General features: G+C 41.9%; 5 annotated features.

The window, feature by feature from the left end:
* Window positions 44,571-45,247: an enhancer, noted in NCBI's record as "H3K27ac-H3K4me1 hESC enhancer chr16:17838498-17839174 (GRCh37/hg19 assembly coordinates)". NCBI's record gives its function as "activates a minimal SCP1, AML or CMV promoter by ChIP-STARR-seq in primed H9 embryonic stem cells {active_cell/tissue: H9 hESC(primed)}" and the evidence as "EXISTENCE:reporter gene assay evidence [ECO:0000049][PMID:30033119]".
* Window positions 45,248-45,923: an enhancer, noted in NCBI's record as "H3K27ac-H3K4me1 hESC enhancer chr16:17839175-17839850 (GRCh37/hg19 assembly coordinates)". NCBI's record gives its function as "activates a minimal SCP1, AML or CMV promoter by ChIP-STARR-seq in primed H9 embryonic stem cells {active_cell/tissue: H9 hESC(primed)}" and the evidence as "EXISTENCE:reporter gene assay evidence [ECO:0000049][PMID:30033119]".
* Window positions 46,600-47,275: an enhancer, noted in NCBI's record as "H3K27ac hESC enhancer chr16:17840527-17841202 (GRCh37/hg19 assembly coordinates)". NCBI's record gives its function as "activates a minimal SCP1, AML or CMV promoter by ChIP-STARR-seq in naive H9 embryonic stem cells {active_cell/tissue: H9 hESC(naive)}" and the evidence as "EXISTENCE:reporter gene assay evidence [ECO:0000049][PMID:30033119]".
* Window positions 57,242-57,857: an enhancer, noted in NCBI's record as "OCT4-NANOG-H3K4me1 hESC enhancer chr16:17851169-17851784 (GRCh37/hg19 assembly coordinates)". NCBI's record gives its function as "activates a minimal SCP1, AML or CMV promoter by ChIP-STARR-seq in primed H9 embryonic stem cells {active_cell/tissue: H9 hESC(primed)}" and the evidence as "EXISTENCE:reporter gene assay evidence [ECO:0000049][PMID:30033119]".
* Window positions 57,858-58,473: an enhancer, noted in NCBI's record as "OCT4-NANOG-H3K4me1 hESC enhancer chr16:17851785-17852400 (GRCh37/hg19 assembly coordinates)". NCBI's record gives its function as "activates a minimal SCP1, AML or CMV promoter by ChIP-STARR-seq in primed H9 embryonic stem cells {active_cell/tissue: H9 hESC(primed)}" and the evidence as "EXISTENCE:reporter gene assay evidence [ECO:0000049][PMID:30033119]".

Consider the following 72,089-nt stretch of genomic DNA (forward strand, 5'->3'; position numbering starts at 1 on the left):
GCAACAGAACTTGGTCCCTGTACTGTAGCTTCTATTGCTCCATCAGTCTTCCTCCTCCATTCACTCAGAAAATTCTCTTTCCTCGTGGTACCAAATTGTTTTCCCATCTCAACGCTTAAAACTTTGATTCCAAATTTCTACTATGGCAAAGAGTAACTGTGATAAACCAAAGAGATGGTATGAAGGTATGAGGGATGATTGGGTAGGGCTCAACAGAAGAAAAAGCAATTGGAGAAAAAAAAAGCCACAACACCTTCATTTTGAGCATATTAAAATAGCTATTTTTACTGAGGGATTATAAATGTGCCAGGCATTGTGTTAAATACTTTATCACAGACAATCCTTCAAACATTCCAATAAGATATGTACTATTTTTAGATCTCCCTTGAAAATAGGAAAAGTGACTTTGAGAGATGAAGTTACATGGCTAAGGTCATAATACTGTAAGCAGGGAAGCCAAGATCCAAACCTAGGCAGTCTTTTCCAGAACCCTTGTCCTGTCCAAGATTTATCAACCAAGAAAAATTCATTTAGTATCAGCTCAGATATTGAGCCTGAGTCTCCTGTAGCCAGGATATAGGTTATATTGTGTGAGAGAAAGGTAAGGAAGGACTGTTCCAACATGACTGGCCATGGATGTAGATCTTATCTGGGTTCCGGGACTGTATCTGGCTTCCTTGAGCCATCTTAGATGCCCTTGGATGCCCAGACTAGGTCTGGGCACCAACCTGGGTGAGATTCCCAGCCTCACCCAGCCTGGTGCCTGATATCTAATTGAAAGAAAGAGGAGCCATTCTTATGACTGCATAGAGGGACAATATTTCTACAAAAACCTACATATTAAAAGATCATTTGGACTTCCATTTCTAATCAAATGGATGACCTACCATCCCCCTGAAAACAACTAAAAGTGCTGATAGTTAGAAATTATCAGGCCTAAATCTAAGGAAAAGCAGGAACTCAGAAAGATAAACAGAGTGCTGATCCACTTTCGTCCTGAAAGTATTTCCCAAATCTGATGAGCTTAGACTTCATGGGGGAACAAGTGACTTATTACCAAGCCTAAAGCCTTCCCAAAGTGGGAAGTTAAATGCAAGATTCTACCAAATATGGGACCCCAAGGGTTATAATATCAGTGTGAGGATGAACCAGACATAGGTCCCAAGCCCCAGAGTCTATAAGAAAATTTTGTTTCACAACAAGCAGAGCAAGGAGGAAAACACCTTCTCTAAAAAGACATAACCACGGGGGTTACAGCCCAAAATGAGCCACCCACAGGGTCCAACAAACTCTAAGTTGTGAACGAGTTTAACACATTTGCAGACTCTGCCCCAGGTGTCCAGTAGAGGCAAAGGAAAATGCTCTCAGAAGAAGGTGAATTCCCCCCAATCCTCAAGGGATGACCACATATAAAAATCCAAGGAAAATAAGCAGCACATAGTAATAAATATTTAAGCACACAAGGACAAAAGGCACAATGAGCAGAGCATAAGAGACATAGAGAAACAACCACGGGAGATTCTTGGAAGATGGGAGCAATGGCAACTTCGTGTTTCAATCTCTTTCAACCCCTACCCGAAAGCAGAGCAGTTATATAGAAAAACTAAAAACACGTGGCCAACATCTAAACAACCAAGAACCCCAAATTACAAGAGGGTGGGGACAGACCACTAACAGATACAAGACCCACACAGTATTGATATCTGTAGAACATGGGAAAGAAGGAAGTTATAAAAGCAAAATATGATGGACTTGGAAAAAAGTGAACCCCAAGGTAGCCAACTAGAAAGAACCAAAGAAACAATGCCTTAAAGAAACAGAGAGTGGAGAGGAGGAAATATTAAGAAGACAAAAAGAAATGAAGAACACAGATATTTGTACACCCATGTTTATAGCAGCATCATTTGCAATAGCCAAAAGGTAGAAGCAACCCACATGTCCATCATGTCACGCCTGTAATTCCAACACTTTGGGAGGCCAAAGCAGGTGGATCACCTGAGGCCAGGTGCTCGAGACCAGCCTGACCAACATGGCAAAACCCTGTCTCTACTAAGTACAAAAAATTAGCCGGGCATGGTGGCGCATGCCTGTAATCCCAGCTACTCGGGAGGCTGAGGCAGGACAATCGCTTGAACCTGGGAGGCAGAGGCTGCAGTGAGCCAAGATGGCGCCATTGCACTCCGGCCTGGGCGGCAAGAGTGAAACTCTGTCTCAAAAATAAATAAATGAATAAATAAATAATTTAAAAAGCACAGTATATATGCAATGACGTATTATTCAGCCTTAAAAAAAATGAAATTCTGACACATGCTACAACATGGATGAGACTTGAGGACATCATGTTAAGTGAAATAAGCCAATCACAAAAGAACAAATATTGTATTACTTGACTCACGTGAGGTACTTAGAGTAGTCAAATTCAGAGAGGCAGAAGGTAGAATAGAGGTTGCCAGGGCCTGAGAGGAGTAGGAAATGAAGTATTGCTTAATGGGTACAGAGTTTCACTTTTCCAAGATCAAAGAAGTCCTGGAGATGGATCCTGGTGATGGATGCACATTATGTATTTAATACTACTGAATTGTACACTTAAAAATGGTGAGGGTAAATTTTATGTTTTGTATACTTTAACATAGTTTTTAAAAATAAAATAAATTTTAAAAAGAAATGTAGAGGGGAAAAAAGAGAGTAACAAGCATTGAAAATAGGCAATGGAGATCAAACAGATGGATAGCAGGAATTTGTGTACATGAAAACCAAAGCAAAGGGACAGAAGAAACCCTAAAAATGATATTTCAAGAAAACATTCCTAAAATTAAAAAGAAATTATTTGAAGCTACATTTTTAAAGTACACAATGCAAACATGAGAATGTTGACCTGGAATAATTAATATTTAGACATATCCTAATATAATATGGGACTTAAAATATTCTTTCAGCATCTTGCAGAAAAGAACATGTAACTTTTAAGGGAAAGAAAATTAGATGAGTATCAGGCATTGAAAGCCATACTTTATGCCAGAAGAAAATTGAGTAATATATATAAGATACTCAAAGGAAGAGAGCATCAAGGATTTTATATCCAGCAAAAATTGATTTTCAAGTACAAAAGCCATAGACAAACTTATCACAGCTCAAGAACTCAAGAAATACTGTTTTTCTAAGCCTTTCCTGAGTAATCTACTGTAGAATGAGTTTTAGACAATCAAAATAACTTAAGGGTAAATAACATAATGATTGCTAATGAGCATCAAATAAAAATCAATTAAGGTAAATAGAATTAAGACAAAATGAAAACAAAGAGGGGAAGGAAATATTATGAAAGGCTATATGCTCTGGCAATGTGTATATAGTATAGCTATTAAGAATGATGAGACTAGGCCGGGCACGGTGGCTCACGCCTGCAATCCCAGCACTTTGGGAGGCTGAGGCGGGCAGATCATGAGGTCAGGAGATCGAGACCATCCTGGCTAGCACAGTGAAACCCCATCTCTACTAAAAATAAAAAATAAATTAAAAAAAGAATTAGCCGGGCGTGGTGGCAGGTGCCTGTAGTCCCAGCTACTCAGGAGGCTGAGGCAGGAGAATGGCGTGAACCCGGGAGGCAGAGCTTGCAGTGAGCTGAGATTGCGCCACTGCACTCCAGCCTGGGCGACAGAGCGAGACTCCGTCTCAGAAAAAAAAAAAAAAAAAAAAAAAAAAAAGAATAGTGAGACTATATAGGTTGGTCATAATTCGTAGATCTGTGTACCTGAAATGGATAACTTTGCTGTTACCCTAAATTTTAGCTCAATGAACTTGAAAAAAGAAGGGGATAAGAAGAACATACACCAAAAAATTTTAAGTGTTTTAAGTAATCATAATGGAGATGATATGATTATTATTATATTATTACTATTCAGGGACTGTTATATACGTAAAATTGGATAAAATGAGGAATTATAATTTTATCATCCTCTAGGTCCTTGAAAACTAAGTTTCTTGGAATGGAAGAGTACTTATTGATATAATAGAAATGAGGTTTAAAATAAAACCTCAGAAATCTTGACTTAGAATTAGAAATATCAATATGAATCCATGAGATATTTTGTATATTATGTTATAATTTGTTTCTTAAAAACTTCTAGAGACAACAACCAACTCAACAGCAATGAATATCCCTAAGTGCCCAAGTTATGGTCTTGAAATACCATTCATCTAAAAGACACCAGGGCTTCTTGGAGAAATAGCTGATTCCAAGTGTGGGATCAGAAATATACAGGACTAGCCTGGAATACAGTATAATTCCAGATAGGATTACAGCTGTCAAAGACCACAAGGGTCACATAGAAAAGGCCCAGTAGCAAACTCAAACAGGCTTGCATTGGCAAAGATGGGAGAAGTTGAACTTCAACAAAGATAATAAGGGGTAGTGAATTAAAATTCCAGTATGTTGAAGCCTATGAGTTCATAATGCAATTTGTAAAAAGAACAAACAAACAACAACAAAAAAACTGATACCTTTTGGGGATGACAAGAAACCAATTCATTATATTGAAAACTGGTAAATAAAGAAAAATAAGCACATATTCTGCATTTTTCATGTGAACATACTGGGTAATCACATAGTAAACGAAATAAACGGCCTCTGTCAAAGTGCTTGACTGATAAGTGAAACACAAATCATAGCATCAGAACATTATCGTGTTAGGCTGAATAAGAGCCCCCTGAATTGTCCAAATATTAATCCCTAGACCTATGAATGCTATCTTATATGGCAGCAAAAGGGTTTTTGCAGGTGTGACTAAGAATCCTGAGATAGGGAGGTGATCTTGATGGGCAAGATGTAATCTCAGGGTTCCTTATAGGAGGGAATCAGAGAGACGAAAGACAAAACAGTAGTGAAAGCACAGAGAAATCTGAAGATGCTAAATTGCTGCCTTTGAAGATGGGTGAAGGGGCTATGAGCCAAGGAATCCAATTCCCAACTCTGGAAAAGGTAAGAAAACAAATTCTTCCCTGGAGACTCTTAAGGGAGCGAACTCCTTAGTTTCAGCCCAATGAACCCACTTGGGACCTTGGGCCTATAGAACTCTAAGAATAAATTTGTGTCATTTTAAATAGCTAGGTTTGTGGCAATTTGTTACCACAGCCATTGAAAGAAAATAAGACAATCAACATTTTGCAACCACCAATAAATAAATATGTTACAATTTTAAAAGTAAAAATTAAAAAGAAACAGAAAAAAGGCTGAGAGATTAAGAAATACTGAAAACAGGCAACAGAGGCTGAACACAGGGATAGCAGGAATTTGTGCAGATGAAAACCAAAGCAAGGGAACAGAAGAAATCCTAAAAATGCTATTTCAAGAAAATATTCCTTAAATTAAAAAAAAACAATTTGAAACTACATTTTTATTTATTTGTTGTTGTTATTATTTTTAAGATGGAGTCTTGCTCTGCTGCCCAGACGGGAGTGCAGTGGTGTGATCTCGGCTCACTGCAACCTCTGCCTCCTGGGTTCAAGCAATTCTCCTCTCTCAGCCTCCAGAGTAGCTGGGTTAACAGGTGTGTACCACCATGCCCGGCTAATTTTTGTATTTTTAGTAGAGATGGGTTTTCACCATGTTGGCCAGGATGGCCTCCATCTCTTGACCTTGTGATCCATCCACCTTGGCCCCGCAAAGTGCCGGGATTACAGGCAAGAACCACCGTGCCCAGCTGTAATGTTCACTTTATAAAAATTCATTAAACCATACAATTGACTTGTGTGTTTTTCTGTATCTGTGTGTTGCCTTAGGACTATAATTATGACGTTTAATGAAATAAAATACAGGCTTCAGACAGCCTTCATTAAACAGAAGACTATTAAATAGATGACAAGAAATCAAAAATCTAAAGATAAAACATATATAAATGGTTTAAAAAAGTCAATGAGCAGGTTTAACTTCAGATTAGATACAAATGTAGAAGAATAGGGGAACTGGAAGACAAGTCGAAAGAAATTATGAAGCAGCAGCTGAGAGACGACCCAAACAGACCAGGGAATTCTAACGTATTTATAATCAGAATTCAAGCAGGTGAAGGCAGAAAGAATGAAGAAAAGCAAACCTATGATGATATTATGAGAATTTTTCAGAATGATTACAGGAGAGTAAACACAGAGTCAAGGAGCCCAATAAATATCCAGCAGGAAGAAAAGCAAAACAAACAATGAAACCCCTCATCTAGACATGTCAGACTGAAATGGCAGAATACTAGCTACAAAGAGAAGAACATAAAAGAAGTCAGAAAAAAATTACCTTCAAAAGATTTACAGTTAGCCCTACAGCTGACTTCATTAGTAACAATAGAATAAAGATCATTCTGAAGGCTTAGTCTCTGAAGATGGCAAGGGGGAAAACTTTAAAGAGGGAAAGACTTCAGATTTTAATTTAATTTCTGCAGGCCTGTAATGCATCTCATTAAAATTACCACAAGAAGGAAAGAAGAGGAAAGGAGGGAGAAGGTAGGAAGGAAGAAAAAGAGATAAGGAGAGGAGAGAGGAATAAAACATAAATTTAAGTGCAGAGTCCTTAATTCCTGTCTGGCCCCATATCACAATATTCAAGGCAGTGGTGGCCTAATAAATGTTTTAACAGATGGATCTCTGAAACAAAAAGCCAAGATTCTGTAGCATTTGCCAATTTCTATGGAGAAAGCACCCATACAAAGCCTGATTTCAAGCTACTACCATGACATCACTGAGCTTGGATTTGGGAAGTTATATGCATAGTCAGCTCCCTCAATCTGGTAGGAGGAGATGGTTCCAACACCGTTGCTGGTTTCAAGGTCTCACACGCTGCTATTAGTGGGCCAGTCCAAAAATCAAATCTGTATCTCTCAAAAGTCCCAATCCTTTCCTCTTGATGCATCTAAAAATGTGATTACCACCTTCTTGGTATGAAGAAGCCCAGGTTCAATTTAGAGCGATTTCAGTGTCTGGACCATTGCGAGGGAAGTTAGTTGCTTAGTAGAGGCTGGTCTTGTAGGTGATGTCCAAAGTATACTAGCTTAGGAGAAGCCATTGGTCCTCTAGAAGTCATAGGTACTAGGCAAAAATCTTTTCTTAGAAAAAAACAATTATTTGACAGTGTGCTGATTAGGAGGATTCCAAATCTAAATAAGCCCAGTCCTTCAGGTTAAAAGTGTTTTGATTTCCTCACTTAACCATTTACACACACCACCCAATATAGTCTAACCATAGTGCAAAAAGTTATCCCACAGGCAAGTTTGTTTACATGTTTGCAGACACTGTATTGGTTTTCAAGTCGAAAGCCAATAACCCCTATGGAACATGCCCTATAGATTACAAAAGTTTACTAAAAACTGTTAAGTTTTAATAATAGACTACAACTTGAACACTTGGCATATTCTGTAATAAGAAAAACACAAACTTATGTACACGCATACAACTTCCCTTATCTTGTATTCTAGAAAATGAGAAAGATTGGAGTAGTCATGATTGGGCACAGTCCCATTTCATGCAAGTTTAAACTTCCTTGGGTTGGGACTAGTTTCACTTGGGCCACCTCTTGGTCTACTGGTATGAGAAATTAGAAATGTAGAGATCCTCGGGCACCCCCAGAATGGCTTAGTTTAGAGTCTACTAACTGTAGCATTGGTGAAAAACAGGCCACGGGGGGATAGCCCTATTTGAAGCCTTCTCATAGGTTGAAACCTTAGATGCTTTGGACCTTAGCACTTAGCTAACACACAGCTGCTTCCTGCCATAAGCTAACTGCCGACATACAAGATGAGAAGTCTTCCTAAGGTCTATGTATCTTAGACGCCCAGAACCACCATTTGCTATGTTTTTATGGATCAGTGCCAAAAAGAGACCATTGGTCTAGTTTCTCTCTATGCTTATAATTACTTTCATTATGATTATCCCATTACTCTGCTCTTCCACTGACTCTTAGTTAGGTACCCTCCAGCCCTCTTAGTAGAACGTCTTAAGTGAAATAATCGGGACCAAGTATTGTGGGAATGTTAGCGTCTTCTTAGAAAACCCCTGGCCTCTATATGCAAAGTGCCCTTCTCCCCTTTGCAGACAAAGAGAAGTGTGTAGGTAGGGCCTCTATGTCAAATCGAAGACCTCATTATAATAGTTTCCAAATCTAGGTCTGCTCAGCTTATATCTGCTTATTAAAGAGCATAGACAGCTGCTCTCAATTGACCTTCTTTTCCCCACCAGAATGAAGAGCAGCTGGCAGCTTCTTTAGCTAAAGAAGGGAAAAATCTGGTTTGGCTATTCCACTCCACAGGGACTCAGTATGAACCTACTGTCAAAATCAGGGAGAAGCTTCCACTAACAAGACTGATGGATAAAACTGAAAATGGGCATGTAAATGTCTCACTAGACATACTGTAGGACACTCACTCTCCCTACAGCCCCTTGTATCTCCTGCACACATCTCTTCGACAACCTTACCACTGTCTCAGACATGTAAGGTACTTGCCAAGCAGAAAGAAACTGTTACTCTTCAGAATCGACACTTGGTTTAGTGTTGTCTAGGCCACATCCATCAATAGCATTCTTTTTGTTTTAAGTTCTGGCATACTTGTGCAGAACATGCAGGTTTGTTACATCGGTATACATGTGCCATGGTGGTTTGATGCACCCATCAACCTGTCATCAAGGTTTTAAGCCCCACATGCATTAGTTATTTGGCCTAATGCTCTCCCTCCGCTATACGCCCCCACCCCCCCACCCACCCCCACAGGCCCCGGTGTGTGATGTTCCCCTGTGTCCATGTGTTCTTATTGTTCAACTTCTACTTATGAGTGAGAACATGTGGTGTTTGGTTTCGTGTTCCTGTGTTAGTTTGCTGAGAATGATGGTTTCTAGCTTCATCCATGTTCCTGTAAAGGACATGAACTCATTCTTTTTTATGGCTGCATAGTATTCCATGGTGTATATGTGCCACATTTTCTTTATCCAGTCTATCATTGGGTTGGTTCCAAGTCTTTGCTATCATCAATAGCATTCTTTTACATCCAATCAAATAATCTAACTTGGAGAAAAGTACTGGCCAGAAGGTAAGAGGAGCAGCATTCTTAATCCTAAGAGATGTGTCTACACACACACACACACACACACACACACACACACACACACACCACACTCTCAGCCAGATAGAGTCACTGCAGCAGTACATGCCGCAAACTCTATTTTCTTCTTATGCTTATTGTTTCAACTTTTCAGAAGGTCAGAAATGTAAACAGAACAGTGGCTCTCAAAGTATGGTCCCTGCAATGGCAGCATTAGTATCACCTGGGAACTTGTTAGCAATGTAAATCCTCAGGCCTCACCCCAGACCTGGTCAATCAGAAACTCTGGGGATAAAGACTAGCATTCTAGTTTAAAACACCTCCCAGGTTGCCAAGTCTGTCCTGCATAACCCAGCCCATGGATGAAATGAGTACTCAGACACAGGTATGCAGTGTAAGAGCAGCTAGGTGACTGCCTGGCTCTAGTGGCCAGAGAGCAGCCCTGAGAAGCTGGAGCTACTTGCTTTCAGTGCAGGCACAATGCCGAAAACCTGGAGCCCACAAAACCTGTAGGTAATTAATATTTATTGTTCCCCTTTCAGGGAACATCACACAAATAATCAAAAGTCAGTTCCTGGTCAACATAAGTAAACAAGCTTGTTTAAGATAAATTCCCCCACACTCCGTTGTACCTACTTCTTGCCCTCTGTCTCAGGATTATAGAACAGCTGCCTTTAGCTATTCTTCCCCCGGGGATTTGCAGAATCTTCTGACCTTTCAGAAGGTTTGCATCCTTTCCCTATAGTTTTTCCTACCACTCTGGCCAATCTCCCATATCAGGTGATTCTATTCTAGTAACAGTAATGTTTAAGAACTAGTGGAGTAAATGATGCTAGAACCTTCAGTATAGCCAAGCTAGATAAAAAACATTTTTCTGGAAAATTGATTCAACAGCACCCAAGTAGAGAGAAATAATCTATAAAAAATCCACACATTCTTTCTGTTTGCGACCACTAAATTTGGATCACTGCCTCCATGTTCGAGTGCAAGAAAAGAAAAGCCATTCACAATGAGCCCATAAAGAACTGCTGCAGGACACAGAAAAGAAAATGCCACCATGAACACTTGGAAGAAAATAGTGGAGTTTTCTCAATGTGGTTTATTATAGAAAGAAAAGCAAATATATAAAACTATTTGACAAACAGTCATTATGAAACAGGAGCAAAACATCAAGAGAGAGACTAGGTTAAGCTGAAACACAGAATGTGATAAAAATGGAGTGTAGTTAGAAAATAGGGAAATTTAAATGTGCAATAATAAAATTAAAAAACACATTTAATGTTGCAACAACCAGGATTGACAATGTGGAAAAATGAGATCACAAATGTTGGAGACAAACTGTAAGAAACTGACAAAATGACATAAAAGGCCCAAACAGTGGCTCATGCCTATAATCCAGCACTTTGAGGGGCTGAGGTGCACAGATCGCTTAGGCCCAGAAGTTCAAGACCAGCCTGGGCAACATGGAGAAGTCATGTCTCTACTAAAAATACAAAAAATTAGCCAGGCGTGGTGATGCATGGCCTGTAGTCTCAGCTCCTAGGGAGGCTGAGGTGGGAGAATCACCTGAGCCTGGGAAGTCGAGGCTGCAGTGAGGTGTGATCAAGCCATTGCACCCTAGGCTGTGCGACGAGAATGAGACCGTGTATCAAAAAAAAAAAAAAAAAAAAGAAAAGAAAAAGACAAAAAAGATGACAAGGATGAGAGTAGATGGTGAACAGAAAATCTTATAATGTGAACTATTCCTGAGAAACATATTTCAATGATTATTAGCCATTGTAGCAGTGCATGCAGAGAGTTTGTTTTTTATATGCCTATATGTTAACATGTCAGAGAGCCAGAAATGCTACAGAAACAGTAATCAGAGATACAACAGAAGATGACTTTCCTTAACTGACTAAAGCCTTGAATTCACAGATTCCAAAGTCTCAACATGTTTCAGGCAACAATCATTAACAATGAGAACACTCAAATTTTCACCTGGGTGGCAGAAGTAAGAGTAGGGGTGGGAGCTGGGGTTGGGATTAGAGGGGTTGTCACTTCAGAAAACTAAGCCTGATTAACTTGGAGATAGTTGGGGACTCTACGTAAAATACCATTCAGGCAATTCACATTGGCAATTTACTTCACTATGACTTGTTCCCTTTGTCAGAAGAGCCCTGTTATTTAGGTACAAGAATTTGGCCTTAAAAACCCTTTTCTTGATCAGGATTTATTGCCTGATGTTGAAGTTCAATTAATAATGGGAGAAGATTTGATTGCCATAGAGCAGCTGCCTGGATGATGGGACTATGGATGACATTTTTCCACCTGTAATTTCCAGATTATTTCCTGTAATGAGAATGTGTTATTCATTTACAAAATATCCATGGCAAAAGTACTGAGTATCAACTATGTGCTTGGCACTGTGCTTTTTCTTTCTCTCTTGGTCTTATTCTTCCATTCCTTCCCCACCCCACAATCACCAACAAATAATTATCCATGGGATCCAATATTTACAACCTCACATTTAAAGAAAAAAGATAGGCCGGGCACAGTGGCTCACATCTCTAATCCCAGCACTTCGGGAGACCGAGGCGGACAGATCATCTGAGGTCAGGAGTTTGACACCAGCCTGGCCAACATGGTGAAACCCCGTCTCTACTAAAAATACAAAAACTAGCTGGGCATGGTGGCAGGTGCCTGTAATTCCAGCTACTCAGGAGGCTAAGGCAGGAGAATCGCTTGAACCCAGGAGGTGGAGATTGCAGTGAGCCTAGATTGTGCCACTGCACTCCAGCCTGGGCAATAGAGTGAGGCTCAGTCTCAAAAAAAGAAAAAAAAAAAGAAAGAAGAAAAGAGTTTTTTTTTCTATCAGCTCTCCATATAAAAATTCCAGGATAAGTTTCTGATTGGCCTAGCTTGGGTCCAATCACTGTGAGAGGGAGGAACAGAAATTTAAGATTGTCCAGTCCTGGGCTGTATGTTCTGTAGGCAAGATGCTATAATTTTCAAGTTCATTCAAAGTACATGATTGTATTTTTTGATCATTCCACAATGCATACATGTATTGACACATCACATTGTACCCCATTATATATTTATCAATTAACATAAAACTTTAGAAAATGCAAGCTACAAAATCGAAAGAAAGACACATGACTGTAATTAGGAAAAAAAAAATAAGGAATTTGAAAGGGAGGGTATTTCCTTTCCCCAGAAGAACCAGCTCATCACTGTTAAGAAGTCACAAACTATAGAGGTCTTCCACTACAATCCCAGGTCCAAGAGACGCCGGGATATCTTGCATCACCATTCTTACATATCTTCCTAAAGTCTACCATCAAGACTTAAACATGATTCCATAAGCAACATCTGCAGGACTGGCAGCTGTCTGAATTTGATTGATACTCTGGCAAGTCAATTTTGAAAGCATATAGAGCTGAGAATATTATCTTGATGGTATTTCCCACTACATTCCAAAGTTCAAGAGAGTTTGGGTTACCTCTCTCTACCCTTCTGATTTATTGCCCTCTAATGGACCAGCACAAGTTAAAGACTATCTTGTAATCAGCAGCAGCTAGAGGCATCGGCAGCTGCCTGAATTTAATACTCTGGTAGCCAGTTTTGAATGTGCATAGAATTGAGAATATTACTATCTCAGGTTCCATATTCTCCATTGATTTTACACAATCAATGATTGAAACAAGGTGAGTGCTCGGCAACCTGGGAGGCTTCAATTTATCAAAGGATTGTCATTCCAGACAGCTGCTGCCTTTCCTGATCTGGATGATTTAGAGGATGACAGAATAATGAACGATAGCTTAAGTGTTGTGATCCTTCACTACTGCCCTTCAGGCAGCGCTCAAAAACAACAACAACAACAAACTCCGAGTTCTCTTGCCTGGCTGTTCCTGCCCCTGAAATAGGGTGACTAGATTCAGTAACAGTTGTTTTCTTTAATAAAGGATGAATTAACACATGTTAATGATTGTGCATTGTTAACTTACCAGACCAGGAGGAAGGAGAGTTGACTGGGCCACTTAGCTGACATTCATCCTTTTCCTGTTTAGGGTGTCCATGTTTTCCTTCATGTAATCACTTCTCTCTGACTCTTCGTTCATATCCTTTGGGTGGAGTTGAATTCATTTCCCATTCTAGGGATGGGCATGTGGCTCCAACCAGACCCATCCTAGCATGCACTACTGTGGTTATAGTGATTGGTTCAGGGATGGTCACATGATTCAAGTTGAACCAATGAGATATAAATACACGTCATGGTTAAAGGATCGGAGGTACAGGTTCTCCACAGCTGTATTGAATCTAGAATTAAACTTGCCATCCCACGGAGTCTGAGAATGAAGCCAACACAGAGGAAAGTATTCTGGCAGATGAAGAGAAACATCATTCTGATTACATAGTTTGAACACCTTGGTCAGGCCTCACCTGAACCTAGTTCTGGTCCTCAAACTTTCATTTATAGGAATTAAGACCCATTCAGGGTTGGTTCTCTATCAACTGAAACAAACAAAATAAAGAGCTCTACACTTAGGTTCAAGTCCAAGCCCTGCCACAAACTAACAGTGTGACGTGGAGCAAGCCTCTTTATTCCTCTAAATTTAGGTTTTCTCATCTATGAAATGAAGTCATTAGATGAGGCAGATATTTGAGCTTTGGCATTCTAGGGTATTGCACTGAATTATTGTTTCAAATATGGATTTTTGTCAGAGGAGACAGGCAGAACAACCCGAATCTAGGCCCTCAGGAAAAACAGATGGATTGGAGCAAATGTATCAAGAAGTCTTTGCAGAAAGGGAAAAGGATATTTGAAGTGTTTGGTAGGAAGAGTTGATTCTCCACACACTTCAATATTTGAAGAGTTAATTGGTAGCAGTGTGTGTGTGTGTCTGTGTGTGTGTGAGACAGAGAGAGGAGTTATGTGTTCTTTATAACATTCAATCCTTTGAATTTCTTCCAACTGCTAAGTTTGATTTTGTAATATTAAAAAGATATAGAATAATATGAAAAAAATGGCTAAATGTAATTATGACCCTGGACTACTAGGCTTTATTATTTTTGGAATTCCTGACATGAGCTTGATGTATTATTCTAGCCCTAATGTCCCTGAGGCTAGACTTTGAGAATTTTTTACAAGAGTGAAAATTTCAAAATAGTTTAGCAAGTGACCTAAGGCTAACATTTCATAAAACAAGAGTATTTTAATAGAGCAAGAATAAAAAATAGTGGGACATTTTATCTTTAAGCAAAGAAAATTCTTCCTTAGAAAAGATAGTTGCCAATCTAATTCAACATTTATATCTTTCTTTCAAGCTTTCTTTCTGACTTTTCCCTATGGTCTCCTAAGCAACATATAGTTAAATTTCCCTGTTAAAAATCCTAATAGTGTTTGTCTTTTAATAGAAGAAATTAAGTTATTTATATTTACTGTAATCACTGTGTGTTAGTTTTCTTTCTGTCATCTTAATTTATGGTGTCTGCTCTTCTACATCTCTTGAGGGTTCCCCTTTCTAGATTCTAGCTAATTGGTCAAATGTTCTTTCTTCCTTTCATTTCTTTGGTGAAATAGAAATGTTTCCTCTTTTTTGTATTTTAACTTATATGTATATTTTTACAAGCATAATTATGTTTCCAATCCTGTTTTCTTAGCAATTTCAAAAATAAATCAATATTCTGAAGCCTACTCTCACCCACGTACTAAAAAGGCAGTCTTTCATTTCTTCCCTCCTCGGAGATTCATCTCCCAGGTTTCATCTTGCAGAATTTTGGTGTATGATTAATATTTTGTTGTAGGTATGCATGGACTTTATCTATTTGATTTTATGTCATCCCCTTTCTATTTTATTAACTTATTTAGTAACTGCATTGGGATTTTACACCTGCATTGTGAGCAACTATTTGTACGCTCCCCCTATTATTTCTTTGGCTTTTCTTAGTTCCATTATGTCTGTCTAGAAGCATTCTAATGAACCTTGGGTTTCCTGGACCTATCTCTCATCTCTCAACTTTTCCAATGTAATTTTTATGTTATTGGAGAGAATGCTTTAGCTAGATATTCCATATCACAAAGTCACTAAGTCAATTCATTTTTTTTCTTTTTTTTTTGACACAGGTCTTGCTTTACCTCCTGGGCTTAAGCAGTCCTCCCTCCTCAGCCTCTTGCATAGCTTGGACTACTGATGCATGCCACCACACCCAGCTAGTTTTTTAAAAATTTTTTGTAGAAATGGGGGTCTCACTCTGTTGCTCAGGCTGGTGTTGAACTCCTGGGCTCAAGTGATTCCCCTGCCTCAGCCTCCCAGAGGGCTGGGATTATAGGCAGGCATCACTGTGCCCAACCTCAGTGCTTTTACTTAATTTTTACTTCTGCCGTCAGCCTTTCCATTTTAATTTTTTTTTTTTTTTTTTTTTTTTGAGACGGAGTCTCGCTCTGTCGCCCAGGCTGGAGTGCAGTGGCGGGATCTCGGCTCACTGCAAGCTCCGCCTCCCGGGTTCACGCCATTCTCCTGCCTCAGCCTCCCAAGTAGCTGGGACTACAGGCGCCCGCCACTACGCCCGGCTAATTTTTTGTATTTTTAGTAGAGACGGGGTTTCACCGTTTTAGCCGGGATGGTCTCGATCTCCTGACCTCGTGATCCGCCCGCCTCGGCCTCCCAAAGTGCTGGGATTACAGGCGTGAGCCACCGCGCCCGGCCCCATTTTAATTTTTAATGTTATCAATTATATTCTAATTTCCAAGGTTTTCTTTTTTGGGTTATGAAGTTATTCTTATGAATTACTCCAGGTTTTTCTGTCCAGTATGGCAGCTATTTAATTAGCTACATGTGGTAGTCACTAGCCATGTGTGGCTATTTCAATTTCAGTTTAAATTAGTTAAAGTTAAATGAAATTGAAATTCAGTTCCTTCACTGCCCTGGCCACATTTCAAATGCTCAATAGCCACATGTGGGTGGAGACTGCAGTGTTGGGCAGTTCAGAGTTGTACAGCATTTTCATCATCACAGACTGACCTGTTGTATAGTGCTGGTCTAGACTGATTAGTATTAGCTGCTAAAATGGTTTTCCTTCCAACGCAAGGCAGTCACTGTCCCCCAGGTAGTGAAAATGGCTGCTGACAGAGCAGGAGCATCGCCATCTTGGACAAACACCACCATTTTACGTTCCCCACGCTCCTAACCAAAATCGGCCAAAAGCCCCTCTCAGGTTTATTCTCCAAAATAAATCTGTCTTTAACTGTTAAGCCACTTTTCATGTTTCTTTCCTCTTTCACTCTTAGAGCTGCCTTGAGTGGAGAAGAGCTACATCCATGTGGGCTTCCCTGCATGATGGGAGGGAAACTTGACTTCTCATTGTGAATGCTCTGTCTTAGTTGGGTTCAGCACAAGTTACTTGGGGCAGGGACCCATGTCCTCTCCAGCTACCTAAACTTCAGTCCTAACTTTATGCAGAAAACTGACTTCACAGAAAACCTAGGAGCAAGGTGCTGTAGCCAGCCTCTCTTTCAAATGGGGAATTCGTGTAATTGTTCTGTTGTTCTCTAATTTATAACCCTTAGACCATCCCACAGACCATTGCTTCTCCCAGCCTGCTGTCTCCAATCTTGATTTTTCTCCAGAGCTCTGTTGGAAGAACTCAGTTTTACAACTGTCTCCTCTTTCATCTGTCTGGGGTTATGGTCTCCTGAAGGCTGTTAAGGAATCACCATTCATCTGATGCCATATATTTTGTCTGTTTCACACATTTCTCAAAACTTCTGGCTTGCTGATGGTGACATTTTCCATTTTCCAGCATTGCCATTGATTTATTCTTGCTCTTATATTTCCTCTGTCAAGATGTGCTCAGTCAGCCATCTTGAACTGAAAGGAGTAGCCCTATTTCTTAAGCTTTTGTGTCTACAGAATTAGTTTTATAAATAATCATAGAATGTCAGGGGAGAAAGAAAATCTGAGATCCAGTCCAATCCATTCGTTTTATAGATGTACAAAGTGAGACTCATATGAGAAAAGTGACTCACACAGACCTTTACAGCATGGTAACGGCAAAGCTTGGACAAAGAGGGCAGTCACTTGTCTCCTACACTGGCCTCTGACCATTGTCCCCTGCTCCAAGAACCCTGAGTCATTATAAGAGGTCAATGTTGTCCGGGCACAGTGGCTCACGCCTGTAAGCCCGGCACTTTGGGAGGCTGAGGCGGGTAAATTACGAAGTCCGGAGTTCAAGACCAGCCTGATCAACATGGTAAAACCCCGTCTCTACTAAAAATACAAAAATTAGCCAGGTGTGGTGGCATGCGCCTGTAATCCCAGCTACTCAGGAGGCTGAGGCAGGAGAATCGCTTGAACCTGGGAGGTGGAGGTTGTACTGAGCCGAGAGTGTATCACTGTACTTCAGCCTGGGCAACAGAGCAAGACTCTGTCTCAAAAAAAAAAAAAAAAAGTCAATGTCTCAGCCCAGGCATAACCTAGGTTCAGCACAGTAGTTGTTTTTTTATGCAGATCTTTTCTAAGCTCCTCCTAATACAAAAGAATGGGGGACTCCTATTTTTTAAAAGGCATTTTCAACTGAACTGAATGAAATTAAAAGAATCTTCCACTGTTGGTGGGAGTGTAAATTAGTTCAACCATTGTGGAAGACAGTGTGGCGATTCCTCAAGGATCTAGAACCAGAAATACCATTTGACCTAGCAATTCAATTACTGGGGTATATACCCAAAGGATTATAAATCATTCTACTATAAAGATACATGCACATGTATGTTTACTGCAGCACTATTCACAGTAGCAAAGACTTTGAACCAACACCCAAATGCCCATCAATGGTAGACTGAATAAAGAAAATGTGGCACATATACACCACGGAATACTATGCAGCCGTAAAAAAGAATGAGTTCATGTCCTTTGCATGGACATGGATGAAGCTGGAAACCATCGTTCTCAACAAACTAACACAGGAACAGAAAACCCAACATCGGATGTTCTCACTCATAAGTGGGAGGTGAATAGTGAGAACACACGGACACAGGGAGGGGAACATCACACACCAGGGCCTGTTGGCGGGGGTGATGAGCAAGGGGAGGGAGAGCATTAGGACAAATACCTAATGCTTGCAGGGCTTAAAACCTAGATGATGGATTGATAGGTGCAGCAAACCACCACGGCACATGTATACCTATGAAACAAACCTTCACATTTTGCACATCTATCCCAGAACTTAAAGTAAAATAATAAAAGAAAAAGAATCTTCCTCTTAACCTACAAATTCATTTACTCCAAAAGGTCCTTTTCCCAAGAACAGTTAAAAAAAAAATCAAGGTTATACTTCAAAGGTATAAGAAGAAAGGGGCTTGGAAAATGCAAACAGTTCCCGCTTAGGAATGACCATGATATTGCAGAATGGGTGGGAGAGCAGTGGATATGAGAAATAGGCTTCCCCCTTCCCCAGCAGGTTCTGGGGTGGGAGCTTATTGTCCATCTTAGTGAAATCTTTCATCTCGAGCATCTGCCTAGTTGCACTCATCTACAATCTGTTTCCAGTGAAGCAAAGTAATTAATTGTTTCAAAATGCTTTTTTAGACTTTGGAAAACTGACCTAGGGTTAATGGTTCATAAACCTCATTTATGCTTCTATTAGAGATTTTAAAATGTGAGCTGATGTGCTTCTGGACTGGAGAGGAAGAGAGGCCCTCATAGACCTGCTGTGAAACCTGTAGCAGTGGCTGCAGCCAAGGAGTTATCCCTTTTTTTTTTTTTTTTTTTTGACATCTTAAAGGAAGAGAGGGGGAGCAACGCAAATTCTCTGACATCATCTCTCAGAGGGTTTGATGTAACGATGACATATTAAACTTGGAGAGAAGGCGTACACTTTCCCGGTCCTAGAAGTTTCATCATCGACCCTCAGCCACTCTACAATGGGGACTGGAACCAGGCTTTCCAGTCCTGGCAGAGCTCCTGTTACTATGTATTCCTCGATAAAACACCTTCATTCCTGTACTTGGCCTCATAGACTGTGATCTTTTTAGGGATACCAGTAAGGGCTCTCAATATCTCTTCTAACATGAGCAACCCCATAACTTCATTCCCGGGTATCACAAAGACTTACTTTGGGGATTATGAACTCACATGCATCCAGACACCAGACAGATAGCATAAATAAGTCAGGAAGAAGGATGGAGACTGGGGAACCGGAACAGGCACATCCCCTTCAAAGGGAGGTCACTGCTTTTCAGTTCTAGCTGGTTGCTGGCATGCAGAAATGTGTGCCTTATGTTTCCAGAGGAGTCACAAATCCAGATAACAAGTGAAGTCTGACGCTTATTTGGTGCTGGTGACTAATTAAAAAATCGAGACACTTCCAGCTACAAACAACACACATCTGTGATTTCCCCCATCCCAACCCCTGGTTTGAGATCTCTGGTTTGGTTCTCCCAGAAATAACTATCAAAATGCAAAGGTAGAAAAAAAAATTACAGAAGGAGCAGGACTGGAAAAGAAATGCAACGATGAAAGGATTACAGAAGCAACTTTTAGATACCAAATAGTCAGTGCCTATGCAAATTCTAAACAGATGTGGTTGACCTGGTGAAGTTCCAGCCTCCAGAACACTCCCCTCCTGGCCACCAATAGTGGTCTTTGTAACATGCAAACTCTTTGTTTATTTGAATTCTGGGCCAGGCTAAAGTGGCAGTCGCCTCAATAAAGGGGGAGCCTTCAGGAAGGTGGGTATTCCTAGGATATTCTCAAGGATAGACACCCTAAGATATTCAAAAAGATTGAATTTCCAAGGTATACGCATACAAATCAATTGAAATGTAACCATAGCAATTATAATAAATCACTTCAGTTCACCAAGTGCCTATGTACTAATGTCAGGGTAAGTGACTTATAGAAGTCGTCTTGTTTCGTTTGCACAACAAACCTAATATGTACTATAATTATCCCTTTTCCTTTTTATTTATTTTTTATTTTATTTTATTTATTTTTTTGAGACGGAGTCTCACTCTGTCGCCCAGGCTGGAGTGCAGTGGCGCCATCTCGGCTCACTGCAAGCTCCGCCTCCCGGGTTCACAACATTCTCTTGCCTCAGTCTCCCGAGTAGCTGGGACTACAGGCACCCGCCACCACACCTGGCTAATTTTTGTATTTTTAGTAGAGACGGGGTTTCACTGTGTTAGCCAGGATGGTCTCGATCTCCTGACCTTGTGATCCACCTGCCTTGGCCTCCCAAAGTGCTGGGATTACGGGTGTGAGCCACCATGCCTGGCCATAATTAACCCTTTTGTATAGATGGGAAAACACACTCAGGGAGGGGAATTCGTTTTCCTGCAGATCACAGGTGATAACACCTGAATTTTGTTAGAAAATGAGCTCCCTCAATCTATGTGTTATTCTTTGTCTCCCTTGAGGACACAGAGTAGGAAGTTCAACATAATGTTGAAGTGGTTTTCCCCTCCCAACTTCCAAAGATTCCCAGAGTGGGCTTAAAAGTAAGAGAACAGATGGTGGTTGGGTGGTGGCGGTGGTATATCAATTTCCTCCAAATGTATATCTGGAATATACAAAAACAAACTAGGGTGAGCAGAAAAATCGCATGTTCTAAAAATGAAAAGACTGTAGCTTTCAAGATATTTATCATTTTGTGTACTCTGGGACCATATGGATAATATCAATTGGCCTAAGATTGGAAGGATAAGGAAGGGAGACCACAAAAGGCTTTGAGAAAGCAAGGGGTAGACACTGAGAGGGAGAGCATGACCTGGACAGTGAATTGCTCATGTGGGTTGTTGAGATGTTTATTTATTTTATATTTATTTTTTTGAGTGTCGTTCTGTCACCCAGGCTGGAGTGCAGTGGTGAGATTTTGGCTCACTGCAACCTCTGCCTCCTGGGTTCAACCGATTCTCCTGTCTCAGCCTCCTGAGTAGCTGGAATTACAGGCACATCCCACAATCCCAGCTAATTTTTTGTATTTTTGGTAGAGATGGAGTTTCACCACGTTGGCCAGGCTGATCTTGAACTCCTGACCTCAAGTGATCCACCTGCCTCGGCCTCCCAAACTGCTGGGATTACAGGCGTGAGCCACCACACCTGGCCTGTTGAGATGTTTAAAAACAACTTTATTGAGATATACTTCACATACCACACAAATTGCACATTTAAAGTATACAATTCAATATTTTCAGTATTTTTGCAGACATGTGCAACCATCCCCACAGTCAATTTTAGAACATTTTTACCACCTGTAAGAAGCCCTGTGCCCTCTAGCCTTCATCTCCCTGTTCCCCATCCCTTCCCTGAAATCTCCAGAAAAAGCTCTAGAGTTGGCTACTCCTGGGATTTCCAGGAGTATAAGCCAGAAGTCCTCTGCCAGTTCGTTTTTCAGTTTAAACATCACCAATCAAACACTGATGTCCTTGCCCTCTTTTTCTTTTCTTACCCCTACCTTTCTGATAACTTAGCATTCCCAGTCCTGACTTAGGAGAAGGGTTGGATTTATAAACAATTATCCCAGGCATTGTTCAAGAGGTCTCTATGTTTAGAGTGGGTCTAAATGCAGAAACTAGTACCCAGACCTTTCTCCAAGCACCGTCAAAGGCAGTACTTCTGAATGCATCTTCACAACCTTTTGTTCTATTTTCTGCATTATCTTGAAGAGGCTACATCATTGTGAAAATGTAGGAAATAAGTGATTTTTGTTCAAAGCAATGATGGGAAGTGGTCATTCTTAAATGATGTCTATTAACGACCTACAAGTGAATTGAAGGTGCTAGGCATTGCGAGTTGTGCAAAGAGATTTTAAACTATTTTGGGGAAGATAGAATATGAATTGTAACTGGAAGGAACATGACATGGGAACAGAGCATTTTCTTAAGAATCAAACTAATTGGGTTCAAATCCTAATCCCACTACTTACCAACTGCACAACATTGGGCAAGTTAGCTAAGCTTCTCTGAGTCTCAGTCCCCTTACCAATAAAATAGAAATAATGTCACTGTATTAGTCCATTTTCATGCTGCTGATAAACACATACCAGAGACTGGGAAGAAAAAGAGGTTTTAATGGACTTACAGTTCCACATGGCTGGGGAGACCTCACAATCATGGCGGAAGGCAACGAGGAGCAAGCCGTATCTTACGTGGATGGTGGCAGGCAAAGAGAGAATGTACTAGCAGGGGAAATGCCAGACGCTTATAAAATCATCAGATCTCATGATAACTCACTCACTATCAGGAGAAAGGTATGGGGAAACTGCACCCATAATTCATTTATCTCCACCTGGCCCTGCCCTTGACATGTGGGGATTATTACAATTCAAGGTGAGATTTGGGTAGGGACACAGAGCCCAACCATATCAGTCACCTATTCTATATGGTGTTTCAAGATTAAAATATGTGGGATTGACAAGCACCACAACAATTATTATTTCTACTACTACTACCACCACTACCACCACCATTTAAGTGAGCATTTATTTGTCAAGAAGTTATAAGTCACTTAATATGTATTATCTCTCTAACCCATCCAACAACTTGGAAAAGCATACAAGATATAATCCTCCCTTCACAGATGTAAAAAACTGGCTCAGATAAGTGAAATAACTTGCCACAAACCATACAGCTGGTGAGTGTCGGAACTAAGTATTAAAACCAGACTTGTTGGTCACAAAGATGACATCACACCCATTATTGTCATAATTAATTACTACTGGAACAGTGCAAGGAGGAATCCAGAACATGAAAGAGACATTTTTCTTTCAAAAGCTAGAAATCCATCTTTTAAAAGTCAGGCAAACACTGTAAAATTTAAAATAGGTAATTTCACATTTTGATGGCTGTGTTAGAAACTAGGCAATATCAAGTACAGGGCTTAAATGCCAGTGTAAGGATGAGAGACTATGTCTAGACAGCTGGTATACCAGCTCCAACACATCGTCTGTGTTCACCCATCCACCCCACAGGCCGAAATGAATTTTTAGGAAGAGATGCTATTCAGTCCCTCTGTAAAGGGGCTTCCAGAACATAACCTGCCATTCCTGGAACAATGTTGTAACATCCCGGGCAGAGAAACTCTGTCCTCTGCTCAGCAACAAACCTTGGGATTTGCCCAGTTTCTTGTCCTTGGGTTCTTGCAAAGTCACCATAATTTGAATTTTTATAAATCAAATCCTATTTCAAATGCAATTGAAGAACTTGCACTTTAAAAGAATCCTGTCTTGAATCCTCAAGAAAATGGAAGACTGCCGTTGAAACTGAATAGCTATTCCTAAAATTATCCATTTTGCAAATTTGGAATTTGGTTCCCAACCTTGTGAAAACAACCTGTAAACTTCGAAACCAATTTGAAATTCAAGTTTGTGGCTGGGTCTTTTGGGCACTCCTTATCACCTTGGCTGATAAGCATTTAAATATATTCATTAACAAAAATCATTGTTGTCACAGTTAACTACATTAGCACCTTTTAATTGAATTAGAAATTAGATGGGGGTCATGAATATTTCACTAGGATTCACTGCCAGCCTTCCCAATTTCCATCTTAAAAAAAAATACTGTCACGTAGCGTAAACGGATGAATTCACAATGTTCTTGTTCCCGCCTTTTCTTATAGTTTTGCCACAAAAGTCATCCCGGTGTCGAAAATGAATCAGAAACAAATTTTTAACTTTCATGCTGCTCTTCTGTGCATCTTGGCATGATGCAAAGAGTTTTCTGTCCTTAGGAAACTTTATATAAACATTTACTCAACACAATCCAGAAACCATCAGTCCCATTGCATGCTGAGAAGGCTGGGGTTTTTGAGGTAGAGCCAGATTCTCAATATCAGCACAACTGACTTTTGGGGCTAGGAAACTCAGTGGGAGGCCTGTCCTGTGCGTTCCAGGGTGCTTAGCAGCATCCCCGGCCTCTATCCACTGAATGCTAGTAGTGCACATGACACGCTCCATCCCCTGTGTGACAACTAAAATAGTCTCCAGATAATATTTGTTTGTCTCTTTGTTTGTTCGAGATGGAGTCTTGCTCTGTCACCCAGGCTGGAGTACAGTGGTGCGATTTCAGCTCCCTACAGCCTCCACCTTCTGGGTTCAAGCAATTCTCCTGCCTTAGCCTCCCAAGTGGCTGGGATTACAGGCACACACCACTACGCCTGGCTAATTTTTGTATTTTTCAGTAGAGAAAATGTTTCACCACGTTGGCCTGACTAGTCTCAATCTCCTGACCTCAAGTTATCTTTGCCTAGGCCTCCCAAAGTACTCAGATTACAGACATGAGTCACCGTGCCTGGTCATGTCTCCAGATATTTGGATGTCCAAATCATATCCCACCCTTGGGGGAGAAGTTTGCTCCCCAGCTTGGAACCACTAAGAATAATATAGATTCAATTACTAGCCCTGCCTCTTGTGTTTGGCCCTTCTCTGGGCCTCAGTTTTGTTTTGTATATGTGAAATAGAAGCGATCATCACTACCTCACTAGGTTGCTAAGAGATTTAAATAATATCAAGTGAATAAAAGGCATAGCTGAGGGCGTGTTCATTAATTAATATGTATGTAGTAATAATCATAGTAACAGAAGCAGCAGCAACACTAGCAGAACTTGCATCATGACGTGAGGGAGGTGAAGGAAAGGACTAGCTGCTCCTCTTCTGTTTATACTACACTCCACTCATGGAAGTGCCCATGTTACTGGGCTGAACCACATGAACCTTCCCTGCCGGAAGAAAGACCCAAGAGGGCACCTTCAAAGGCAGCAGTAGCCCCTCGTCCGCGAATCTTTAAGCTGGTTTGACTCACCCTCCATGCCACATGTGCGGTGGATGGTCAAAGCAAGCCCCAGATACGTCTCCAGTGGAGACATCTGAGACAGCATGGTGAGGTTTAAAAAAGGAAATTGGATTTGGAGTCTAAGGGACCTAAATTCCAAACTTGGCTGCTGATTCTGGGAAGTGTTGGGCAAGTTCCTTAATTTCTGTGAGCCTCAGTTTCCTTAGCTTTAAAATAGAGTCAGTGAAAATTCTCCCACAGACTGGTTGTAAGAACTAAATGTGGTAACGCATGCAGAAAGCCCAGTGTGATGCTTGACACACGGTAAGTGCTCAATTATCTGTAGTAATTATCATTTTTATGATGAAGAATATCATGATCCTGGCCCAGCATGGTGGCTCACACCTGTAATCGCAGCACTTTGGGAGCCTGAGGCAGGTGGCGGGTGGATCTCTCTTTTTTTTTTTTTTTTTTTTTGAGACAGAGTCTTACTTTGTCGCCCAGGTTGGAGGGCCGTGGCACAACCTCGGCTCACTGCAAGCTCTGCCTCCTGGGTTCACACCATTCTCCTGCCTCAGCCTCCAGAGTAGCTGGGACTACAGGTGCCCGCCACCACACCTGGCTAATTTTTTTGTATTTTTAGTAGAGACAGGGTTTCACTGTGTTAGTGGCAGGTGAATCTCTTGAGGCCAGGAGTTCAAGACCAGCTTGGCCAACCTGGCAAAAACCCATCTCTACTAAAAATACAAAATATTAGCCAGGCATGATGGCGTGTGCCTGTAATCCCAGCTACTCAGGGGACTGAGGCAGGAGAATGGCTTGAACCCGGGAGGCAGAGGTTGCAGTGAGCCAAGATTGCACCACTGAACTCCAGCCTGGGTGACGGACTGAGACTCTCTCCCCCACAAAAAAAAGAATATCATGATGGTTTACAGCAAGGTTTCTCCACCTTGGTGCTATACACATTGTGAGCTGAATAATTCTCTGTTGCGGGAAGCTGCTCTATGCACTGTAGGATGTCAGCAGCATCACTGGCTAATGAGATGCCAGTAGCACTTGTCCACAGCTGTGACAACCAAAAGTGTCTCCAGACATTTCCAAATGTCCCACGGAGACAAAACTGCCCCCCTTGAGGAATACTGCTCTACAGGAAGTGGATTCCCTTCCTAGTCTAATTGGTCACTGTATCCTGGGTGGATGCCACCTCTTCTGGGAAGACCCCCTGCCTTCCTTATGCAGAATTCACCGCTCCCTTCATTGCCTCGTAAGTGTTTGTTTGCTTATCTGTGTGGTCTGCTAGACTGGGAGCCCCACAAGGGCCAGCTTCATTCAGATCTGTGTCTGGAGTTGGCACAGAGTGGAAGGTAGTGAACAGAGCAGGAAAGGTTAAACAAAAAAGTGGTTAAAAAATCAAAAGAGGACGGGCGCAGTGGCTCACACTTGTAATCTCAGCCCTTTAGGAGGCCGAGGCAGGCAGATCACTTGAAGTCAGGAGTTCAAGACCAGCCTGGCTAACATGGTGAAACCCTGTCTCTACTAAAAATACAAAAATTAGCCAGGCGTGGTGGCCTGTTGTCCCAGCAACTCAGGGGGCTGAGATAGGAGAATCACTTGAACCTAGGAGGCAGAGGTTGCAGTGAGATGAGATCACACCGCCGCACTCCAGCCTGGGCAACAGAGCAAGACCCCACCTGTCTCAAAGAAAAAATAACAATAATAATAATAATCAAAACTAAAAAATAATAGATGTTGGCATGGATGTGGTGAAAAGGGAACTCTTTTACATTGTTGGTGGGAATGTAAACTAGCATAGCTACTATGGAAAACAGTATGGAGATTCCTTAAAGAGCTAAAAGTAGATCTACCATTCAGTCTAGCAATCCCACTACTGGGTATATACCCAAAGACAAAGAAGTCGTATGAAAAAGACACACGCACACACATGTCTACAGAAGCACAATTCTCAATTGCAAAAATTATGGAACCAACTCAGATGCCCATCAACCAACCAGTGGATAAAGAAAATTTGGTACCCATACACCATGGAATACTACTCAGCCATAAAAGGCAATGAAATAATGGCCTTTGCAGCAACTTGGATGGACTTGGAAGCCATTATTCTAAGTGAAGTAACTCAGGAATGGAAAACCAAGTATCATATGTTCTCACTGATAAGTGGGAGCTAAGCTATGAGGATGCAAAGGCGGCATACGAGTAATATAATGGACTTTTGGAATTCAGAGAGAAGGGTGAAGGTGATGAGGCATCAAAAACTACATATTGAGTACAGTGTACCCTGCTAGGGTGATAGGTACATCAAAATCTCAGAAATCACCACTAAAGAACATAACCATGTAACAAAAAACCACCTGTTCCCCAAAAAGTATTGAAATAAAATTTAAAAAAATTAAAAAATAAACTGTTATTTTCTGAGCACCTACTGTATACCAAAGACAAAGCCTAAACTGCTTGCAGGCATGATTTCCTTCAATCTTCTCAATGGGTTGGTCAAGTATTTATTTTTGTGCCCATTTTACTGATGAAGAACTGAGGCTTAGAAGAAACTCAGTTAGAGACACATGGCAAGTATTTGAATGGGCTTAGGGTTTGAACCCACATTCTCCCCAGTTTGTGCTGCACCCTAGAGGTCTCCCATCTGCCAAGGGCTTTATCAAATGCATTCCTTGTCCCATGGATGAGATCAGGCCAGGCGCGGTGGCTCACACCTGTAATCTCAACACTGTGGAAGGCCGAGGCAGGTGGATCACCTGAAGTCAGGAGTTCGAGACCAGCCTGGCCACCATGGTAAAACCCTGTCTCTACTAAAAATACAAAAATTAGTCAAATGTGGTGGCAAGCGCCTGTAGCCCCAGCTACTCAGTAGGTTGAGGCTGGAGAACCGCTTGAACCCGAGAGGCGGAGGTTGCAGCGAGCTGAGATTGAGCCACTGCACCTCAGCCTGGACGAGAGAGCGAGACTCCGTCTCAAAAAATAAATACATAAATAAATAACTAGAGAGATCAGAAAATTGGGGTGGATTGCCCAAGGTCAGGAAATGAGCTGACCTGCTTGAAGAAACAATCCATTCTGGATCCAAAGAGGAGGCACTGGGCATTTTTTTACTTTTACTGAAAAGGTCGTATTGGAGGCAGCCCCAGTGACACCTTTTGACAATTTCAGAAAGTTCCACCTGCAGTTTGGAGGCAAAGCTGAAGCCAAGGCCTACATCGTCCCAGCCCCTCTCTCCACCTCCAGCTCAAACACCAGCTGGCCCTTAGCTCTTGGAACATTAGTCTGCAGGGGGAACAGATCCTGGTGCATGAAGGAGGCATCTCCCATCCTAGACTTGACCACTCCCCAGTGCAGCTGCTTCTCGTTGTTTCAGAGATTCTGAGAAATATGTTAAATAGGCTAAGGGAGACATACAAAGTGGACAGCAGACTCCAAAAGGTTAATATCTTCCTTTTCAGATGGTTCCCACAGTTGCCATGGATATCTCCTACAGGAGGCTTTGCAAGTTCCACATGAAGGGGCTGAAATTAATAAACTCCTTTGAACTCAGAGGAAACAAACCAGGTGGGGCTAAAAATGCTGCAGCCTGTTTGTATCCATCTTGGACAGGGGGGCCTAGAAGAGCAGGTGTGTGTGCAAAGGGCGTTTGGGTGTTTATCTGTGGGTATGTGTGCGTTTCAACCACACATATGCGACTGTATGTGTGCCTTTGGTTTGTCTGTGTATACACATGAAAGAGGGTCAGAAAAGGACTAGACTGTCTGCATATCCCAAAGGGCAAAGATTTATTTGATGATAGTTTCCCCAACTAGGCGGCAATATATTCAAGGTCAAGGGCTGTTTTTTATTTGTCTCTGCAATCCCATTAGCACCTAGCCTGGTGCCTTGTGGATGTTCAGCAACTGTCTATTGAACAGTTTCATCTGTTCATTTAACAAATAATTTTGAGGGCCTGGCACTGTGCTACGCACAGAGGTTATTACCACAGTGACTAAGACAGAGATTCTTTCTTCATGGAGCTTAGGAGCATGAGACAGGTGGACGAATGGGCTGAAGGATGAATTCTCAAATGAAAAGTCATATAAGTACCTTTCCTGTGGTTCATGTGTGTAAACGTGTGCACGTGTGTATGTATGTGCACACAGGTATTTATAAAGAGACAAAAGAATTACTTGAAAAATGAAGTGCCAGTGAGGAACAGAGTCCATGTATAAAAAATAAAGAACGTGGGCCGGGTGCATTGGCTCATGCCTATAATCCCAGCACTTTGGGAGGCTGAGGTGGGTGGATCATCTGAGGTCAGGAGTTCGAAACCAGCCTGGCCAACATGGTGAAACCTCGCCTCTACTAAAAATACAAAAATTAACCAGGCACGGTGGCAGGCACCTGCAATCCCAGCTACTCGGGAGGCTGAAGTGAAAGAATCACTTGAACCTGGGAGACAGAGGTTGCAGTGAGCAGAGATCGCACCACTGCACTCCAGCCTGGGCGACAGAGCAAGACTGTGCCTCAAAACAAAACAAAACGAAACAAAAAATGAAGAACATGGACACCGGCGTCAACACGTCCTGCCTCTGTTGCTAATCAGCTATACCTCCTTAGTCAATCAGAGCCACAGTTTACTCACATTGAATATTTTTGGCACACCTACCATGTGTGAGGTACGTTCCCCGCCCTGGGACATAGCAAGGAGTAGAGCAGACATCAATCCCCACCGTCATTGAGTAATGATTCTAAAACTCAGTGAGTGCCAGAATGGCAAGAGGCTCCAAGGTGGCCCAGGGAAGCAGGGAAGGTGTCTGAAGGAAGTGACTCTTCCACCGAGACATGAAGGATGTATAAGAATCGGTTAAGTGACAGGTAGAGGGGAAAGAGTCCCAGGCAGAAAAAATAGTGTGCACAGAGGTCTTGAGGCAAGAGCAATTATGGCACGTTTGAAAAGCTGGAGGATATTGAATACAGCAGCAGCACTGTGTGTAAAGGGGAGGAAAGGCTGTATGAATGGGTGTACATATGTGTCCATGCATGTGTGTGTGTGTGACTCAGTATGAGTGTGTCTCTGTATGTGTTTCCAGGCATGTGATTATGAGTGTGTATCTGAATAAGTGTGTGCATGTGTGTCTCGGTATGTATGTACATGTGTGGTATGTGTGTCTGAGTGTGTCTGTGTTTTTAAGCATAGTGCGAGTGTGTGTGTCTCCATGTATGTGAGTCTGTGTGTGCATGTGTTCCCATGCAAGTGTGTGCAAGACTGAATGGCTGTCTGTGTGCATGTGTGTCTAAGCATGTGTTTATGCATGTGTCTGAATGAGTGTGTGAGTTTGTGTGTGTGTGTGTGTCCAGGCATATGAGTGTGGGTGAGTACACATCCTTACAAAGAAGTTTGCAGATACTACGACCAGAAAGCCACAGATAAAGGAATAAGACTTCCTATGGGAGTTCTGTAACCACAGAGCAAAATCAATATTCTAACCGAATTGCTTTTATAGATAATGTATTATGTGAGAAAAGTTTTAATTAAAGTGTGGCCTCTAAGAAGGTTGCTCCAAGACTCACAGATTTCACTGTTCTGCTCAGACAGAGCTCAGGGCAGGTGGGGAGCAAGCTGGGTATTATCCAACAGGCAGCCCTCCCATTCCTTGTCCTCCTCTGTGGCTGCCATTTTCACCTGCCTTGTTATAAATTCATTAAAAAAAAAAAAAAACGGCCATGCACGATGGCTCATGCCTGTAATCCTAGCACTTTGGGAGGTCGAGGGGGGTGGATCACTTGAGGTCAGGAGTTCAAGACCAGCCTGGCCAACATGGTGAAACCTCGTCTCTACTAAAAATACAAAAATTAACTGAGTGTGGTGGCGGGTGCCTGTAATCCCAGCTACTCAGGAGGCTGAGGCAGGAGAACTGCTTGAACCTGGGAGGTGGAGGTTGCAGTGAGCCAAGATCACACCATTGCACTCCAGCCTGGGCGACAGATACAGACTCTGTATAAAAAAAAAAAAAAAAAAAAAAAAAAAGCATATTTAGGAAATGCTGTTCATTAATGTTCCAGAAAACTATGCTAACATATTGATAGTCAAAGAAATGCAGACGAAAACAAATCATATTCTTTGCATAAAAGAGAAAAAAATAGAATTTAAAATAATAATATTTGCTTGCAGTAAGGGTACAGTATACCAGGTACGTTTGTGATAGGAGTGTAGATCGGTTCATATTTTCTGAAGGATATTTGAACCATAGTATCTGAAACTTTAAACTAGACATACCTTTGGATTCAGCATTTCTGCTTCTAGGAATTTAGCCAAAGAAAATAATCACTCAAATGGGGCAGATTAAGTGTAAAAAGTTGCTCATCAAAGCATCATGAAGATGCAACTCTTGTTATGATGGTGTGATCTTTCCCATAATTGGCCTCTAAAGGCTGAGAACAAAAGGTCATAAACATTCCACATTTTAAGTATAGTAACCACCAATATTTGGCCAGCTTTCTCCCTGAAAGTTTAGGTTTCAGGTAGTGGTGTGCTGGTAAATGTTTAACAAACAGCTATGGAGTGGAGGTGGAGATGGGGGGTTGTCAGATGATACAAATTTCCATGGTGTAAATACTCCCACCAGGGCTGATTCTGCGCTTCCAATGCGTGCTTGCTGAATGCAGAGTTTTGAAGAGATACTAACAATTGGCCCTCACGAGCCAATATGAGCACCTTCAGCATACGATGGGATAGAGGAGCCACTTCTGCTGAAGCAATGCTGATTCCTTGCAATGCATGCTCCACAGCACATATAAGTCAGGGAGGGAGAGTGAAGTTATCCTTTGGAGAGGCGCAGCGTTGGTGCAGAGAGATTCTCCCTACTTCCGCTTACTTCCCCAGAGGTTCTACTCCTCGTTGCAAAATGAGGGATGCACAAAGCAAATAGCTCACTAAGTTGGGAGGCATTTATAAGAAGGGGCTGCCAGACTCTCTCTCTCTGCTTGCTGACCAGTTTAGTGCTTCCTGAGCTAATTAAGAAGGCATTGGGACACAATAATGGTGCAGACTGACCACAAGGCTGATAGGAGACAAGGACCACTTTCTTTCAAGTCCCAGCTTTGCAAGTGGAATGGAAGATGGATGAGGGGAAAGGGCACTCTAAATAGCGTGTGAAATTGACATTGTCCAATGATCAAGACTGAATCTTCAGAACCAAGCTCAAACAGAGACTTTTAATACTAGGATGTATCTGTCTGAACCACACTAGTGATTTCCTTGAGGAAGCCTGCTAGGTAACAGGATAGGAAAAATTTGAAAGGGCAGAGTTAACAGCAGCTATTGGAAAAGAATACATTTTTCTGGTTTTACCTCAATGACTTGAGGCTTGTCAATCAAATTGGTCACACTTTTGAAATAACCTAAGTATCCATCAAGCAGGAATTCAGTATAATACAGCACATCCATTTATTCAAACAGCATGCAGATATTCAAAGATGTTAATACCCATTGTGTGTGTGTGTGTGTGTGTGTGTGTGTGTGTGTGTGTTATCTGTATCTTAATTCAAGTACCACCAAATAATCACTGATATATGCTTCTTTGAGGTTTTTAAAACTTAAATTTTATAGTCTCATTTTTAACTAGACAGTTAATAACTCTGTGAATTAAAAACATCTCTTTTCCTTGGGTCTACTCTGATATAGTCAACACTGGAGAATTCAAAATCACAGTATAGTCTTTCTACCATAGTTGCTACCAAGAAAAGATGACTGCAATAAATGAAAAGATGACCACAATAAATAGGTGAGTGGGAATAAAAAGTGATTTACAAATAATTATGTACAATATGACCTTGCTTTTGTAAAAGAATAAAAAAGTGTATAACCATATATATAGGAAAACATCTGGAAATGTACACACTAAAATGTCAAGAGTAGTTGCTCTGGGTGGGGTATGGTATATAGACCTTTATTTAATCATTTGCTCAACTTGCCATTCTTTGGTTAATACTTATTAAGTTCTCACTGTGTATCAGAGACACTGCTAGCCACCCATACTTCCCTGTTTTATCTAGTATTTTACAGATCTTTTGCCTTATAATTAACATGCATCAAAAAAATCAGGACAGGAAAAGAGAGAGCTTTTATTTTGCTGAAAAAACGAAGTACTCAGCCCACAGTACTTAGAACTCAAAGGGTACTTAGTAATGGTGGCCATGATTGTATCATTCTGTGAATCTTGGCTCTTCCTCTGCTATAGCTTCTAGAACAATCGTTGTAACAACAACAGTGATAGGCGGTTCCAAGATGGCTGAATAGGAACAGCTCCAGTCTACAGCTCCCATCACGAGCGACGCAGAAGATGGGTGATTTCTGCATTTCCAACTGAGGTACTGGGTTCATCTCACAGGAGAGTGTCGGACAGTGGGTGCAGGACAGCGGGTGCAGCGCACCGAGCGTGAGCAGAAGCAGGGTGAGGCATCGCCTCACGTGGGAAGTGCAAGGGGTCAGGGAATTCCCTTTCCTAGCCAAGCAAAGCTGTGACAGATGGCACCTGGAAAATTGGGTCACTCGCACCATAATACTGTGCTTTTCCAATGGTCTTAGCAAACGGCACACCAGGAGATTATAGCCCGTGCCTGGCTCGGAGGGTCCTAAGCCCACGGAGCCCTGCTCACTGCTAGCACAGCAGTCTGAGATCGAACTGCAAGGCAGCAGTGAGGCTGGGGTAGGGGCACCCACCATTGCTGAGGCTTGAGTAGGTAAACAAAGCAGCCAGGAAGCTCAAACTGGGTGGAGCCCACCGCAGCTCAAGGAAGCCTGCCTGCCTCTGTAGACTCCTCTGGGGGCAGGGCATAGCCAAACAAAAGGCAGCAGAAACCTCTGCAGACTTAAATGTCCCTGTCTGACAGCTTTGAAGAGAGTAGTGGTTCTCCCAGCACGGAGTTTGAGATCTGAGAACGGACAGACTGCCTCCTCAAGTGGGTCCCTGACCCCCGAGTAGCCTAACTGGGAGGCACCCCCCAGTAGGGGCAGACTGACACCTCACACGGCCGGGTACCCCTCTGAGACGAAACTTCCAGAGGAACGATCAGGCAGCAACATTTGCTGTTCAGCAATATTCGCTGTTCTGCAGCCTCCGCTGCTGATACCCATGCAAACAGGGTGTGGAGTGGACTTCCAGCAAACTCCAACAGACCTGCAGCTGAGGGTCCTGACTGTTAGAAGGAAAACTAACAAACAGAAAGGACATCCACACCAAAACCCCATCTGTACGTCACCATCATCAAAGACCAAAGGTAGATAAAACCGCAAAGATGGGGAAAAAACAGAGCAGAAAAGCTGAAAATTCTAAAAATCAGAGCGCCTCTCCTCCTCCAAAGGAATGCAGCTCCTCACCAGCAACGGAACAAAGCTGGTGTTTTGTTTTGCATGACTTTGATGAGCTGAGAGAAGAAGGCTTCAGATGATCAAACTTCTCCCAGCTAAGGAGGAAGTTTGAACCCATGGCAAAGAAGTTAAAAACCTTGAAAAAAGATTAGACAAATCGCTAACTAGAATAACCAATGCAGAGAAGTCCTTAAAGGACCTGATGGAGCTGAAAACTATGGCATGAGAACTACGTGACAAATGCACAAGCTTCAGTAGCCAATTCAATCAACTGGAAGAAAGGGTATCAGTGATGGAAGATCAAATGAATGAAATGAAGTGAGAAGAGAAGTTTAGAGAAAAAAGAATGAAAAGAAACGAACGAAGCCTCCAAGAAATATGGGACTATGTGAAAAGACCAAATCTACGTCTGATTGGTGTACCTGAAAGTGACGGGGAGAATGGAACCAAGTTGGAAAACACTCTGCAGGATATCATCCAGGAGAACTTCCCCAACCTAACAAGGCAGGCCAACATTTAAATTCAGGAAATACAGGGAACGCCACAAAGATACTCCTTGAGAAGAGCAACTCCAAGACACATAATTGTCAGATTCACCAAAGTTGAAATGAAGGAAAAAATGTTAAGGGCAGCCAGAGAGAAAGGTCAGGTTACCCACAAAGGGAAGCCCATCACACTAACAGCTGATCTCTCGGCAGAAACTCTACAAGCCAGAAGAGAGTGGGGGCCAATATTCAACATTCTTAAAGAAAAGAATTTTCAACCCAGAATTTCATATCCAGCCAAACTAAGCTTCATAAGTGAAGGAGAAGTAAAATACTTTACAGACAAGCAACTGCTGAGAGATTTTGTCACCACCTGGCCTGCCCTAAAAGAGCTCCTGAAGGAAGCACTAAACATGGAAAGGAATAACCAGTACCAGCCATGGCAAAAACATGCCCAAATTGTAAAGACCATCGAGGCTAGGAAGAAACTGCATCAACTAACGAGCAAAATAACCAGCTAACATCATAACGACAGGATCAAATTCACACATAACAATATTAACCTTAAATGTAAATGGGCTAAATCCTCCAATTAAAAGACTCAGACTGGCAAATTGGATAAAGAGTCAAGACCCATCAGTGTGCTGTATTCAGAAACCCATCTCACATGCAGAGACACACATAGGCTCAAAATAAAGGGATGGAGGAAGATCTACCAAGCAAATGGAAAACAAAAAAAGGCAGGGGTTGCAATCCTAGTCTCTGGTAAAATGGACTTTAAACCAACAAAGATCAAAGGAGACAAAGAAGGCCATTACATAATGGTAAAGGGATCAATTCAACAAGAAGAGCTAACTATCCTAAATATATATGCATCCAATACAGGAGCACCCAGATTCATAAAGCAAGTCCTTAGAGACCTACAAAGAGACTTAGACTCCCACACAATAATAATGGGAGACTTTAACACCCCACTGTCAACATTAGACAGATCAATGAGACAGAAAATTAACAAGGATATCCAGGAATTGAACTCAGCTCTGCACCAAGTGGACCTAATAGACATCTACAGAACTCTCCACCCCAAATCAACAGAATATACCTTCTTCTCAGCACCACATCACACTTATTCCAAAATTGACCACATAGTTGGAAGTAAAGCACTCCTCAGCAAATGTAAAACACCAAAAATTATAACAAACTGTCTCTCAGACCACAGTGCAATCAAACTAGAACTCAGGATTAAGAAACTCACTCAAAACCGCTCAACTACATGGAAACTGAACAACCTGCTCCTGAACGACTGCTGGGTACATAACAAAATGAAGTCAGAAATAAAGATGTTCTTTGAAACCAACGAGAACAAAGACACAACATACCAGAATCTCTGGGACACATTCAAAGCAGTGTGTAGAGGGAAATTTATAGCACTTAATGCCCACAGGAGAAAGCAGGAAAGATCTAAAATTGACACCCTAACATCACAATTAAAAGAACTAGAGAAGCAAGAGCAAACGCATTCAAAAGCTAGCAGAAGGCAAGAAATTACTAAGATCAGAACAGAACTGAAGGAGACAGAGACACAAAAAACCCTTCAAAAAATCAATGAATCCAGGAGCTGGTTTTTTGAAAAGATCAACAAAATTGGTAGACCACTAGCAAGACTAATAAAGAAAAGAGAGAAGAATCAAATAGATGCAATAAAAAATGATAAAGGGGATATCACCAGCGATCCCACAGAAATACAAACTACCATCAGAGAATACTATAAACACCTCTATGCAAATAAACTAGAAAATCTAAAAGACATGAATAAATTCCTTGACACATACACCCTCCCAAGACTAAACCAGGAAGAAGTTGAATCTCTGAATAGACCAATAACAGGCTCTGAAATTGAGGCAATAATTAATAGCCTACCAACCAAAAAAAGTCCAGGACCAGACGGATTCACAGCCGAATTCTACCAGAGGTACAAGGAGGAGCTGGTACCATTCCTTCTGAAACTATTCCAATCAATAGAAAAGGAGAGATTCCTCCCTAACTCATTTTATGGGACCAGCATCATCCTGATACCAAAGCCTGGCAAAGACACAACAAAAAAAGAGAATTTTAGACCAATATCCCTGATGAACATCGATGCAAAAATCCTCAATAAAATACTGGCAAACTGAATCCAGCAGCACATCAAAAAGCTTATCCACCATGATCAAGTGGGTTTCATCCCTGGGATGCAAAGCTGGTTCAACATACAAAAATCAATAAACGTAATCCAGCATGTAAACAGAACCAAAGACAAAAACCACACGATTATCTCAATAGATGCAGGAAAGGCCTTTAACAAAATTCAACAGCCCTTCATGCTAAAAACTCTCAATAAATTAGGCATTGATGGGACGTATCTCAAAATAATAAGAGCTATTTATGAAAAACCCACAGCCAATATCATACTGAATGGGCAAAACCTGGAAGTATTCCCTTTGAAAACTGGCACAAGACAGGGACGCCCTCTCTCACCACTCCTATTCAACATAGTGTTGGAAGTTCTGGCCAGGGCAATCAGGCAGGAGAAAGAAATAAAGGGTATTCAATTAGGAAAAGAGGAAGTCAAATTGTCCCTGTTTGCAGATGACATGATTGTATATCTAGAAAACCCCATCGTCTCAGCCCAAAATCTCTTTAAGCTGATAAGCAACTTCAGCAAAGTCTCAGGATACAAAATCAATGTGCAAAAATCACAAGCATTCTTATACACCAATAACAGACAAACAGAGAGCCAAATCATGAGTGAACTCCCATTCACAGTGGCTTCAAAGAGAATAAAATACCTAGGAATCCAACTTACAAGGGACGTGAAGGACCTCTTCAAGGAGAACTACAAACCACTGCTCAACAAAATAAAAGAGGATACAAACAAATGGAAGAAATTCCATGCTCATGGATAGGAAGAATCAATAATGTGAAAATGGCCATACTGCCCAAGGTAATTTATAGATTCAGTGCCATCCCCATCAAGCTACCAATGACTTTCTTCACAGAATTGGAAAAAACTACTTTAAAGTTCATATGGAACCAAAAAAGAGCCTGCATTGCCAAGTCAATCCTAAGCCAAAAGAACAAAGCTGGAGGCATCACACTACTGACTTCAAATTATACTACAAGGCTACAGTAACCAAAACAGCATGGTACTGGTACCAAAACAGAAATATAGACAAATGGAACAGAATGGAGCCCTCAGAAACAATACCACACATCTACAACCATCTGCTCTTTGACAAACCTGACAAAAACAAGAAATGGGGAAAGGATTCCCTATTTAATAAATGGTCCTGGGAAAACTGGCTAGCCATATGTAGAAAGCTGAAACTGGATCCCTTCCTTACACCTTATACAAAAATTAATTTGAGATGGATTAAAGACTTAAATGTTAGACCTAAAACCATAAAAACCCTAGAAGAAAACCTAGGCATTACCATTCAGGACACAGGCATGGGCAAGGACTTCATGTCTAAAACACCAAAAGCAATGGCAACAAAAGGCAAAATTGACAAATGGGATCTAATTAAACTGAAGAGCTTCTGCACAGCAAAAGAAACTACCATCAGAGTGAACAGGCAACCTACAGAATGGGAGAAAATTTTTGCAATCTACTCATCTGACAAAGGGCTAATATCCAGAATCTACAACGAACTCAAACACATTTACAAGACAAAAACAAACAACCCCATCAAAAAGTGGGTGAAGGACATGAACAGACACTTCTCAAAAGAAGACATTTATGTGCCAACAGACACATGAAAAAATGCTCATCTTCACTGGCCATCAGAGAAATGCAAATCAAAACCACAATGAGATACCATCTCACACCAGTTAGAATGGCAATCAGTAAAATGTCAGGAAACAACAGGTGCTGGAGAGGATGTGGAGAAATAGGAACACTTTTACACAGTTGGTGGGACTGTAAACTAGTTCAACCATTGTGGAAGACAGTGTGGCGATTCCTCAGGGATCTAGAACTAGAAATACCTTTTGACCCAGCCATCCCATTACTGGGTATATACCCAAAGGATTACAAATCATGCTGCTATAAAGACACATGCACACATATGTTTGTTGTGGCACTATTCACGATAGCAAAGACTTGGAACCAACCCAAATGTCTGTCAATGATAGACTGGATTAAGAAAATGTGACACATATATACACACCATGGAATACTATGCAGCCATAAAAAAGGATGAGTTCATGTCCTTAGTAGGGACATGGATGAAGCTGGAAACCATCATTCTCAGCAAACTATCGCAAGGACAAAAACCAAACACCGCATGTTGTCTCTCACAGGTGGGAATTGAACAATGAGAACACTTGGACACAGGAAGGGGAGCATCACACACTGGGGCCTGTCGTGGGGTGGGGGGATGGGGGAGGGATAGCATTAGGAGATACACCGAATGTAAATGACGAGTTAATGGGTGCAGCACACCAACATGGCACATGTATACATATGTAACAAACCTGCATGTTGTGCACATGTACCCTAGAACTTAAAGTATAATAAAAAATATTTAAGAAAAAAACAACAGTGATGATAGCCTGTATTGATATAGTATTTGTTACATGCCAGGGCGGGGTTCTGAATACTGATTTGGCTCAAAATAACTCTATGAGGTAACTATCATTCCCATTTTACACATCAGGAAACTGGAGGCAGAAATATTGTTCCTGCAATAACAGGTCTCCTCCCTCCATAAGTGCAACCTGGCCTGAGACTTGGGGCACTGTCTTCACCCCACCCCATCCCTGAAACTGCTCTGATAGGAACAATAGACCTATACACACAGGCACACACCCAGAAATAGATTGGGATGGTTCTGGCCTGGGTTATTGTGGGTGACTCAGACGGTCAGAGAAAAAGGTAATGTAACGCAGACAAATGTGAGATAATAAGTCTGAAGCCAATGAAACAAAGGAGAGGGAGAGCACATACTAAATAAAAAGTCATGAGTCCCTGCAGCCTGGAAAGGGATTTAGAGTTTACTGTTAAAAAAAAACAAAAAAAAACAAAAAAAACAAAAAAAAAACAACAACAACAAAAAGAAAACCCTCCTTGAAATTGTCAGCACTTTGTACTATCAGAGTACACTTGGGAATCGAGGGGCTCCTGTGTCCATGCCTGTGGCATCTTTATCCACTGATGGAGGCCAGGAAGGAGGGGGTCTGGTCATTCCATCCTGCTGGGGTCAGGCTGGGAGCAGGAGAGCTGTTTCTGAGCCTCGGTGTGTCCACGGTGGATCCATGCTTATTCTGGGTCCCAAGGAAGAGGCTGGGCTGAAACAACAGGAATGTGTCCCTGTAGACAGCCCAGCAAGAAGTGGTGTAGGGTGGGGCAGAAGATGAGTTCCAGGATCTCAGAGTAAGGATTTGCATGGAGGCTGGAAAATCTGGAAGAAAGGCAAAGTACACGCGGATTGCAGATGGTCGGGGTGAATGGGAAGGCTTCAGCCAAACAGGATAGATGGCAGCCAGAAAGGAAGTGTACTGGGGGCTTGAATGGTCTAGAAAAGCCTGCTAGAAGATGGGGCAAAAAAGGTCAGATAATGCAAATATCCAGGGACAAAGCCCTCTGGGGGAGGAGGAGAGGTTTTGAGCATGGAGTGATGGGGATGGTTTAAACCAGGCCAGGAGCCTTTTTTTTTTTTTATTTCTAATTTTAATTTTTAGAGTCAGGGTCTCACTTTTTTTGCCCAGGCTGGAGTGCAGTGGTAAGATCATGGCTCACTGCATCCTTGCTCTCCTTAAGCAATCCTCCCACCTCAGCCTCCTGAGTAGCCAAGACCACAGGTGTGAGCCACAGCACCCAGCTAAATTTTTTATTTTTAGTAGAGATAGGGTCTCATTATGCTGCCCAGGCTGGGCTTGAACTCCCAGGCTCAGGCGATCCTCCTGCCTTGGCCTCCCAAAGTGCTGGGATTATGGACATGAGCCACTGCATTTGGCTCCTGGGGGCATTTTTGTATCCAAAGAACACAAACAGATGATATTAACAAAAGCAAAACCAACTAATTCAGTCTTCATACTTATAAGGTCAATATTATTATCCCTGATTTAAAGAGGAAGAAACTGAAGCACAGAGGGTTTGGGTAACTTAACCTCAGGTCACCCAACCAGCTAGTGACAGAGCTAGAATTCAAACCGAGGTCACCTGGCTGCATTGCATGTGCTCTTGACAAAGATTCTCAACTTGATCTGACTGTAGTCAGGCTTCTCAGAGACCTCTGTCCGAACAGGTCCTGACCTTGGTCTTTGTCCTTATTCCAGGCCCACTTTTAGCAAGAATCCTGTTGAGTCAGTTTATTGAAAATCTCCCACCCTCAGTATCTTATCACCCTGGTCCACCTTCAAAAGAAACCCTGTTAGGTCAGCTTAGTAAAGAATTACCCTATTTCTTAGTGAGCTTCCACCCACCAACCTCCACCCCACATCCCACTCCTTGCCTGTAAATTGCCTGTTTTCTGATTTTATTTGGAGTGGGACTCAGTATTTCTCCCCTACTTCAAAACCCCGTTGTAGTAGCTTCCCTTGAATAGTCTTTCTTGAAAGTCTAAAGACATCTTTAGCAGATGTCATTAATAATTTGTTTTTAATATTCTTTTTTTTTCAGCTCACTGTAGCTTCAACCTCTCGAGCTCAAGGGATCCTCCTGCCTCAGCCTTCTGAGTAGCTGGGATTACAGGCTTGCGCCACCATGCCCAACTAATTTTTTTATTTTTAGTAGAGACAGGGTCTCACTATGTTGCCTAGGCTGGTCTCCAACTCCTGGGCTCAAGTGATCCTCCCACCTCGGCCTCCCAAAGTGATTGGATTACAGATGCGAGCCACAGTGCCTAGCCTGTTTTTAATATTCTTTTTTTTTTTTTTTTTTTTTTTTGAGATGGAGTTTTTCCCTTTTGCTGCCCAGGCTGGAGCGCAATGGCGTGATTTCGGCTCACTGCAACCTCCGCCTCCCGGGTTCAAGCGATTCTCCTGCCTCAGCCTCCTGAGTAGCTGGGATTACAGGCACCCCCCCATCATGCCCAGCTAATTTTGTATTTTTAGTAGAGACTGGGTTTCTCCATGTTGTTCGGGCTGGTCTCCAACTCCTGACATGAGATGATCCATCCGCCTCAGCCTCCCAAAGTGCTGGGATTACAGGCGTGAGCCACTGTGCCCAGACCTGTTTTTAATATTCTTAACCACTACACATACTCCTCTAATGTTAGACAAAAATAAAACTCATAAGAAGGACTCCAGTAAATGCCATAAGTCATTAGGGCCAAGCAGCATTGCCCTGGATCATTTCTAATTGGGTATCAAAATAAGGCAAGAAGGGGAGAGAACAATTCTCTGTTTTGTCCTACACCATAGAGTAGCTTGGGCTTACAATGGCAACCATCAAAGCTAGAGGGATTCTTTGGAGCCCAGGCTGGGGGCAGAGCCACCAGCAGAAGAGAGCTCTATGGCAGGAATGACTAGTGCCTAGAAGAGTAGCTCAGGGATGCCTGAAAGCTAAAGGAGAGAACTCATTCTTGAGAAACCCTGGAAGAACCACTGAGACCCCAGCTGCCTGCAGAGACATTTGCACGAGGCCAAGACTACTGATGGGAGCAGGTGGGGCCAGCAGATGCTGGGGTATTCCGATTGCCCAGCCTGGTGAGCTTGCAAGAAATTGTAAATATTTCCCTCTTTTTCGTGACTCGTTACAGAGAGGCGAGATACAATTTTCTTGGAGTGGGGGAGCAGAGTTGAACAAGTCCAGTTTACTCCGATTTCAAGAATGTTTCTATTAGGCTAAAGAAGATTCAGGATGCTTCGAGGAGGGAAACGATTTCAAGGTGACCTTGTGGAAGGAGCCGGCACTATGAAATGTTTTTGATCGAGTGGAACAAGATAAGCTGTTCATGTTGCGGAAGGGTTCAAAGCCCTGGACACCAGCTGAAATAAGAAAATTCAATTTCTGGCATAAGATTGTGTTTTTTCTGCCTTCTAGAAGAATGTACACATCTGCCCCTCTTCTCTCCCTAATGAAAGCATCGTGTTCCTCTGCAGTCGTTCCGACACAAACGGGGTCGTAAAGGCAGGTTTGCATGGCATAGGTGATACCACTGGCAGGTACTCAGACACAGAGATGGCTGTTTCAGTCCAGAGGCTTCTAGGAAACTTCACACATGGCCAGGGCTGGGACCAGGGAGCGACCCAGGGCTATTTTGATATCATTGTGTTTTCTTTTGTTCTCCCACAAAAGACTCCTCCATGTTTATCGAAAACATTGCTGTCCAGTAGAACTTTCTGCATTCATGGAAATGTTCTATGTCTGTAATATTCAGTAGGGCATCTCCAACCACATGTGACTCCTGAGTACTTGAAATGTGGCCAGTGTGACAAAGAGATTCAATTTTTAATTTTATTTCATTTTAATTAATTTAAATAGCCTCGGGTGGCCAGCAGCTATCTCATTGGATAGCACAGTGCTGAAAGACTCAGTGGAAAGGGCATGATCCTCACGCCCACCTAGATTGGGCTTGAATTCTGCCTCTATCATTTGCTAGCTGTGTGACCTTGGGCAGGTTTCTTAACCTCTCTGACCCTCTCTCTCATCCTCACCTGAAAAATGGGGATGATGATATCAGTGTTGCAGGATTTTGGTGGAAATGAGTTGCATGCACAGAATACACAGCAGGCCATGTGCAAGTAGTAAATCTTAGCTGTAGTTATTAATTCATAAGTATGTCTGTGGCTTCACAATTGACTTGGGATTTCTCAGTTGTGGACACGAACTCTTGCTAACAATGACGGGGCAAAGTGGAGGTAAGGAATGAGGGGTCTTCTGTGTTGGAGGCAATGGGGATCCTGCAGGGCTCAACCAGCAGGATGAGCTCAGACTCAGGGCCCCCCAACAGGCAGAAGGTGGACTTGAGGCATTGTTGGGCGAGCAGGACCAGCCAGCTGCCCTTCCCCGCCCCCACCAGCCGGGCCTCCCTGATTACCGCCAAGGTGAGAGGAGGCCCCTCTCCTAAGAGGGCAAGGATGAGGAGAAGCAGACAGGGAGGGAGGGAGAGGAGAGCAAAGATGTGAGTTCATTGCAAACTCAGGAAAGACTGAGGACAGAGAGACAGGGACCAAGAAGGAAACAGATGGAAGCAGGGACAACAGAAAGCAAAGGAGCAGACAGGAGGCCATGCACAGAGCCAGGGGCAGGGAACCGCAAGGGTGAGGCGGGCAGAGACACACAGGAAGCCAGGGACACAGACACAGAGACCAAGACACAGAGACAGAGACACAGAGAAGACACAGAGACAGAGATATGGACATGGAGACATAGAGACTGAGACATGGAGACAGAGACATAGATAGACGGAGACACAGAAACACAGACTGAGATAAAGGGACAGAGACACAAAGATATAGAGATGGAGACACAGAGACAGAGACACAGACATGGAGATATAGAGACAGGAAGCTAGAGACACAGAGAGACAGAGACACAGAGACAGAAACAGAGGGAGAGAGACACGGGAACATAGACACATGAAAATAGAGATACAGAGAGACAGAGGCAGAGACATGGAGACAGACACAGAAATACAGAGGCAGGAAGACAGAGACACAGAGAGATAGAGACACAGACAGAGACACAGGAACACAGAGACATGAAGACAGAGACAAAGAGACAGAAAGACACAGAGATAAACACGGAGAGATGGAAACACAGAGACAGAAGACAGAGATAGAAATGCAGGAACATGAAGACAGAGACAGAGAGATACAGAGAAAGAGACAGAGACACAGAGACAGAAATGGAAAGAGACACCGAGATGCAGAGATAGAGAGACTGATACAGAGAGAGAGATGCAGAGAGTCAGAGACAGAGAGACAAGCAAAAAGAATAAGTGGGATGGGGGACAGGGCAAGACAGAGCAAGAAACATAAGTCACACACACGCACGCACGCACACACACGGACAGAGATGGGAAGACAGGCTGAGAGAGACAAAGCAAAACATAGACAGGGAAATAAAAAGATGAGAGAAGAGTGAGTTAGGAGGAGGCAGGGAGGAAAAGCTGGAGAAGGCATGGATGGAGTGGCACAGGGGGACCGCAGAGACCCACAGCAAGACGGAAATACATTTCAAAAAAGAAAAGCAAGAAATGGAGGGGCATAGATGTGGCTGAGTGCCAAAGGGAGACTGGTTGGCAGGGGCGGGGCTGGGAGGGAGGGGCTGGGTGGGCCCGCAGCAGCGGGGCAGAAGCAGCTCCACCTAGGCTGGGGGCTTGCATGGTGTATCCCCGTGAGGTTTCCCACCGAGCCCTCTTTGTTCCTCCACCTCCTCCTCACCATCAGGCAGAGGGCTTGGGAACTTGGGGGCAGCCAAGGATTCCAGAGCCCCCCTCGCCCGCGCTCCTTCCCTCTAACTCGGGAGTCGTTAATCTTGGAGGGCAGGTTGGTCTTTTATTAGCTATCTCCAAGGGTCAGCTTAGAAGTATCTGAGAAGATACTGGTTCAGAATGTCATTTGTCATCTGGAGGCCTGACGGGTGGCCGCATCGACTCAGCCCCCTCCTGTCCTCCCTGGAATTTAGGAAAGCGAAAGCTGCTCTTAACCTTTCCCTTAAATGGAGCTTTAATTCCTCTCTCCTTCTCTGTTTGCTCATCAGGGCAGCGCTATGGGAACAATAGGAAGCCACAGGCAGGAAGGGGGGATTGCTCCTCCCAGGGAAAGGTGGGGTGTCCCTGCTCCTTGCAATGCCTCCCTCCCCACTTCCCAGCCCCCCACATCAGCTGTTCTCAAGCTTGGTTGTATGTGGGACTCTCCTAGGAAGCTAAAAAAATGGCTGAGGGGGCCGGGCACAGTGGCTCATGCCTGTAATCCCAGCGCTTTGGGAGGCCGAGGCAGGTGGATCACAAGGTCAGGAGTTCCAGACCAGCCTGACCAAGATGGTGAAACCCCATCTTTACTAAAAATACAAAAATTAGCAGAGTGTGGTGGCCGGCGCCTGTAATCCCATCTACTGGGGAGGCTGAGGCAGGGAATTGCTTGAACCCGGAGGGCAGAGGGTGCAGTGAGCTGAGATCATGCCACTGCACCCCAGCCTGGGTGACAGAGCGAGACTCTCTCAAAAACAAACAAAAAAAGATGCTGAGGCCTGGGCTCACCCACAGAGGTTGAAATTTCATTGCTCTGGGCTGAAGTTCAGACATTGCAGCGTTCAAACCTGTCCTCAGGTGATAGTAATGAGCAGCTAAGACGAAGGTCTGCTGAGCTAGATGATCCCCTACCTGCCTTTTCATCATCATCCAGTCTCAAACCAGGCAACACCTCCTCTGAGAGGCCTTCCCTAGTAACCTTCCCTTGAAACAATGCCTGATCACAATCCCCCATTCATCTGCTGCCAAGCATTAGCAGCCATCTAAACAGTGATTAAGAGCCTGGCCTCTCAAGCCAGCACATGTGGGTTCCGATCCCCAAGCCACTCCTCCATAGCTAGGAGATCTCGGGCCAGTCACTTATTCTCTGTGCCCCCAATTCCCCCTTCTGTAAACTGGGAATGATAACGCTTTCAAGGATTCTAGTGTGGATTCAAGGAGCCAACAAAGGCAACGTGCATGGGAGAGTGCCTGGCACAGAGTGAGCCCTATATTAGTGTTTGCAACTGTTATTACCTTGCTTTTTATCTCCTCTTGTTTAGCTCTTCCTGCAAGCTTCCTTATGGACTAGGCCATGATTATCATCTTCATCGTCCCCATTTTACAGATGAGAACACTGAGGCATGAGAGAGTAAGAAACTTGGGCAAGGGGCTAGGTTTCACCATGACTGTTTGACTGTGGCCCTCCAGAGCTAGTAAGGGTAGAAGCCTGTGCAAGCTGGTAAGAGGCTGGGCAGTTGGCCTGTTTTACCCTGGCCTGTAGGGCTTGAGCTTTCGTGGACATCAGCACAGAGAAAGAGGTGTTCCAGTTGGAGGAAGCAGCTTGTTCAGCCATAGGAAGCAGCCTGGGGCTTCTGGGAAAGGTACTGGCTCTGGGTGGTGTTGGGAGTGGGAAGAAGTTGGGGGGAGTGGAGGCAGGGCTGGCACCAAGAGCTCTGGAGGGAATGTCAAAGATGGAGAGTTGTGTTGAGGTTTTGGTTCTGCGTCCACATGGAGATGGAGAATGACTGGAACGCAGGTCCCCTAACTTCCGGTCCTTGGGTCTTGCCCATGGACCCTGGTCTAGCGCTTCGAAATCGTAGACAATTGGGATCCGTGTCTGAAGTTGGTTGGGTGAGATAGTTCTGGGGTCAAACCCCTCTAATCTGGGCTGCAAACTCAACACCTCCACTCTCCAGCTGCATGGCCTTGGGTAAGGTCCATGACCTGTGTCTGCCTTGGTTTCCTCTCCTGTAAATGGAGGTGAGGAACCTCCCTCAGAGGATGTGGTGAGGACTGACTGAGACGAGGCATGAAAAGCATGGAGCACCCTGCCCGCCTGAGTAAACAAAATACTCACCATTGCTGACACTGACAACCATCTCCTGGGTGGGAAGGATGAGGAGAAAAATAGAACAGCTGGAAATGATTATGATTGGGATGTGGCACAACAAAGGAAGGAAGGAAGAGAGGAAGGAAGGAGGGGAGGGAGGGGGGAGGAAAGGAAGAAAGGAAAGGAAGGACGGATGGTGGGAGGCAGGAAGGATGAAAGGAGGGAGGGAGGGAGGAAGGGAGGGAGGATGGAAGTGAGGGAGGAAGGAGAGGGAAAGGGAGGGAGGCAGGGACGGAGGGAGGAAAGAAAAAAAGGAAAGAAAGGAAGGAGGGGGAAAGGGAGGGAGGGAAGGAAGGAAGGAAAAAGGAAGGAAGGAAGGAAGGATGGAAGGAAGGAAGGCTGGCTGAGAGGTTTTCACAGATGAATGATTTTCAGTGGTAAAACCAGGGAAGTCCTAGGCAAATAGAGATGAGTTAGTTGCTCTAAGGAAAGGTCTAAAGCAGTACACTTTAATTCTTCAAGCGCAAAGTAAGTCAAAAGAAAAGCAAGGAAATTGAGTCAAGCTACAGCACAACCAATTGAGGTTAGATCTCATACAGGACTTCCTGGCTACTGAACAACAGGCACGGGTGGGCGCGCCCTTTAGCAACTGGGAAGAAAGCTCAGAGTTCAGGAGGCAACTAGGAGAAACGGCGAAGCGCCTCTCTGGGGATGGAAGGTCCGTGTTGGCTGCTGGTTGCCCTCTGTGACCGGGTCAGCTCTCCTGTGACCCATCGTCCTCGGCAGAGCCAGCAGTACATTTCCAAATGCCAGACATCAGAGGCTCAGGAAAGATGCTCAGCCCGATTCCGACAGAGCAGGTTAGGGGCAGGCATATGCTTGGTGGCACGCAGCCTAATCTCAGAGAAAGTGTTCTGATAGAAAGATTCATGATAGCCATCCGGGCTGCAGACACCAGGCCTTAACTTCCAATTCCAAGAGCCCTGCGGTGCACGCCTCTTACCCGGCGGCTGGCATTGCAGCAGGTCTCAGGCCAGGCAGATTTACAGCATATTATCAGCAAATGAATGTCACAGCTGGTCTTTGTGCTTCAGAGGAAAGGAAAAGAAAGGAGGACAGTTCAGAAAAAAAGGAGGCTTCAGGATCCAGATGATTCTGAATCCCTTTCTAACCTTCTGTGTAGACAGGCTGGAGCTACAGGGTGGGGTGGGCATAAGAACCCTGCAGCCATTGTCTACAGAAGGCACTGAAGTCTGCAGGGGTGGGTGAGCGCAATGCAGCAAACCAGGGTGTTTCCATAACAAAGGGGAGCATGCTGGCCTCCCCACTCCAGCAGAAAGGGCTGGGAGGAGAGAACAGTATCTCAACTCTGCAGCTCAAACACACTTCCTCATCTGTTGGAGCACGGTGGTCCAATGTGTCTCTGACGCATGGCCTCCTGGGGACCACAAGGGGGTAAAGGAGGTGACTTTAGGGTAGGGACTCCCAGGATCACAGCCTCTTCTCTAATTCCAGGCAGGAGGACAGGGCCATAAAAAAACACAAGTTCTGTTTTACTTTTCTCCAACTGGCTATAATGAAAAGGTTCAAATATTCAGAAAAGTTGTAAAAGTAATGCAATAAATAGCACCTAGATTCAATGGCTAATATTTCGTTAGCAATGCTCTATCATACCTGTTTGATGTATGTGTGTATATTCTTTCTGCACTATGTGAAGTTGCAGTCATCGTGATTCATTACCCCTAAATACTTCTGTCTTCTAGGAAAAAGGCATTCTCCCTTCTACAACCACAACACCAATTATCACACCTAAGAAAATGAAAATTCTATATCATCTAATATCCAAATTCAAATTTCCTCATTTGTCCCAAGAATGCATTTAACACATTTTCAAAAATGCATTCTTGTGACACTTCGATCAAGATCCATGCACTATATATTTACTATGTCGTTGTAGCATCTTTTAATCTGGACCCGCCACAACCCCCTCTACATTTTTATTACACTGATTTTATGTAGAGTCCAGTTGTCTTGCAGAATGTCCCACATTCTGGATTTGCCAGATTGCTTTCCCATGTTGTCGTTTCACTTTTTTCTCTGTCTCACATATTTTCTGTGAACTGGAATTTGAGCCTCGATATGATCGAGGTTCGATTCTAGTTAATTTCGTGAATTAGATTTATGCTTTACCTTTTCAGCAAGGAACCTTTTTAGAGGGCACTCTGCACTTCATATGGCATTACATTACTACATTCAGTGGTAAATAACATAAGGGTGTCACGCTATCAATGAAGAAAAGTGTGTCACTTGGTTAAGGCGGTGACAGCTGGTCACCTATTGTGAAGACACACTTTACCCTCCTTTACTTTACAAAGATAGCCATGATTGAGGTTGGAACTAGGCAACACCTCTTTTCTCCACCAATCTTTCTCCAAATGGTTATAGCATCTATTGCTAACACCTGCCTGAAATACTTATTAAACTGCAAGTTTAAAAATGATACTTTTCACCACTGATAGGTGTATATATTCACAAGAAAGGAAATCAGCATATCAAAGAGATAGCCCCACTCCCATGTTGGTTGGAGCTGTTCACAATAGACAAGATTTGGAAGCAACCTAAGTGTTCATCAACAGATGAATTGTTGAAGAAAATGTGCTACATATTTACAATGGAGTACTACGCAGCCATAAAAAAGAATGAGATCCTGTCATTTGCAACAACATGGATGGAACTGGAGGACATTATGTTAAGTGAAATACACTAGGCACAGAAAGACAAACTTTGCATGTTTCCACCCATTTCTGGGTGCTAAACATTAAAACAATTGAACTCATGAAGACAGAGGAGAAGAATAGTTACCACAGGCTGGGAAGGGTAGTGGCAGAGGGTGGGGATGATTAATAGGTATAAAAATATAGTTAAATAAAATGAGTAAGACTTAGTATTTGATGGCACAACCGGGTGATTACAGTAATTTATTATACATTAAAACTTTTAAAAATAACTAAAAGGGTCTAATTGGAATGTTTGTAACATAGAGAAATGACAAATGCTTGAGGTGATGGATACCCCATTTACCCTGATGTGATTATTACACATTGTATGCCTGTATCAAAATACATTAGGTACCCCATAAATATATACACTACTATGTACACACAAAAACTAAAAATTAAAAAATGATACTTTTTCTGTCTTTCCTTCTGTTTCTCCTTCTGTATTAGCTGGTATAAGAATTCTTGGCTGGGCACGGTGGCTCACACCTGTAATCCCAGCACTTTGGGAAGCCGAGGAGGGCAGATCACGAGGTCAGGAGTTCGTGACCAGTCTGGCCAACATGGTGAAACCCCGTCTCTACTAAACATACAAAAAAAAAATTAGCCGGGCATGGTGGCATGCATCTGTAATCCCAGCTACTCGGGAGGCTGAGGCAGGGGAATTGCTTGAACCAGGGAGGTGGAGGTTGCAGTGAGCCGATATCGAGCCACTGCACTCCAGCCTGGGTGACAGAGTGAGACTCCGTCTCAAAAAAAAAAAAAAAAGAATTCTTAAATAAGTTCTTTCGTTTTCTTTCCCTCTTCTTTCTAAAAGTCCCTATAGGCTTAGAAATTTTAGCCATTCAACATATAACAGACAACTTCTGTCATTTCTCAAACTAAAATTCTCCCAAATTTGGCTATTGCGAGCCCCACAAACCTGGATTTGGGGCTCTTTTGACACATTTCCATCATTTTTGACACATCTTTGCTTTCTGAAACAATTGGATGACCCAAGCTCACTTCATACATCTCTACCACAGACCCGGAGTAAATCATTCCTCCAAAGAATGAGGCTCCTTTCAGCAGGGGGTGGCATTTTTAAACCAAAATCTGGGCTTCAGATGTGATAAGCACAGATTCTGCTGCCAGATAACATGGGTTTAAATCTTAATCCAAGTAGGGCATGGTGGCTCACGGCTGTAATCCCAGCACTTTGGGAGGCTGAGGCAGCAGAATCGATTGAGCCCAGGAGTTCAAAACCAGCCTGGGCAGCACAGTGAGACTCTATTAAAAAAAAAAAAATAGCCAGGTATAGTGGCACATGCCTGTAGTCCCAGTTACTCAGGAGGCTGAGGCATGATAATTGCTTGAGCCTGGGAGGCCAAGGCGCGCGGATCACCTGAGGTCAGGAGTTCAGAACCATCCTGGCCAATATGGTGAAACCCCATCTCTACTAAAAATACAAAAATTAGCCAGGCGTGGTGGCACATGCCTGTAGTCCCAGCTACTCAGGAGGCTGAGGCAGGAGAATCACTTGAACCTGGGAGGGAGAGGTTGCAGTGAGCTGAGATTGCACCACTGCATTCCAGCCTGGGCAACAGAGTGAGACTTTGTCTCAAAAAAAAAAAAAAAAAATGTCTAATTCAGCCACCTACTAGCTGTGTGGTCTCATGTAAATCACCTCACAGTTCTGTATGTCAATTTTCTCATCTGTAGAATGGGGGTAGTAACAATAATATATTCCACTTTGTTACATTGTTAAAAGGATTAACTATGTTCCTCTTTGTGAAGCCATTCAAACAGTACTTGGCACCCAGTGAGTGCTATACAGATGTTTGTTAAATATATATGTGGCCTTACAACTTATGAAGACGGGGGAGAGGGTGGAAAAGACCCTCAGGCATCCTGAGACAGAGACAGAAAATTCTTTTTAAAGATCTTATTCAACTTGGATGAACATAAGTGAAAATATCATTATGTTTATTTTTACTCTCTTTCCATCTATTAATGGCAAGTCACACTGACATGGGAACTGATTTGACATGTGGAGTCTTGAATCAAAATTTCCTTCCTAATAATGAAAGTAAATTTTTATTCAAGTAAAATAGAGATGCACAACAAAGCTTCCTTTTAAAATAAGCGTATTTTTTAAAAAATCAAATGAGATGATTTTTAAAAAATGACTAATTCCTAACAGCTATGAAATGCAATATGTCAAAAATGAATGATGATGGAATGACAGCAATCAAGGTTTGGGCAATACTCTAATAAAGATGCCTGGGAGGGAATCCTTATTCCTATTGTTTGGAAAGATGTTTCATTTTTTAAATTAAAATAATTATTTTAATAAGCTCTGGATGCATGTGTTATAAGGTCCACCACCATCTGAGTCCTTCAAGGCTGAAGATCCAATAGGAGAGCGCAGGAGATCTCCATGAGACAACAGAAATGAAGTTGAAAATTCACCTTAATCATATTTTCCCCACCTGCCTTTCAGTGAGGAGATGTGGGTGGAGGAAGGGCTGAAATTTCCAGGAGGGCTGCTCCTGGGAGAAGATCGTATAGCCCTATGTGGGGTGCTATACATGCCCCCACATATATTTCTATATGCCTTGGTCATAAATGCTTATCCCTTGGATTTTGCATAAATGCAAAAATAAATAAGTGAAGAATTAAAAAATAAATGCTCATCTTAAACACAGCATCGGAAGCCATAGACCGTCTGCATTGCGGGTTCTCTATATATAGAATGAGAATTCCCTTTCCATCCACAATCACCTTTGACTTCTTCGTATTAAAACCTGGACCCCAAAGAGCAGCAACTACAAAATGGGATTCATTGACCAGCAGTTCACAGAGGTCCAAAAACAAACTTAGTTAAGAGCCGAGGGTAGGAAGAGGCAAGAATCAAGGATGGCCATGCTCAAGCAGAGAGAGGCAAAGGAAAGCAAGGATGGAGTCTGTGTGTGGTGTTTGCTGTATTGACGGACGTTCAGTTTTATGCTTTGACCTCCAGTCAACTCATCAGCCCTTTCATGAGTATCTATCACGTGCCAAAACCCAGAGGAACTCAAAAGAAACATCCTACAGCATTACCTAATGATTCCAACCATTACATGTGCTCTTTTCACTGATAGCCCTGGCTGGAAACTGAGGTTTTAATCAGGTGGCAATTTCAGGGTCTTTAGAGAACCATCCTATGAGAAGTCACTGCAGGGTGACTATTTCTTGGAATTTGTAGATCATGAAAATGGGAGTAGTGCCCTAGCCTAGGCTCTCCCCTCCTCCCCTTATTCTTTCCTTCAGTCACTTATTCTCATGCAGCTTCAGAAGATGGAAGTTCTCACACCGCCGTGAAAATGATCAGCTGGAACGGGACCCTCTCCAGAGTACATTTGAGGGTACGGTAGATGTAAAGTGGTAGTGTTTTCTCAACCAAAAATTGAGACATGCGATCTGCCAAAAATAAGTCCCTGTGGGGACAGAGAGACAGGCTATTTTTAAGGTGGGACTCCCTCCGAAAATCCGGGGTGGAAGCTGATGACAATTGTAGTGGGGTGTTCCCTCTAGTGAGTTTTGCACAAGTGCCATTTAGCGTCTGTCTCTGTGCTTTTCTCACATACCCAAAGCATCTGCCAGCAGTTGTGTCTGCATGTGCTTTGCAATAGACAGGGAAGGGAGATGCGAGCCCAGAACTCTTTCCTGTATGTGGAATATAGAACTCCCAGGCATAAACAAGCCCCATGAAGACAGAATACGATAAGGAGGTTGGCAGTTGCAGTGGGATGTCCTGATTTTTCTCTCCTCTGGATCCCTGCCCTGAAATAATCAGAAGAAAGCTTCTCAAGTTGATGTCTTTATAGAGTAATACCTGGAGAAATTTTTTAATTTTAAATTTTCTTAAAATGCCAAAATAATTAAGGATAATAGAGTCCCTGCTGTGGAATAAGAACCATTCAATTAGTTGAAGTACACTCCTGTCAATCTTGTAAACAACCGGGGATATAAAATTAAGGACAGCCACAAGAGAATGAAAACTGTGAAGTCAGGATCTGAGGGTGCTGTTTCTGCAAGTGGGCATTCAACAAACATTAGTTCATAAATGAATGAATGAATGAACTCTACCTAAGTTGCAAATTAAGAGCCTACATATTTTCTTTATGTCTTTTACATTAGATTTGTGAAGAACAAATCTGACTGATTCAGTCCAGACTATGCAGTAATTCATCTTGGATCACATGACTCACTCCATCCATTCAGCTGTGGCCACAAGGATGGATTCTACAGTAGAAATAGCACTCTAGGATCAGGGATGGGTAGGGAACTTCCAAAGAAGGAAATATGGATAGAGCAGGCACCCCAAAACTTGATCTCAGCCTTCAGTTCTTTGCTAAGGGCATGACAAGGATTATTCGTTCAGTGTGGCTAAGGGAATTATCCTGGTCTGGTTTGCGTGATCTTCGGTGGCTCCCATATGGTTTTAGTATATGTTGGAATGGTTATGTTTTGCTTCTGTTCTAAAGCCCTAAGTTTGCTTCTGAATTACCCATAATAGTGCAGATGCTTGCTTTCTTCCAATGCATTTTGTTGCAAGATTTGAGCTCACTCTCTCGCAACCCCTTCTCCTCCCCTTCTCCCTTTCCCTTTCCCTCTTGCTTCCTCTCTTTGGTTCTCCTCCCTGCCACCCAAGTACTTTGCTGCCGCACCTCTGTACTGTTTCTCATTAGAGTCTTTCCTGCAGAATTAATATTCTTCTGTGGAACTCAGGGAGGGCTGGTTATTGTGTTTGGGTGAGAAGGGTTCGTTATTCTTCTTTGAAATCTGAGCTATAAACAGGCTCCCTGTTGCATAGGGAAATGTAGCCATGATACTTTTTGTATAACTATAATGCTATTACGTATTCCCCCAGCCCTAGAAAATGCAATGAATGGGCATTATGGTTTAATCACTCTTTTCCCAGTGTTATGTGTCCTGCACTTATACATAGGACACTTAATATAAGGTTGGTTATCTATACACCATCTAGTCATGACAATGAGAAATAGGTCTGAGTCTCATGTTTACAACAGTATAACAGGTTAGTAAGGTAGTACTCTATCAAATGATGTTGGATCCTCCTAAGGGCACATACAGAATTGTACTTCTTCACTCTTTTGATGTTAGACATGAGCATGTGACTTGTTTTGTCCAGTGAAGCATGAGCAGAAATAGAACATATCACTTACAAATGGAAATGTTACCAGCCAATGTGTGATTTTTTTTTCCATCTACTTTTTACCTCTACCACGCTGGCAACACTCCAAAGTAGACATTCCATAGGCCTGGATCTTGGAGCTAGGAGAACCTTCAGTAACTTCTGATAGACCTTCCTCTAAGCCACAGCAATATGGGTTGTTTGTTACTGCAGCAAAACTTAGCCTATCCTGACTGATATATATATATTTATATATAATATATATATTTTTATATATGTAATATATATACTTTTATATATGTAATATATATATTTTATATATTATATATTATATACATATAATAAAAATATCTCACACATAAAAAAATTTCTTTCATGAATTTATATATCTACCATCCATCTGTTCAAATACATATTGTGCACTTTCTATGCAAAAGGTGTTTGAATAAAAGAGAATTGATTGTAGGAAGTGATATCAAATAGGACATGTGAGATATATATATATATATATATATATATATATACACACACACACACACACACCTATACATATATATACACACATGTATATGTATATACCTGTAATATATACCTGTAATAGGATTGACTATGCGTAAGGCACAGTGCTAAGTATTTTGAATGAATTAGTTTATGAGATTTTTTTAATTAAAATACTTTTTTTGAGACAGAGTCTCACTCTGTGGCCCAGGCTGGGCTGGAGTGCAGTGGCACAATCATGGTTCACTGGACCTTCCAGGCTCAAGTGGTCCTCCCACCTCAGCCTTTCAAGTAGTTGGGACCACAGGCATGCACCACCATGCCTGGCTATTTTTTTTAAAATGTTTTATAGAATCAGGGTCTAACTATATCACCCCGGATGGTCTCAAACTCCTGGGCTCAAATGATCTTTCGGCCTTGGCCTCCCAAAGTGCCCAGATTACAGGCATGAGTCACTAACCCAGCCTTAACTTTTTTTTTTTTTAATCATAAGAACCATTTTATGGTTTAGGAAAAGAAACAAAAAACTAAGAAAAAACAAAACCCGAGCCTCATAGAGTTTCTGTCTCTCACCCAGCATTGCATAGCTAATAAGTCACAGATTTGGGTTTCAAACCAGGTGTGTCTGCCTCCAAACTACTTAATCACTATGCTATATTGCCTCTTTCCAAACACTAAGATAGTTTTGTGTTTCCTCAGAAAACCATGAGAAAGCAAAGAAAAATAAAAACTCTGCCCTTTCAGATCCTTGCAGCCAGCCAGGCTCTCCGGGTTTGGTTTGACAGGTTGTCTTCCCTTCAAAATGAAAAGAGAGGCACATGGACAGAAATAAAGGCCAGCTGTTCAGTGGAGCGAGATACCTGTGTGCACGCCAGCAGAGCCAGGCGATTATTTCAGGAGCCGCTGGAGTTGGCGGCTCCGTTCTCGCCTCCATCCACCCTGGATGCGTAGGCCAGGGCTGACATTACCCAAATAAGGGAGAATCTCCCCAGATTGCATGTTTGTATACAGACTTAGGAAAATGTGAGAGATTCTGGTTAGAACACACTGATACCATCATTAATCAACAACCAGGGAGAGAAATTGAAGGGATGAAAAGGTAGGTTCTTGTACAAGAAAAAGATTTGTGGGAAGAGATTAGAAATATTGAGAAACCAGAGAATATTTTTGCAAACGTTTTTCCATTCTTAAAGTTTCAAAAGTTAACCAATAAAGGCAGCCCCCAAAGAACTCATGTATTTATTCATTCATTTGAAAAATTACTTTCTGAATGTTTGCTGTGTAGGTGACTGAGATGTGAAGATAGAAACAACATTTTATGGAACAAACACTTAGATAAAACCTACTATGTATCAGGCATGATTCCAAATGCTTTACATGTGTTCATTCATTCCATACTCATTTAAAAAATTCCAGAGAGGTAGCTATGCATTATCTCCATTTTGCAGAAGAGGAAACTGAGGCACAGAGAGTTATGTGTTATCTTGCTCAAAATCATGCAACCTTTGGGATTTTTTTTTTTAAATGGAGTCTTGCTCTGTTGCCTAGGCTGGAGTACGGTGGTGCAATCTTGGCTCACTGCAACCTCCACCTCTTGGGTTCAAGCAATTCTCCTGCCTCAGCCTCCCGAGCAGCTGGGACTACAGGTGCGTGCCACCACGCCTAGCTAATTTTTTGTATTTTTAGTAGAGACGGGGTTTCACTGTGTTAGCCAGGATGGTCTTGATCTCCTGACCTCGTGACCCGCTGCCTCGCCCTCCCAAAGCGCTGGGATTACAAGCATGAGCCACCTCGCCTGGCCAGCCTTTGGGATTTGATCCCTGGTGGGTCTGGCTTCCACACTGTGCTGATAGCATACTACCTCACAGGGTCTTGGTCTTCAAGCTCGCATGTCAGTAGAGAAGAGAGAAAGAAATAATCTTTTTTTTTTAAATTTTATTATTATTATACTTTAAGTTTTAGGGTACATGTGCACAACGTGCAGGTTTGTTACATATGCATACATGTGCCATGTTGGTGTGCTGCACCCATGAAATCATCTTTTTTTAGAGTGTGAAGCCTGTTTTGATGGAGAGATCTGAGGAGAAAGAATTCAGTTCTACTTGAGGACTTCAGGGAGACTCTTAAATGCTTACATGCATTTGTTAGCCTGGTGGGCAAGTGGAGAAAAGGGCCCCTTAGGTGGAAGGAGTGGTTTGAGCAAATGCAGAGGCAGGAGACAGCCTAGGCTCCTCAGGAAAGTGCTGAGGCATGGAATGTGCAAAGGAGGACAGCAGGAGATAAAGCAAAAAAGGGTACCAGGTCAGAGGAAGGAGGTGCGCCTCTTCCAACTAGGCACTGCAGGGGTTGAGCGTCTGCCTTCTGCAATGCTGATGCACCAGTGGAAAAGCATCCGCTGCTTTGTAGATCTCTCCCAGCTGTGCTGTTGGAAAGGCACCCGGCAGCTGAGTGCAGGGCTGGCTGGGAGGGTAGGTAGCAGAGCTATTGAGAGAGGGCCCTTTAAAATCAGACCCCTCTGAGCTTGAATCTCAGCTCTCAGTTACCACCTGAGTGGTCTCAGGCAACTGACCAAACCTTCCAGAGCCTCAGCTGCCAAATGGGTTGCTGCAAGGGCTACATATAAAAAGTGGTTATTACTAGATCTGGATGTCGATGTTCCACTTAAGAGGATGTTACTATACAGTAGGTGAAGGTAGACACATGGCAGTACTGCCCTGCCATGAACAGGGTTGTTTCTCCCATCTCACAGTGAAAAGGAATTTGTTTGCCCTGATTTATCCATGTTAACACACAGAGCTTCCTGAAAGACCAAATGCAAGGTGAAGTTGATGTGCAGTCAGCAGAGCCAATCAAATTGGCTGATGTGGGAAACCAGCTCACACTCTCCATCTCAATCAAGCGCTCTAATCCAGAGATGTTCCAGCTTTAAAGCACACACAAATCACTGTGATCTTGTTAAAAGGCAGACTCTGACTCAATAGGACTGGGGAGGAGCCTGGGATTCTGCATTTCCCACCATCTCCCCATGCTGCTATTCCATTGACCGCCATTGGCATAGTCTGGCCCCAATCCGCAAGATCACTTTCATCATCCTAAGACCTAAGTTATCAAGCCCAAGAGTGAAAATGCAACCCAATGCCTCTCATTAATTGGCTTATTCTCTCATCCTTCCGTTAAATATTTTCTAAGCATCTACTATGTTCCAGGTCCTGGGAAAATACAGATATATACAACATAGGCCCTGTACTCAATCAGCTTGCCCACCCTATGCACATGGAGAAGGAAAAGAGAAGGGGACTGGCCATTTGGGGGGTACTCACTTCACATATGACATCTCAGTGAATTCTCCCAACATTCTATGAAATTGCAACCATTCAACCCACATTAGAGACTAGGCAACTACAGCCTGCCGAGTAAGGATAGCTCAGGGCTGGGGCGCGGTGGCTCACACCTATAATCCCAGCACTTTGGGAGGCCGAGGTGGGTGGATCACCTGAGGTCAGGAGTTCAAGACCAGCCTGGCCAACATGGCGAAACCCCAACTCTACTAAAAATACGAAAATTAGCCGGATGTGGTGGCACACACCTGTAATCCCAGCTACTCAGGAGGCTGAGGCAGGAGAATCGCTTGAACCCAGGAGGCGGAGGTTCCAGCGAGCCAAGATCACACCACTGCACTCCAGCCTGGGCAATAGCCATTGTTGGCATTGGGATTTGAAGCCACATCTTTTGATTCTGAGATCACTGCCTCGTTTATACTTAACTGTAAGTTGTTGATTGTGTTCTCTTTTTATTTACTTTGAGCTTGGCTGTGTCTCTTTAGTTTTAGAGAGTGAACTTTTTTCCCTCATAAATTTAAATGCTGACATAAGGAGGAAAAATCCTGCTGTAATTGAACAAAAGGATGTTTACAACCTTCTTTGAGTCATAGAGCTCCTGGCACATGAAATTTATGACTGCAAGGAAAGGGGAAATAAAAAGAAGGGGGAAGACCAAGACAGATGTAACTGTGGAAATGGTGTGCTAATGTATGGGTTGACATTCTGACACTTGCACATTCAGTTGGGTAACTTTTTGGAGGCCATTTCACCAGCTAATGAAGATTTACTTAATAAACTCTCAAACTTGCCAGAGCTAGACTCTTTAAAACAACCCTATAAATTACAAAGATGGTGGCATGTTCAAGAGACCTTGCAGTTGTTAAAGGATGGAATGCAGTTGCCAGAGTTACAAAGGTCATTGTCTAGGAATCTTGTGCCCGTCTCTGGAGGGCTGAGGGACCTTTCAAAGGACTGGCTCCGATGTGTGCACCCTATCCAGATAAATGCATACAGATGTTCTTTGAACTTGATCAACTCGCTTCTCAGCATGAATGCAAAATTGATTGGGCCAAATCAGAGCTCGTGCCAGTGAAGGCTGGCTGCATACAGAAATAAAATCAGCCACCTCCCATTTACTTAGAAGTCTCTGGCTTAAAATACATTGGAGGAAAATGTGCGCTTCACGTTAGAGCAGGAGCCAAATTGCACAGCGACAAAATTATTCCCATCATCATGACAGCCTCAGCCAATCGTTTCCTTTTTTAATGTGCTGAAAGGAGGCAAGTTGGCATCATTAAAAGTATTTTTTTCTCAAAAATACATCATGAAATATGGAGAAACTAGAAACAGAAGAAGGGGGCCCACGCATAAATCTAATTCTGAGACCGGACTATGGAGATTTTCTGTTCTGGTTGCACTACGAAGGTTCTAAGGAAAGAGGTTGTATTTTTTGCCTCCCGCCTCTCTTGATGGCCTGAGGTTGATGTGGATGTAGATTTTTTTTCCTTTAATTCAGCTCCCGTTTTTCAAGCAGTGCCCCTTTCACTGAATGATTATCCCCAGTAACCTTTGATCTTCACTCTTCCTTGATGAAAAACTGCAACTATATCATGTCTTTTTGATGTGGTCTTTCTTAAGTACTGAGTCAAGGTGATCATTGATCCTGCACGCCTTCATTTCCTCTTCCCAAATGAGTCCAGTGTTCCCTTCACCCTTCCTTCTGTCTTTTATTACCTAACGAAGTTCTAGAAGCCAAGCCAGGATGCTCTGATGTGAAAACTGCCTAAAAGGGAAAGGTTAACCCTGAAGCCAGTGCTCAGCCAGCCTGTCTGAGAGATCCCTGTTCCTGAGCCATAAAGCGATGCTTCTTCATACCCATTTTTGTCCTTCAGCTTCTTTCTGTGGAGAAAAAAATTTTTTCTCTAATTCAGACCCAGCAAATTGGTGTGCTCCTAACTTAGTCTCAGAAATTCTGATTTCCAGATGTCTTATGCCCTTTAATATCTGTTTCAGATTACCAACCTCACCACTGAGAACTGAAAGCATGTGTTTCTTCTTCTGTGCTAAGTTGCATTTTGTTCTTTTTTCAAACCTCATCCTTAGAAATTAGACTTTGCTGTCTTTGGTTGTTTCTAGTACACAACTGAGATTTCCTTTCCAGCACCGTGACTTAATATCCCTTTCTGGAATATTACTTACGGAGAGAAGGAGTAAATTCTTCAAGATTTTGAATATTCTATAAGACTATGTCCCCATTTTTACTTCAGAGGAAATCGGTCACCATTGATTTTAAGGATGAAAGTTGCACAGATGAAGAGGGAGCATATTATTCAAATCAAAGCCCAGTAATTCAGGGATGATCAAAGGTTTCATCTCACATGTCAAGTCAAATAAATGGGTAGTGTTGTCTGGCACGCTGTGGTGAGAAAATTCTGAGGCTGGGTTCAGACAGGATGAGAAAATGTGGTGAAAAAGTTCAGTAATGTCCGCCATGGGTGATACGTTAGGACATCTATTCACTTTTTAAAATGCTAACTCTTGCATAAGAAAATCCACAGTTTTTCTGATATACCTACCAGATATATTTTAAAGAAGTTTCAAGAAAAAGTCAAAATTTCCAGGGCAAACTATCAAGTGGTCTTCCCCTAAAGCAGACACTTCTGTCAAAAGGTTTTATTACACACGCCAACTCTGATTGATAAATGATTGTCAGGACGGCTGGGTTAATCTCCATAACTGATTAGTAATGTCTACCACAGATGAAGGCATGGACGTGGTGCTACATGTACCCAGTATTTTCTCTCCTGGTTTAGCTCAATATGCCATTTACTCTGTCTTAGGAAACTAATAAAGCAATGAAGTTTTTGAAGGCATCCCACAGAGTCAGGGCATGGGTTAATCTCTCCTCTGTTAGAGGAGAAGCAGAAATAAACTGAATCAAGCAAAATGTTAACAACCCTGCACCCAAGATTTAGAACACATACTTTCTCCCATCGCATATGGAATATTTACAAAATTTGACCATATATTGGCCATAAAGCAAGTATCAATAGAATTTGGGCCACATTCTAAAACCATATAGGAAAATAAAAGTAAAACCCCTTCTATGGTTTGAATGTTTGGGTCCCCTCTAAAATTCATAAGTTGAAACGTAATCCTCAATGTGATCATGTTGGGAGGTGAGGCCTTTAGGAAATAATTAAGTCATGAGAGCAGAGCCCTGATGAGTGGATTAAAGCCATAATAAATGGCCAAGTTCAGCTCCCTTTGCCTCTGCGCTCTTCTGCCACATGAGGAATAATATTTTCCCCCTCCAGAGAATGCAGGATTTCAGGTGTCATCTTGAGCAGAAAGACCAGACACCAAACTTGCCAGCGCCTTGATCCTGGACTTCCCAGCCTCCAGAACTGTGAGAAGTAAGTCTCTGTTCTTTACGAATTACACAGTCTCAGGTATTCTGTTATGGCAGCACAAAATGAACTAAGACAACTCCTTTTAAACAATTTGATAGCTATGTGAAAAACTCACTATATATTTGCAGTTTTAAAAACATGCTTCTGAATAATTCATATACTATCTGACGTAATTTATTTGTGCGTTTTTTGCCTTTCCTCATATGAATGCAAGCTTCATGAAGTCGAGGAGCTATGTTCATTGTACTACCCACAGCATATATACAGATCTAACCTTGTTTCAGTAGGGGCATGCTGAATAAATGAATGAATGAATGTCAACACTTAAGATATTCTATTTATGAAGTACTTGAAGGGAAATGTGTAACCTTAAGTAGATATATTAGCCAGGAATAAAGATACAATATGATTTAAACATTTACCTTGGGATATTAAAAAATAAACAGTAAATTGAAAAAAAGAAGAGTCTTTTAAATGAGCACAGTTTAGTGGAACGTAAATAACAGGAATAAGAAGAGAACAAAACAATTATCAGGGCCATTTGGTATTTTTTTTGGCAAAATCTATAAATTTTCAAGGAACAAATAATCCTATTTCTTATAAAACATTTTTAAAAGAATAGAAAAAGAAGAATGGAGGAGTTGATTTTGTAATAAAATATAGCCTTTATATCAAAGACAGGCAAGAAAAGTTATGTCAATCTCATTTATAGATTTATGTGCAAAAGTTTTAAACAAAATATTGGTAAACAAAAATCTAGCAGTGTGAATAGAAACAAACAGATAACCATAACCAAATAGAGTTTGTTCTAGGAATGTACAGACAGTATAACATTAGAAAATCTATTAATGTAAGTTATTATGTACCAGATTCAAGTTGAAAAATAACCATCTTCATGTAGACAGAAAAAACATTCAGTAAAATTTCACATTCATTCATGTGTTAAAAGAAAAATGTTAGCAAACTAGGAATAGTAGGAGAAATTCTTAACATTTGAAGCAAATTTGCACTTGATATGACTGTCTATATGTGAAAATCAAGACTATCTAGGGCAAACTATCATTTTTTAAAAAAAACATTATGAATACAAAGTCAAATAAAATTAGCATATTTGAACACTATCAACAATAAGTTAGAAAACATCATTTTAATGTCTTATTCATAATAGCAAACAGAAAATAAGCTTTTATAGGATAAATGTATTGAAAGACCTGTCGTTATAGGGACAAATATAACATTTAATTAAAGGATAGAAATGAAGATCATTTGGAGAGGAACACCAGGTTCATGGAAAAAAGCACTATGATAAAGATGGAAATGCTCCAGATTGATCTATACAACCAATACTTCAATCAAAATTCAAGCAGATCATTTTTCATAACACTTGACAAGCAGACCCGAAAATTCACAAAGACATGTTGAAGCCAAGAACAGCCAAAACAATTTTGAATAAGAAGAACAAAGATGAAACACCTGTAAGATGTTAAGACTGGTTATAAAACTTAAATAAAAGAGTGTGGATCTGGTGTTGAGAGAGACTATTAGAACAATGTTAAAAATATCCACGAAAACAATCCAGAATAAAGATGATGTTTGCAGTAAACAAAACTGAATATACAACAAATTCCTAAAGTCAGTAAGGAAAAAGACAAAACTGAGTAGAAAAATGGGCAACGCTTGTGAATAGCAATTCATACCTGAAGGAACACAAATCTTCCATAAACATTTTGAAAAGGTGCTTAGGGAAATGCAGTTTTTAAAATCATCTCATAGCCATTGAATTATCAAAGTTTCTTCATAAGGATGTGGAAAATTCATGTTTTGATACAGCTGGTGGGAGTAGAAATTTATACAACCATTTTGTAAAGGAATGTGGAGTTATCTGCTTTGTTACGTTGGTTCTAAGACGTTCCTCCTCCACCTCCACACGTACTGTCCCCCACTGCCACATTTTAACATTGCCTAAATCCAAATCCATCTTACAGTTGCTGCTTTCTTAATATTTTAAACAACATTTTGGGTGCAACTTACATTAGATGGCCTGTTAGGTTTCATAAAATAAGTAGTAAATTTGAAGATGTTCACCCTTTTGGATCCAGCCATTTGATTCCTAGATGGGTTTCTAGAAAAACTCACATCTATACACAAAGACATATACAATGCTATTCATTGTAAAATTTGATTTTCTTTTAAAAGTTTTGCTCTAAGAAGCTAAAAAATTGGTTTCTTTCATGCTTATTTCAGTAAGAATACTGTTGCCTACACACAGAGAAAAATGTATTACTTCCCATAAGAGGTCGAGAAGAGTTGTTTAATTTCCTGACTCAATAATGATCTCAAGATCTCAGATTTATCCTATTTCTCTGCTTTGCCACAGTTGGCTTTTAGACCCATTTATTTATATTTGCTCACTTCCTGATCACAACTTCCCTACCTTAACAAGTGCAGGGGCTTCAAATGATCTCATTATTGCTGCTATTGTTTTATTTTAATTTTGAAATAATTGTAGGTTCCCAGGAAGTTGCAAAGATAGTACAAAGAGGTCTTGTATACCAATCACCCAGTTTCTCTCAATGGTTGCACCTTCCACAACTTTGAAACAATGTCAGAACCAGGAAACTGACATTGCTACAATGTGCATGTATATAATTTTAGGTCATTTGATCACATGTTCAGATTCATGAAACCGCCACCACAATTATTTAAAACCAAGATGGGGAGCTATTCCAGCACCACGGAGATTTCTCTCATGGCATCCCTGTACAGTCTCAATCATCTCCCTAATTCCGAACATCACCTAATTCCTGGAATTTTTGTTTTCCATCTCTAACATTACATTTGATAGTAAGACATAGCAACTTACTTTGCAAAGCAGCAAAAAATAAGATGGATGGATGGATAAATGGACAAAAGGATGGAGATATATGGAGTAATAAGGCACATATAGCAAAATGTTAAAGAATCTGGGTTGAGGGTATATGGTTGTTCAGTGTACAACTCTTGACATTTGTCTATATACTTGCAAATTTTCATCAATATAATATGGGAACCAAATTGATCTAAATGTCCACCAGTAGGGAAATGAATAAGTAAATTATAGTATACACTGTAAGTATACTATATGTCTATAACAGATGATTCTATAGCATTTAACAAGAAGGAACTAGATCTTCATTTAACAATATGGCTAAATATCAAAAACAGTATACTGAGTAATGAAAAGGTATGTTTCAGAATAATGTACATGGTGCAACTGAAGCTAACACCTACAAAATATCAGAAAGGTAACCACCCCTTTGAAGTTTTTGTTGCTTGTTTTCATAAATGATTATACAACAACATCATGGGTGACACCTGGATATTGTCGAGAACATGGGTGCATGCTATATTCTTTTTACTTTTCATATTTGAGATGCATTACTATTAATGAAAATTTAAATCAAAAAAGAAACGCCACATAGGTCCACATACGGTGGAAGATACTGGCTCAAAATTAGACTTCAGAGAAGTGTGAGTCACCTTCTACACATTCCTTTTATAGTCGCTCAAATTATGGGACACATTTGCCAATTACTTTACTTTAAAGAACAAGGTACTTTGGGAGAAAACACATTATTCTGAAACGACCTCAATCAATGCTAGCTTTGGATGTTTATAGAGGTCCCACGACAGAATCAGTAAACAAAGAAGCAGGTAAATTTAACACATTTAGTAATTATTCCTGGGAGTATGGCCTTACCACTGCAAGTGTTGGTTACCATGATAAATGAAACCTGTAAAGCTACTTGAAAATGAAACAGACTAAGAGCTTGTATTTTGTAGTCAATAAGCAGATGTACACAGAACAGATGTTTTTTTAAAAAGCTGTTCATCATATGAAAAAAAGCTCATCATCACTGGTCATTAGAGAAATGCAAATCAAAACCACAATGAAATACCACCTCATGCCAGTTAGAATGGTGATCATTAAAAAGTCAGAAAACAACAGATGCTGGAGAGGATGTGGAGAAATAGGAATGCTTTTACACAGTTGGTGGGAGTGTAAATTAGTTCAACCATTGTGGAAGACAGTGTGGCTATTCCTCAAAGATCTAGAACCAGTAATACCATTTGCCCCAGCAATCCCATTACTGGGTATATGCCCAAATGATTATAAATCATTCTACTATAAAGGCACATGCACACATATGTTTACTGCAGCACTGTTCACAATAGCAAAGACTTGGAACCAACCCAAATGCCCATCAATGATAGACTGGAAAAAGAAAATGTGGCACATATACACCATGAAATACTATGCAGCCATAAAAAAGGATGAGTTCATGTCCTTTTCAGGGACATGGATGAAGCTGGAAACCATCATTCTCAGCAAACTAACACAGGAACAGAAAACCAAATACCACATATTCTCACTCGTAAGTGAGAGTTGAACAATGAGAACACATGGACACAAGGAGGGGAATATCATACACCAGGGCCTGTCAGGGGGTGGGGGGCTAGAGGAGGGATAACATTAGGAGAAATACGTAATGTAGATGACGTGTTGATGGGTGCAGCAAACCACCATGGCACGTGTATACCTATATAACAAACCTGCACTTTCTGCACATGTATCCCAGAACTTAAATAATTTTAAAAAAAAGCTGTTCATACTTTTCTTATCACAAAATTTAAGATAATGTTTCCTCCAGGGAAAAGAATGAGTTTTGATCTTTTGAGGACCTGGAAATATGCTATTTCTTTTTCTGGGTGGTTATGACAGTTGTGTTTGCTTTATAATTATACATTGAGCCATTCACATGTGTTGTGGATATCTTTGTATTTTATTATTATTATTATTATTATTGAGTCGGAGTCTCACTCTGTGACCTAGGCTGGGGTGCAGTGGCACGATCTCAGCTCACTGAAACCTCTGCCTCCTGGGTTCAAACAATTTTCATGCCTCAGTCACCAAGTAGCTGGGACTAGAGTTGTGTGCCACCATGCACAGCTAATTTTTGTATTTTTAGTAGAGACGGGGTTTCATCATGTTGGCCAGGCTGGTCTTGAACTCCTGACCTCAAGTGCTCCACCTGCCTCAGCCTCCCCAAAGTGCTGGGATTACAGGCATGAGCCACCATGCCCAGCTATTTCGTTATGTTTTACAATAAAAGAAAAGGTGTCCTAAAGTTGTGCAAATTAGTACTTGCGGGTTGGAATACAATTTCTTGTGAACTCAAAAATTGCTAGTTCTCATGTACTTCGGATGAAAGTGAAATTAGCATGCTCAGGAAAATTGTGGGAGGAATTGTACCAATGTCAGTTTCCTGGTTTTGAGTCAGGAAAATGACTCAAAAGTGTCCCCCTGTTATGCCAGAGAAAATCATATAGAAAATGCATGGAAAAATTTGAATGATTTACTGAAATGCAAGAAAAGAAGCCTTATATATACATTATAATTCTGTATATAATTTCAAATGTATGTGTAACTAAACAACAAACTTACTATGATCACTAGATATGAAGCAATGTTATCAATGTCTCACAACTGTAAAAATGTACATTGGTTAAAAATTTTTAAAGGGTGAAGAATCTTCTAGTAGAGAAAATGATGATCACCATGCATTTGGGGCCACCTTATTTGTGGACATACACAGCTTTCCACAATTATGATAGCTAACACAGGATTTTTCTCTTTTAGATTGTGTATTGCAAAGACTTGTAAAAAAAAAAAAAAGTCATATCTTGAAAGATCTTTACAAATCACGTTTTTCCTTTTCTCCCAGGTAGAGCAAGAGAAGGAGGGGAGAGTTTGATCCTCCTGAAGGAAAGATTGCCCCCCTAAAAACTTGGAGATAAAGAAAAATAATGGAGTTGTCAAAAAGATTTCACTCTCCCCATGGTCCTGATAGATATTTGTCAACTCTTGTCAGAATGGCTTGTCATTCTAATGCTTTGCTCTTCCCTGAAAAACAAGAAGCTACCAGCACGAAGGCAGAAGAGCAATGACTAAGACAGAATCTGCACATTCCTAAATCATTATGCAGGAGGGTGATATGCCAAGATAAATCAGGGTTGAATGGGAAAGAGCTAATGTTTGGTGAGGAAATATTTATTATGGGTCACTATTGCATCATTTCAGAATAATGAGGCAAGGACAGGGAGAGGGGATAAGTAAATTCATGTGATGGAAAATGAAATTTTAAAAACATATTTACAATTCATGGAAGGCCAAAATATTTTAAGTCCTGGGACAGTTAGAAACTTCCTTATTTCACACAATGCCTTTGAAAACCAATAAGAACAACAACAAAAAAATCAAGGGGTCCACAAAACAATTTTTAGACAGAAGTGTTGTTTATTTGATAGTACTAAACAAATATAAATTGAGCATCCTGAGAGCATATTTGCATAGCCTATTGTTAGGCTACTCTTTGGTGATATCCAGAAAAAAGTTCTTTCTGGTATTGATTACATGAAACTGGCACCTTCCTATAGGACAACCAATCACAAGGTGTGAAAGTGATGTAAAATCTTTTTGACGCACCTGCAAGGTTCACCGTGGGTGTTTGTGGAAACTCCTTGTCAAAACTCTGTTTTACATGCTATTAGTATACATAGTCAAACACAACACTGAAAGAATCATGGGTGGCCCAGATCTAGGAGACACATCTGACAGTAGGGAGCTTGGGACTTCAAAAAGTCAAAAGACTAGATTGATAGGAGGCAGTGCTTAATGCATAGTAGGCAGTCCATAAATACTTGTTGAATGAATGAAGTAGACTAGATGGAGGTCTAGGAGTGGGCCACTTAAGGTCATAGATACATATGAAACCAAGTATGCAGGGACTCAACTGGCTTCTGGGGATTGGAAAAATTCCAGGGGTCTTTCCACTCACTCCAGAGAGGGGGAAGAAGACTAGCTCAGCAAAAACAATGATGCAATTAATCTATGACTAGTACTAAGGGGTGGAGTTTTCCAATATAAGCATTTTATCTCTTGGATTAAAAACACTGAATGGGCTGGGCACAGTGGCTCACGCCTGTAATTCCAACACTTTGGGAGGCCAAGGCAGGTGGATTGCAAGGTCAGGAGATCGAGACCAGCCTGGCCAATATGGTAAAATCCCATCTCTACTAAAAATACAAAAATTAGCTGGGTGTGGTGGCACGTGCCTGTAATCCCAGCTACTCAGGAGGCTGAGGCAGAAGAATCGCTTAAACCCGGGAGGTAGAGGTTGCAGTGAGCCAAGATTGCGCCACTGCACTCCAGCCTGGGCAACAGAGTGAGACTCCATCTCAAAACAACAACAACAACAAACACACACACACACACACAAAAACCACTCAGTGGTTTCCCGCTTTTCGTAGAAGAAAGTCCAACTCTTTACTATGATTGTGCTTGGTCAACTTCTCCCTGAAGCAGATCTTGAGGATGGGGAGAGGTGATAAGTAAATTCATGTGATGGAAAATGAAATTTTAAAAACATATTTACAATCCATGGAAGGTCAGCATATTTTAAGTCCTGAGACAGTTAGAAACTACCTTATTTCACACAATGCCTCTGAAAACCAGTAAGAACACAAAAGCATCATTGAGTCCACAAAATAATTTTTAGACAAAGGTGTTGTAAATTCGACAGTACAAAACAAATATAAATTGAGCATCCTGATGGTATATTTGCATAGCCTAGTGTTAGGCTACCATTTGGTGATATCCAGAGAAAAGTTCCTTCTCCTTTTGGTTATGTGAAACTGGTAACTTCCTATAGGACAGGTAGGAAAGACTTTGGTGCATGTGATTGATGAAGGAAGTGCTTCCAAGAGATCTGGTTAGAGAAGGAGAAGGTAAGGAAGAATGTGACTTCAGGCCATGTTCTACCCTCAGCCTGACCCCAGAGGGAGCGGTGGAGCATAAATTGCACCTGAGTTTGTTCTGCCTCAAGACAAGGAAACTAGGGACTTGTGCTCCCCACCAGCAGGTTAACTGCTATGGGATATTCCAGGGGGTGCCAACTCAGTTCTCAGGATAGGTGAGGTGGTTCCAATAGACCCAGAGCGATCTTCTGTAGAAGGTCACATGTGCCAGCCATTAGCAGCAAAGCTGGCGGAGGTATGCACAGAGCTATTAAAAGGGATTGGAGGAGATTTGGAAGGGGCAAAATATATGTCTGCTACAACAGTCATTTACAAGCCTACATGATGTTGTTCCACCAAGCTCTCTATCCTCTGTCCCCAAGGTCTTATATTAGCCAAGGTTCTCCAGAAAAGCAGAACCAGTAAGTTACGTCTATCTTTCTTTCTTTCTTTTTCTTTCTTTCTTTCCTTCTTTCTTTCTTTCATTCTTTCTTTCTTTTCTTTCTTTCCTTCCTTTCTTCTTTCTTTCTCTCTCTCTCTCCTCTCTCTCTCTCTCTTTCTTTCTTTCTTGTGGGAGATTTACAATAAGGAACTGGCACACATGATTATAAAGGTTGAGAAGTTCCACAATCTGCCACTGGGAAGCTAGAGACCCCAGAGAGCTGGTGGTGTAAGTTCCAGTTCAGGCACAGGAGAAGACAGATATCGCAGCTCAAAAACAGGCAGAGAGAGAGAATTCTTTTTCTTCCTTTTTGTCCTATTCAGGCCTCCAACTGATTGGATAGGGCCCATCCACAATGGGCAGGGCTTTATCTAATTTACTCAGTCTACCAATTGCAATGTTAATCTCATCCAGAAACACCTTCATAGACATAGAATATCTAGCTACATATCTGGGTACCCCATGGCACAGTCAAGGTCACACATAAAATTAACCTTCACACTCTCATTAGTTTCTGCACTCAAGCCACAAAGATTCTGTGCCTGGAGTATGAATGCATAGATTGAGCTCGCTCAAGACAAAAGAAGGTAATGCTAGCCAGGAGAGTTTAGATGCTGAATTCTGAAAATAACGTCATAAAAAGGCTACAGTGACCTCATTCCAAAGAAGTTAGTTTTTGATTCTTTGTTTATTTGTTTATTTACTTTTTTCTTCAGTGAGTCTTGTCCTTTAAAGCACAGGCTACAGACTGGCTTTTTATTTTACTGAGCTCCAGAAGTCAGAGGAAAAGATAGAGGCCTTTTTCCTGCAACATGAATTCTCCAAAGAGCTTATCTTGCCCCCAAGGGGGTGAAAATTGGCTCTTTTGGGGACAGGGTGAAAAACAATCTTATTCTTTTTATGTATAAAGCACAGATATACATACAGCGCATTAACAGATACACCCAGTGTATCTCTGGTTTTAAAAATTTCATGGGGAGGCCAGGCACAGTGGCTCATGCCTCTAATCCTAGCACTTTGGGAGGCTGAGGTGGGTGGATTGCCCGAGCTCAGGAGTTTGAGACCAGCCTGGGCAACACGATGAAACCCCGTCTCTACTAAAACACATACACACACACACACACACACACACACACACACACACACAAATTAACCGGGCATGGTGGCACATGCCTGTAGTCCCAGCAACTAGGGAGGCTGAGGCATGAGAATTGCTTGAGTCTGGGAGGCAGAGGTTGCAGTGAGCCAGGATTGGGCCATTGTACTCCAGCCTGGGTAGCAAAGTGAGACTCTCTCAAAAAAAAAAACTTTTTTTTCTCATTGGGGGATGATTAGGAATAAATGTTTAAATTGACTCTGGGAGAAGGGAAACAATAATAATGATTTGAAGAAATTAAGAAAGACAATTCTAAAACCATAGGTATCTAAAGCTAAAAGGAAGCACCTCCTTTATCTAAGACCTTC

The sequence above is a fragment of the Homo sapiens genome, chromosome 16 (genome assembly GCF_000001405.40).
Source record: "Homo sapiens chromosome 16, GRCh38.p14 Primary Assembly".
Taxonomy (NCBI): domain Eukaryota; kingdom Metazoa; phylum Chordata; class Mammalia; order Primates; family Hominidae; genus Homo; species Homo sapiens.